Below are 66,805 nucleotides of genomic sequence, written 5' to 3'. Positions count from 1 at the left end.
CAGCTCCTTTTCAACAGATCTTTATTAGAAACCAGGCTGCTGTCAATACAAGTATTGTAATTTATAATCAATCTATAATGTCACACTGATACTCAACCAAGAACCCTCTGCTCCATGGAGAATCCTTCAGCAAATAGCTGACGGACATAATTGATCTACAGGAAAAGGAACCATTCTTCACCCTCAGAAATACCACTTCAGTCACAACATCGTCAAAACAACAGATGGATGGTGCTCCCAGTGCCATGTGCAAATTATTCTGTGTGATTATCCCACTGAAAGAAAGGAGAGCAAGCTGAGGAGAGCTGAAGGGAAAAAGGGAACCCTGAGTTTGTTAAGCTTGGATTTAAAGCTAACTTCATCATCTGAGAAGAATAAAATATTGTCATGATATAACGAACATTACTCACTGAATCATTTGAATCTACTTTTGATGTATAAATCATAATTTCAGAGCTGTAGAGTTGTTTTTTCCTGGTAGTGTTTTCTGACATCTACAGCCACTGAGAACATTGTGAACCCACAGGCAACTTCGAAACCATTGAAGTCTACCCTTGGACTCAGAAAGAGGAACACAATGTAACTAATACTAGATTTATAATCCTATGTGTTCACATGTGGGAAATCTTCCAGCCTTGCATACCTGAGGCACAAATGTTCACTGGAAAACAAAAACGCAATTCATCATCCATTAAAACCAACAAAATGTGGAGAAATGTAACTGGCATTGTTGCTAGAATGAATGTTCTTGTGTTTAATCACTGGAAAGAGGTGTGGTACTGTGTGTACATGTGCAAGCAAGGACCCCTCATCTTGTTTTCTGATGTGTTGCTGACAGCTGGTTCTGTATCGTTGTCTGTGGTCGTCTTTTGCCACTGCAGTTTAGCTTTTGCTCTTTTACACCTATGGGATGAAATGGTTGCTATAGATGGACAGAGATCACAGAGAGAAAGACATCCCTCATGACTGGGGGCTGCACTGCTGAGCTTCAGCAAATCCATGGTGATGAAACCACTGTGCGGTTGAACAGTGAAAAACAAAATACAAACCATTGTGTAAAAAGTTGATTCTTTGCATTCCTTCTAAATTTCTCTGTGCAGAAAATTTTCAGCATGATTTTCTGAAAATAATCCACCCTGTCATATAATTGTACCCCAGACACAGAGGAGCGCCTCACTCCCGACCGAGCCTGACTGACCTGACTGATCTCTCATTGATCATGGTGCAGTGTCAAAGCAGACACACTCTTGTGTCCTTGGGCTTGTTGAAGAATGGATCTGGTGATGATGGAGATGAATGAGAAGCAGAGATAATTATAGGCAGCAATACAGAGCCGCAATAAAAAAGAATGACAACTCGATGTAATGGAAGCCGAAGAGCAAAAACAGGCAGCACCCAGAAATGCCCTAACAGAGGTTCAATCTTCATCTATTTCCTCAGATTTGACAGGTACCAGGATCACCATATGACAAGACTGGAAAAAAGGAGAAAATTATCCCTGAAAGGCTAAAGTCTGAGAATCCTTTTAAAAAATCCTTTAAAATCCATCACAGCTCTGAATGATGAAACAATCTTACAAACAATCTTAGCTTCCATTTTTAATCCTCTCCATCATTGAACACATTGAACAATGCTGTGTGTTTTTGTGATGCCTTGTAAAATCATATTTGGTATACTGTAGTTAACTATATGTTATTTAAATGGAATTCATTTTAGGAAAAAAAGCTAAAGAAACCTTTATCAGTACAGCACTCCCCAATGGCGGGAGCCTCTCTTGGCAGGACAATGCTCCCACCATACTGCAAATTCTGCTCAGAAATGGCTCAAGTAGCATGCTAAAGATCCCGAGGTGTTGACCTGGCCTCTAAACTCACCAGATCCCAATGTCATTGAGCATCTGTGGGATGCCCTGGAATGAGCCAGATCCATGGAGGCCCCATTCCATAACCCACAGGACCCAAAGGATCTGCTGCCAATGTCCTGGTGCCACATCACACCTCCAGAGATCCCGTGTCCATGCCCCAAAGGGTCAGAGCTGTTTTGGTGGCATGAGGGAGACCTACACAATAGGCAGGTCCCATAGGTGCTCAATCAGACTGGGATCTAGTTAGTTCGGAGTTCAGGTCAGTGCAGGCAATGTCAACCTCAACTCCCTACTCATCCATACACTTCTAATCACAAAAGGCATATTCAGTCAATCAGTTCAGTCAAGTCAAGGCACATTTACTTGAGTACTGTGTGCTCCTCTCTGCACATTTTAGACAAGAGCTAACAATCAGCTTTTAGTCTGTCCCATAGGCTCTGACCTGCTTTCTGCTTGTACACCACTCATCTGTTCAATGACTGAACATTTTTCAGCAACAAAAAGAAAATAAATAAATAAATCACAAATCACTCAGCCAGGGCTGTTCCTGATTCTCTACTTTGTCCCACTCTCAGACCCCAATGAGTGTCAAGTATTCTTAATACTTTGAATAAAATCATATCTACTGAGCTTTAGCACACTTACTGAGTCACGGGCATTCAGTGTTTTAATGGCTGTAATTAATGTCTTTTCCACTGATTTTCATCTGTTATAATATCCAAAGACATAAATGACACAGAAGTAAATCATTGTAAAATCATTTTTCAGCTTGTTGCTGATAATACAGCTGTGTTGTTTTGTTGTTCCTGTTTGCAAATCACCAAGTGAAGTCGCTTTTTGGTTCTGCAGCTAGTGTATTGGGGAAAACCAACAGAGTCAAGTCAGTCTGCAATAAATATGGTGGTGCCAATAGAGTTGACTGCATGTGTTGGGTTTATGGCCTATCTGTGCCAAACCAGTAGACTAGGTGCTGCTGGTGAACCAGTTAGGCATCTCAAGTGTAGATGACGCAAATTTGAGCTGACAAGCCACTCCATATTTGCCCACCATCTGGTCTGCTAAAGTTAAAATCTCAAATGAGCACTTTGCATCAGTGAACATGTTTCACGCACGCACTGTTGTGTTACCATAGCAATCAATTTGGTAAAAATCCCTCAAAAGCTGCTTATAAAAATGTGCATTTCAGCTGTGGATGTAGAGACTACTTGTCTATTCTGCCCTGGATGAACCGTTTTTTGCAGACAGTTTCCGGCACTGTCAGCCTGCACCTCACAACTTTTCCATTAGCGCTGACACGACAAGGGCACATTCTGGTCCACTCTCTTGTTTTCCTGCTGTGCGGTGAAATGACACTTGTGATACCAGGAAATTGAAGCTGTGCTTAGAGCTCCGTGTTTTCCTCTTCAGGCCCCAGGTCATAAATCTCCAGCTGGGAAGCGTGTCCACACCTTTAACACTGACACCTGTTGAATGCATGCAATCAATAATCTTGCAGTTCTTATAGAAACATATGGAAATGTATTTCAGATTGTAACTATGTGGACCTTCACACTCTATATATAACTGCATCAATATGTTAGTAAAATCCTATTTAACTTTAATAAAATAATACATTACAAACCTATGATGTTTGCCGTTTTATTTATGAGCAGGACAGTCATGCTGTTTTTTGTTGACAGACGTGGTAAAAAAATTCAGCTCTACTAACAAAAGACTGTCAGTACAGGGTCATATTATGTTGCACTAATATCTGTGAAGACATTCAGTGGATTCATGGCCACATTTCATGGCCAGCAAGTCTGAATCATTTTCTCCCCACACAGAGAATCATTGCAGTTTACTCAGGAACAGTTTGTCAGTTTCTACTCAATTGACCAAACCACAGTTCATCAGAAAGCCTGTTAGTACCCTGAAATAAATTCAGACAACACAGAGGAGATCATGTCCCCATTCGTCACCGAGATTAACAAGAAACTTGTTTGTCCTCACTGAGTGAACACTGTTGTGTCACGGGGACCAGGTGCGTCGAGCTTCAGCTTCAGCGAGCTTCATGATGACCCCGGACAAAAATCTTCAAAGACATGAGGCAACAGAGGGGAAAAAACCTCTGTCTCAAACATGTCAGAGGCTGAATGTTTTCCACACAGAGAGAATTGACCTTTTCAGCAATCACAGCGAGAATTCCTGTTTTTATATGTAGTTTTCTATTTTGATCCTCTGGCTCTATAAACCCTTTTCACACATTGTTATACTCAGCTTATATCGAAAACAAGAGCGATGTGAGGAGTGTGGAATTGTTGTTGCTTGTTGGATAATAATTGCTTAAAAATATGCCATTAGACCTGTGGCTGATATGAAAAGTTCTGCATGACATATTGGATGTAATTTCAATAAAAGGAATAACTTTGGTAATTTGTCTAAATGTCATGATTGCCAGACAGTCTTGAGAAAAATCAATCTTTCTCTGCATCCCTAGCACTATTTGTACATCTGGCGGTGGAAGATGTCTTCCAAAAGACTGCATCTCATCAGGAAAACACAAAAATAGTTTAACAGTGTTGTGCAAACATTCAACTTTGACTTTTTCAACTTAAAATTTATTTTTTCTCCTTGCTGACTGCAGACACAAAGCAGTGACTCAGGCGCAGCACAAAGTGGGTTTTTTTTTTTTTTCAGTGTGTGCATTATTGTGGAGTGTAATAGACCAACCTTCTCTGCTGAAAACTGAAAACACAAAGTTATTTAACTGAAATGATGAACAGGAAAAGCAAATATAACACTGGTTTTAGCCGAAATGACCAACAAATAATAACTTCCAAATTCATTAATCCCTTGTTAATTAAAATCATATGTTTATTAGCTCATTAACATTTTACCAGTTGGTGTAAATATGAGCTTCAAATCCTCTCTAAAGCATTTAGTACTTATAGTAGCTTGAAGAAATTACTTTCTTCATAAATATGCAAATTCATGCAGCAAGATGTTAAAACTGATCAGATCACAATAGTCTTTCATTTTGTTCGATAGTGAAGCTAAGGCATGGTGTGAATACTTTTAAATAGCTGTATACAGATAACTGAGGCACAAAGATGAGAGATTCTAGACAATACCAACATAGTGTGAAATGACAGAGGTTATGCGTCATGGCATCTCATGAGGCAAATTAGATATTTAGTGACACATACTATTTGCAGCAGGTTGAAGAGGTCCTGTCCAGCAGCTGTACCCCTGTTCAGCTCTGCTTATTAAATATTATTATGTAAATCTCTTTGGTCATTTACTCAGCTAATGTCACAACACTCTTTTTCACAGCATAGCATTTGGCATCTTTGGTCACGTCAAACAGCTCATTGGACTTAATAATAATCTGTTCAACATTCAGATGGCAGCAAGGGCAAAAAATATTTGAACAAAAGGAGCATTCACCTTGTTTTTGCATAACAATTGAATCTCTAACACTGGTAAGTAGCAGAAGAGCACAGCACTTTTTTTTTTAACATACTGATGTGAAGTAAACATACCATCCTGCTATGACAAATTAAATATCATCTGTGAAGTTTTACTGCCCTCTGCTGCACAAACATTGAATAACTTGAACTGCACACAGCAGATTACATCTGGTGAGCAGTAAGTACAGCTGAAACTAAGAAATATTTTATTTTTCATCTACTTGTCTTGTTTTAATCAAAATGTTACACATGCCTATCACCACTTCACATGGTGAGATCTTTAAACTGCTGGTTTTCTGCTATCCAGACATTCAATTCACCATGATATAAAACACAGCAGAAGAAAAAAAACTGAAAATTGAGGAACTCTGACCAAAGTTATTTCTTCTTTTTTAATGGAATTTTTCTGATCTGGATAGAGAAAAATGTGCATAACAATGTGTCCACATGTGAAAAACATGGGAAATTCTTGTGGTTTTTCTGTAAGGGTAGCAGCAAGAACATGCAGCAGAGGTGTCTGAGACCATCTCTCTCAGACTTTTGGACTCCACTGTATAGTAAACTGTAAGGCTTAGAGAACTACATTCTTCAACTTGAATGACTTTTTAGCCCTCAGATCTTCATTGTGCCTGATGAAGTTTTAAAGACTAAAACACTGTAAATAAAGGGAATATACATGAGAGCAATGTGTGGAAATAATAGTAAGAAATTGTTTAATATTCCCACTCTTCGCTGCAGTGGCCTCACCCATCTAGAGTGTAGTTTACTGAATGAAGCTGGCACATGTTCATCCAAAACTGTCTGTGAAATCTGAGCAGTTCTCTGTAAACAAACCCCATCTCTCCTGCTCAGAACCTGAATAAATTATTGGATTATTCCAGCTCACAACTCTAATGGACTTGCTGATTTGCCTAAATAACAGGCTTCCACCTCTCAAAGCCTCCATGTTAAGCGTGTCATCTGAATCAATTCAACAATTGAAAATTCACTGGTGCATCTTTGAAATAATTTATTCAATATTCATATATGGTAATATAATGGATTCCTCATGATCAGCATATAAAATATGTACAGAGCAAATCATTAGTAAAAATGACAGATCCTGCTGGGAAAGTATGTGCTTTATGTTGTAGAAGGCGGTAAATATCTCTGCAACTTCCAACAGTATTTCTTCATGTAACAATCATTGATCGTGGATGTTGATATCCCAGATGTGCAGCTTCTAGTAGATAATTAGCACAGCTTGAAATTTTTGTGGTAGTCCGTGATTAAGAAAGGCTACAGTTGGACTGTTTGGATTCTCTCCCCTAAACAAAGAAAAAACACAGTTAGAACTAAAGACTCATTTCACCCCACAGCCAGTATTTCAAATAATAATTAAAAATTCATAAATAGCAAATTAGTTTTTCGTATTCTGCCAATAAAGAAAGTTCAAAAGGGATGGGTTGCCATGACAACGCTGTACCTACATGTGTTCCTGCTAGTTACTGACGGCTAAGCTTTCCGGGTACCTGTTGTCTCTGCTGCTGGCGTCTGTATTCTTCTTCGCTGGCAGCGAGAGCCTGAGCGAGAGCCAGATCCTCCTGCTCCTGAGGGCTGAGACACAAAGAGGAAAAAAAAAACCTTGAGACTCACATACTTAGTGAAATACACAAAAACAAAGATGCGAACCCTGGATTTATTTGCAGTGCTACCTCACTACTGTTTGTCACCAAACACAGTTTATTTATACAAAAGTTTGAACTGATGACACTCTCTGTACAACTCTTGAAAAATGGTGGTAAATCTGTAAATATCCAACTACCTTCCCATTACTTGAGACTGAAAACTCATTCTTGACTTTGGAAACAGCAGTTAATAAGATCCACTTCAAGTATACAACACAGACTGTCTTAGTTATTCCCACCACTTATTCACTAAAAAGCCTTTATGTAAAATCTCTCAAGTCCTTTAGGGTGCTACCAACCAGAATCAAATAGCAGAGCCATTTCCTCCCTTTGTTAAATTTCACAATCTAACCAGCCTATTCTAAAATGCCTCTGGCTGTAGGCAATCTGCCAGCTAAGGCATTTCTCCAAGTCAAATGATATTCCCATAATGCACATAGATATCAGTGTTATTAAATATTTACTGCGAATAAAGCCGTCTGTGGCTGGACAAAACGGCCTTCAAGCAACTTTACAATCCACAAAAGATGTTATATTACGAGCCAAAGTTCTGGTCCTGTCTCACAAAATTGTGTTTACATATTGAACTAATCAACACATCAGACACTCAAAGTGACAGAAAATGCTGATCAAGTGTTCAGTTGATTGACAGAAAATTAATCAGCTGTTTTGCTAATGAACTAATCATTTACCAAACATGACACTGTTATAACTTAATACCAAGTGTCTGTGATGCAAATGAAAAATGCAAATCAAACTTTGACCATACTGCAAGAGTTTTTACAATCTTTTTGAATTTAATGTGTTTGCTTGATGAGCATCACCTATTTTTCTTGTCTTCTCTGACTGCCTAAAAAAACTGTCATGGTGTTTTTCTGGCTAATAAATGTTGATAATACAAATGTCGAGAGCCTTGCTTGCATCAGAGCACTGTTGTTCATTTAATTAGATTCATTCAATACTAGTTGCACTTCACATTTTCCTACTAGCCACATGAGCTTCCCCTCTCATTTTGATGAAGGTCAATGAGGAAAACGCTCTTCTGCTCTCAACAGCAGTTTAAGTGGCTTGGGACTAATGTGAAGCTGATATTTCTGGCATTACAGGTTTTGATGGTTTACTCACCTAAGTGTCGGCTGAACTGTCGGCTTCGACTCAGCCAAAGACATCTCCAGAGCCCTTTGTAAAGCCTGCTCCTCCGTCTGTAATGTCAGCAGCAGAGCAGCACACCCATGTTTACACTTAACTCTCTTTTGGGGAAATTTTTAATCATCTGATGTGACTGTAAAGTAAATGTAAATCATGTGCATACCATGCCAGCCTGAAATGAAGCTGATGGCGGTATTACATTCTGTGCTGAAACAGAAGTAGGCATCCGCGGGGTAGTGCTGAGAAAAGGAGGTAAAAATAGGACCAGGAGTAAGAAACAAATTCCTTTTTTTAAGAGTCTATTCAAAAAGTCAGTAGAACAACCACTTGGAATCAACAGAGTATAAGTGCTTACCCACTGCTGTGGCCTCTGGTATTTGAACTCACACCATTAGAAACAGGTCTAGAGTTTCCTGAAGCAGATGAACTAGACCCAGAGGCAGAGGTGGAGGTGGAGGAAGCACCTTGGGTCCTCATTACAGCAGCATGTCTACGATAAAAAAACCCCAACAAAATAAAATAATATTAAGTCAAACGTTCTTACTGTCATATTTCAGATGATAGTACACCATTCATTATCTGAAGGCATAGTGTTACTGTACCTACCCTGATTTGGACAGAGGTTTCCCATCAGTCTTACAATCATGGTCTAATGGGTGCCGGTGTTTAAGACAGTAATTTAAATGGCACTGGTCACATGTCACTCGTATCATTTCCTTCTGCTTACAGCCTCCTCTAGAGCATTTATTTGTGAAAATCTGGAGGAAAAAAAGGGGGAAAACTGACATTTGTTTTTGATATAATTTAGAATCTAACTAAATCCAAAGTACAACTGATCAGTTGCTATATTTAGGCTTTAAACACATACCTTTCTTTTTCTTTGTGCAGGGTCTGACTTGCAGTCCCGATCAATGTGTTCACCGACTTTAATGTCGGGCATCTCTCCTCTCTTGATGGGAATGGGGGTGTTGCACAAAGGACATACTGGGACCTGGACATCCTATAAAATCAGGTATTAAATAAACATAGGATTAAGAATCTCAAATATAGGCAAATATATTACCGCTCTGTTTGACTATCTGATTCGATTTATTTCTTGCTGAAACAGAATTTTGACAGTGAATAACAAAACTGTGTAGAAGTTGTACTGATAATATTATGTTTGACCTTTTTGTAGGATGACGTGCATTTGTGGTTTGCATAGGTTATGTGGTCCTTGCAGAAAATCTCTTGGCAGGCGTCACATCTCATAGGAAGAAAATCTGTCAAATCAAGTGAGGTTTTAGATTGACTGAAGTCAAATCAGATAACTTAGTTTCACATAGACAAGCAGGACACAGTCATCGCTTTTAGTCTGTACTCACCTAAACGTTTGCATGTCTTCTCAGAGCAGTGTTCACCTAAATCTGGAAACTCCATTACGGAGATACCTTTGCAGCTGACAGTGGTAAAATCAACAACCTAAAGGAAAAAGGAAAAGAGTTTTTATCTCATGAACTGCTGACTGTGTAAACACTGAGAGGGGTGTACTCACTGCATGCTAGCTAACGTTAGCTATGGAAATAGCTGTGTCATTCATAAGTTTGCTGTTATCGTGCCAAGGCGACTTACTTTCAAGTTTACTTAGGAGCGATGCTGGTTTTGGCTTTCAGACGTTGTCCTCCTGTGGAAAAAGAATGGATGTTATGAGTCACCACAAAGAGCTAGCTAGGCCAGGCTAACTTAGACGATTAGGCTGATTACATAACTACAGCTCACGTTGTATACGATCGTATAGGAGAGACTTAAGTTGTCTCACAGCGAACAGAAATGACTGTACTCTGACCAAATCGTGAGAACAAATTACCACCAGTAACGCTTGTTTATTAACTACACAAATGCTAGCGGCTAGCTTATGTGTTGCTAAGCAATAAGCCATCATTTAAGTTAACGGTACCGTGTCTAAACAACATTATTTAAGTGGATGAAGACAAATATATGTCCCCCTCTAGATTAAACCCCCAGAATAAACACAGTTAACATCGTCAATATGTTGTTTTTATTTTTATTTTACTGTTAGCTTGCTTAGCTAGCGAGATCAATCTGACAGTTCGTTTTTATTTTTACTCACCAAATCCCGTTTTTCTTTCCGTCTGCTGTGTTGTAGTAGGAGCCAACGATGTTGTCCTAAATTGCTCAGGTGAACTTTGACTTTACCGTACCTGTTTAGACAGTGGCTGAGCCGTAGATCCCTGAACACCACTGTCTGCTAACCGTGCTGAGCTGTTGTCAAGTTTTGATGTGTCACGTACGCTCCTCCCATGGCAATTTCTTTATGTGACGACAGGAATACTCCCGTCACCGCAGGTGTGGCTTTAGAAAACGTCTAGAAGGATCCAGATCTTCACACCTCAACTATTTACTGTCATTTAGAAGTCTGACAAACGATGAAATCTTTATTTTATTTGCCAAAGTTCCTATCCAACATCCCTGCCATTGTTTCATCTCATTAGTTTTCATGTCTATAAAATTACTCTGTCAAGTTTACATCATCTGTAATATAGTGTCTGTATTAACAAAATACAGTTCACACGGTCCCATGTAAGGTATCCATGTGATAAACATTACCTCTGTTTGTTTGGTCCACCTTCAGCTTAGTATCGTACAGGAAATGTTACCTTGATTGTTTTATTTTGAAAGGTTTAACCGGCGATATTGGTGTAGTCAGTGTGTGACTTGACGTATGGTGACTTGACCTGAGTGGAAGTCTTCACTACCCTCCGGTGGTCAACAAGGGAACTGTAAGACTCTACTAAATTCACAGAACTCATTATTATAGTTATAGTTAGTACAGAGTTGTTCATTTCAGTATTTTGTACAGCTCATTATTAGCGTGATTACCATAAAGAACAACAGAGGCGTTAGTGATGGCAATAGTTCTATAAATGGCTGTTTACTGGCATGAAGACCGGTCTACGTTTACGAATTAAAACAAAGATGGCGGCCCATTGCTAGCTAGCAAAGAATCAGAGTCGCAACGTGGAATACTGGTTACAAACTTTTTTTTCACCTCCCAGAGGACAGAATATTTTTTCATCCAGATGATAAAGGGAGTCTTTTACGTTTCTGGACGGTGAGTGTTTTTATGCGACTCTCTGGGCTTTTCAAACATGCCCGATCTTTTGGGGAAATGTTTGCTGATTGAAGAGACACACAAACTTGGGCTAACTTTATGTGTTGATAAACAACACACAAATACGAGGTGGCTTTGATGACAAACATTCATCAAAAAAGGTTAAAAACCTTACCCGTTCCACCCACATGGATAAAAGTGATAGCCTTTAATAATCAGTTGGGTCAGTTTTCAAATGGCCTTAGTAATCAAAATAATGTTCCCTTTCACTACTGGAAAATAATTAACAGCGTCAATGGAAATTACGAAAATAAAAAAAAAGAATACATGTGTTATCAAACATGTAGCTAGTTATGATCGAATGTGCATGTGCTCTCATCATCATGAATTCATGATACAAGGTGTACAAATGCCCATTGTCATTAAACAAATCAGACAGAAAATTGATACTGATTTTATTTTTGAATAAAATACAATTATCATTCCAAATTTTCATTTTATGGGAAGTTGTTTCAATTTCAATCAGGTTTGCAAGTGATATCTAGAGAGTTTCACAAGTAGTTCGAATGAAGAGAAGACAGAGTAATTTTAGTTTGTGTGTGTTTGCTTCCCTCTAGTGCTCACAGTGGAACTGCAACACACGAACTGTGTCACATCAATACAAACATAATGCACTTCTGGTGAGTACTTTGTTCTATTTTGGGCGCAGTGATATTATATTATTACAGTTCGTTTAATTCTTGGGAGATGTTAATAAAGGTATGTTCAGTTATATTATTACTAATGGTAGTAGTATCTTTATTAATGAACCAGATACACGAACCCCAGTGTTGTGTAATGCATTCCAAGAAACATGAGAAATCATATCTTCACATTCATTTGTGGGAACATCTAACCTCAAACATCTCAGCGGTTTGAATCCAACCAATGCGTCCCATCTGGACTTCTTTTAAGTGTGGGGCAACAAAATGGCACTTCACATCTCTCCAGCATATTCATTTTAAATGCAGATTACCTTTTTTCTGACTAGAGATGCAATCAAGACCACTCCAATTGTCATGATATTTGTTTTGAGCCTCGTCCTTTACCCTCTCTACCAGCTGATTGCTCTCTGAAAGATGCTCATATTGTATTGTATTCATCATCCTAACTTGTTGTCCCCCCTCAGTGGAAGCAACATGCAACAAGCTTGTTGTATTCCCAATATATATATCCAATCTCAATTCAGTATGCCGTTACTACTTTTCCAGAGCTTTCAAATTTGTAATAAGATCCTCATCATCATCGGAAGGAGTTTACTCAGTTCTCATGGAGATCAGCTCAGAAATAGTAAGAAGAAAAAGAGGCAGGATTGTTTTGTTAAGCTGTTTTCTATCTTGCTAATTTATTTCCATATCCTCTGTTTTACTTTGCTCTTGATTCAGAGTTTTGTTTACAGACAAATGATTGTCAGCTGAGACATTGTTTAATTAAGTCAACTTTGCATTTGTTCAGCTTTAAGTAAATGTAATATTAGTTTTGTTTTCACGTGGTTTAGGATTTTTGCCTATTTTGCATGTACAGATCATTTGTCTACATTTATTTCTTACACATAGATCTGCAGGTGTAGGTGCAGGTTTGCAGCACTTTTTCATTTAAGCTGTACTTCAATGCTTCTGTACCAGTCTTCTCTACACTAGCTGTGGTGCAGCTCAGGCAGTGTGGAAACTTATGAGATTCACCAATAAACATTTCACATTTTCAAAGTTTCTACTGCATTTTGAGGTTAAGTATTGTAGCAGTATTACTTGACTTCTGGGCTCAGACTTATGTTAATAATTAATGGACTTACAGGGCACCTGGATGTCTTCATGATTCCGGTGATCATTGTTCTCATAGGATGAGTGGTGAAGATACGCGGTGAGAGATATGGTGCGTGTGAAGACATTTAACTGCGAGACACAGTTTCCCATTGAGAGGTCAGAGAAACACTGCTGTAGTTTAGTCTGACTGCTGAGTTGGCTGCATAATAAAAACCCAGTTGGCATCTGCAGGTACCTGTGAGCTCCTGCTGCTTTATTCACAGTGTGTTTTTGGAGTAAAATTTCTCACTGAACCCCGCAATTATTCATTTTCTAGTTATCTTAACTAGAAAATGAATAATTGCGGATAGCATGTGAGTGTTGCACGGAGACACTTTGACCTATAGTCAACATTTTGTAGCTAGGGAGACACAATGAGGGAGTCAGGAGATGTCCTATAGATCTTGTTTAAACCATGGAATAAACTAGAACCTGTCTTCTCTGTGTTTTATCACTGCTTTTCATCTGTGTAATGAGATTTCCTCTGTCCACTACTGCAAAGGTAATAGACTGAGAAAAGTATTTGACTTGGCATTGAATACATCCTGAGTGAACTTTAATTCCTAAAAATATCCTCCCTTAGCCATAATGCCCTGATCCCAGTTTAGATACCAGATGTCTGAAGCGCTTTAAAGATTTATGCCTTTAAAGATAATGTAAAGAGTATATAGAGTCTCTCCCACTATATAATAGTCTTTAGTCTTTTGATTTCACTGTTTTTTTTCATATATTTTGTATTGAGTATTTTTTCAGTATAATTTTAATAATATGTCTTTATATAGTGTAAAATAGACTTCCTCAGTATGACTACTAATGTGTCACAATTCTACCTGCAGAGTAGGACCACTCGGCTCTTTCACACAGTATATTTACACAGTTTCTTACACAATGCTCCAGGCACATCATGTGTGTGGCCTAATTTCTGTTATGTACCCAATGTCTGTAGCTTTTGAATGTAATTTACTTAATTTACAAAATACTTACTAACTGCTTGACATTTTAGATATCTTATTATCTTTTATCTCTCCTACATCTTCAGATTGTTTCATGTGATTCATGTAAGATCTCATCTTATCTTACCTTAAGGTTTAGCTTAAGTATGCACACCAGTATCTTTAGCAAAGTTGAGGGCTGATTTAGACTTAATTGAAGTCAAAAGAAATTCAATCTTGTACGCCTGGAAATATAAGGTTCTCTAGTGGGTTGACAGCAGCTCTGATAAACTGATCATTGAAGATTTGATGTGTGCCATTCAGAAGAAAAATAGTTATGTGCTTTCTGTCTTTTGAAATATTTATTCCCAAAAGAGTCTTTGAAAGTAATATTCAGCTTTCATGAAAATGTGTATAACTCAATTTTATTAAAAAGTGAGATAGAGCCACATAATTCCAACATCACAATCTGAATTATTTAAACTCAAGTCCAATCATCCAATCTTTTGACAATTTACTGAGAATGGATCTTGGATTATGTTCTTGAATTTGAGTTTAGACTCTCGTATGAGTGAGTATAATGGGGTGAAATTGACCTCAACATTGTTTTAGATGGCACACGGGCTAAATCTCTTGCAAACTGATGGCTTTAAATGTTAATTTCTTAGAGCAGAGTACTGCTTGGTTTTAATGCCACCAGGCTGAGTGGTGTCTTTACAGGTTTTACCAGTTGATGGCAGCAGGATTCTTCCACAAACTGCTCAGTGAACTGAGGAGGGAGATGGATCCCAACGGATTTAGTGAATACAATATACACATTGCAAATAATATTGTCACAATACGGGAAAATCCATTCTCTTTAATTATTGAATTTCAAACATGAAACCCACAACAGCTGCATACAGTTACAAGATTTTTGCACATCAGTTATGAGGGTTCAGCAGTATATTTAAGTATTAATAAACTTTAATAGATAAATAGAACATTCATGAAGGATCGTAATGAATTTTTCAGCGTTGCTGTCATTCTCTTCATTCTGCACATTTTAGCTCATAACGAGCAAAATGAATAAGAAGGGATCAATAAAGTAACTGATTTAAATGACACGTCTACAACATATTCCTCCTCTGAGATGTTAACTATAATGTAAGAGTGCATCGAGAACAGACAGAGGCTCTTTACAGAGAGCATAAATTTCTCTCCTGTTCTGCAACACCTGCCTCATAAGCTGCTAACGCCTCGGCCAGATGGCAGTACTCTGAAAACACCTGGCCCTTCACACACATCCCTGAAGCTTTCTTGTGTGCTGTAAAGACCCACACCACTTCTCCAATTGTTGTTAAGGATGCAATTTCAGATTATCAGACATATTAGAGGATTACAAATTATCTCAGCAGAGGGGCTGAATAAAAAAAAAAAACAGAGGAAGGAAGTGGCTGACAAAACTGCTTTGATTGCAGATACAGTATGTGGGGTTTACTACACAGAGTAACTGCTATTATATATAGCAATGATAATATTGGAAAGTCACAATGACTTTATTTTACTCTAAAATCTATATGATTATCAACAATAAAGCACTATTGATTGCTGCAGGAGGAACAAGAGGTCAGAAGTCAGGGACACAGGGGTCAGCTCTTGCTCAAGAACACAAAATGGATGTTTCAGACATAAACGTGTAAACCTGTGTTGTTTGTCCTCTAAACATTTGTTTATTGTGTTAATATGTCTGTCACAACATTTTTGCTTTTGGCAGACTGCATAGAATGAACAAAGGAAGACAAACAGCCACTAGAGGGCACAACAGGTCTTTTTATGAGAACTGAAGCAGGCCCTCTGAGATTTTGGTTTCATGAATCCCTGACACGGGGTCAAGAAGGCCTAAAGGTCTGTGGGTAGCACTGGTGTATCCTGTAATATTTATAATGTGTGAGTGTGTCACTGACTTCACACAATGTAGGATGCAGACTGAGGCTGAGTGGTCATTTTCTGCAAATGGTGACTGTAGAGTTAACTTGTTGTTCAGGAGGTGGACCATATAATCGGACAAGGACCATATAATCAGACAGTGATGTGTAAAATATACATTTTTGCAGCATAAAATTCCATGAGAAAGAACAGCAACAACAGTGGGAAAACTCAAGCTTCAAGTTTGTGCACTGTGCTTCTCAAAAGTTCACAACAAGCTTCAGTCCTGTCTTTCTGTGTCAGAGCATGTCGTCTTGTTTTGCTGCAGTGGAGTTCTACAGTAAATATCTCTGGGGTTTTTCACATTTTTTTTTTGTACAGCAGCAGATGGCCGGGCTGCAGAGTACAGTCACCGCTCCCTCTCTCTCTCTCTCTCTCCACAAGCTCTTTGCAACGTGAAGAAACAGCGAGGGACTGCTGGCTATCCTGCCATCACTTCCAATTTGGCTACAACCAAAATAAACCACACAAGCCTAGCAACTAGTTAGTATTTGATGGTAATAAATAGCTACATTTCTCAAGCCATGTTTCAACTTTATGTCTGGTTTTGTGCACTTGGATTAGTCTCCAAAGTTTAACTCTTATGAAAGTAGTGTTATTCTTTATCACACATCTTGATACACCTTTATAATATGTAGGTAGAAGGTGACCTGAAGGGCAGATGAGCTTGTTTATTTCACCTCTCAGGAAGCTGTGATATTGTTTCAGGGAGTTTTTTTTAGATGTTTGATGCTGTCCATGGTGCTTAAACCCAGACAGACCCATAATTTCTTCCAAACACATACAGAGTCATGCAGAGAAGCTATATGAGCTGCAAGAAGACACCCACAGTGACAGGCAAGACTATATGCACCTATTCACATTCTCACCTAGCCAAACCCATTTGGGATTATATGGAGGATGGCTTAAAAATCTGGATAGGCTACACTTTTCTTTAAATATATAAATATATATATATTCCTGTAGAGTTGAATTATTAGATTGAAGTTGAATAATAAGCACTGAGTCAAACAGCACACCCTTCATCTGCGGAGCTGTAATTAACGGGGGCAAAATGCAGGCGGTGGCGAAGGAAAAAAAAATGCAAATTATTCTGCACAAAGGCTCCTCACAAATTGGCGTCACCATTTCTCAAATTATATCATTACTATATTTTGAAAATGTTAATCTGTTGAGCGGATTTCCCGGGGGAGTTGAGTAAATTAGTTCTATTTCCGAGACTGCCTCTCTGCAAAGGCACGGCAGCGACAAGCACCTCTGATTTGCTGATTACAATTAGACTCCCCAGTTTGGGCTCCTTCAAGCATTGATAATTTTCGGCATATTAAGCACGTTTTAGCAAAGGTGATAAGTCAGTTTTAATTGAAATGAAATTATTATTCTAATGGAAGTTTGGTTATTATTATTAGGAGGCACTAGTCATTCTAGCTTCATTTTTAATATATAAATGCTGGGGAGAGAAAAAAGATTTTGAAGGGCATTAGGGTGTCAGGATTGAATGAGGTAATTTGAAGGGAATTACTTTCTCTTCTATCAGAAATGAACTGAATTAAAAGTCCAAATCAATCGCTTTCACTTCTCCATTCTACTTTGACAGCGGCACAATTACAGATAATTAGATGGGAGGAAACTTTTAATTGTGGGATTAGAGGGAGAGAGAATTTGTAGGATCAGAGGAAAATTTTCGAGGCAGAGTTTCTTGCTTAAAATCGAATCAAAGGATTTGCGAGCTTAAAATGGCAACCAGACCTTTTTTTCCTACTGTTTAATTGGAATTGCATCTAGTTCATCCAAATCATCCAAAACAATTAATTTAGATTTAATTCTATAATTATCATCAAATCGAATAATGTGCAACCTAATTTAGATAGTTAAAAATTAACGTGCGTGAAGTTAATTGAGTAATTAAACTCCTAAACTGCTGCCTATTAATTTGCCTGCCTAATTAAAAATGAATTTGATTCTGTGCGGCTAAAGTAGGCATCAGTGTTGGATGGGCATGTTGATAAGGCCTGTGTCTTTTTTTGGGGTGGGGTGGGGTGGGGTGTATCATTTGAACACCCATATTAAGTTGGCACTCAGATGAATTTCATAGTTATCTGGTTATTAGGAGTCAGGTGAGTGTGCAGCTGCAAAATCCTCTTAGGAGACTCAGCCAAACAGACAAACAACACAAAAAGTTGGCATTAAAGAGACTTATTTAGATAAAGTGCAAGCAGAAGTGGCTGATTTCTGCTTGTGTAGCTGCAAAACTTTGGTGCATATAAAAAGTCAAGGAAAACATGCTCATAATAATGTTTTGGACTTCTTAATTCTTGATTAGAGTTTAAGAAGTGAATGAGTGAGTGTAGAGGGGCTTTGTGTTGTTGGGGGTGGGCTTATGCATGTGCTCCATCAGTGCCACTGCTGTTTTTCTCCACCTAATCCATCACTGTGGTCAGTAGTGGACTTATACAGCCTATAGCAGCCAAGTTATGGGAGTGATTAGAGCAACACTCCTAAATGACCAAAGAAACATTCAATATGAGGCAGCAACAGAGGAAAACAACACTAATGTGTGTAGCTCTGAGTATCACAGATAAACATTGTCTTATCATTGATATGATACACTCTCCAGGCCTCAGTGTGTGTCACAGGTCATAGTATCTTTCAGTTGCTCTTAAGAATGAATTTAAACGTGTCTCTAAAAGGGAAACGGGCTATTTTATCTTATAAACTGTGCTTGAGGTGATGGGTTACAACTGAATAAGCCCTGAGGTTAAAGGCAGTCACACGCAGTGAGATATCAAATGTCAGCAAAAGTAAAACAGCATTAATATTTAGTTGTTTTAGAAAGGATGAGCTGTTTTAGAAAGGATCAGCTCCCACAAAACTGTTTTGAAATCCCACACATTTACACTTACAGTTTATCAAAGGGGGCATCTTCTCCTTTATTTTCTGTTTAAGTGATATAACATAGCTTATTTTAGTAAAATACTTAAAGGGGAAAACAGTGAAATGTGTTGAGGTGTATCTGTCAGCCTCCACCATTTATTTGTCCTGGAGTTTCTCTCTTTGGATGGAAAGTTAATCAATTAGTCTATAGGCCCTGTGCTCTTATTGATTCAGACCAAACAATACATAAATGCAATAAACACGACGTGTCCTGCTGCAACAAAAGACTCAACAAAGGAGGGGAAAACATATTTTTATTATTATTTTCTCCTCTGAACAGCTGCCAAAAGGGCCAGTTATAAAAAAGGTAACAAGGCAGGGCAACAGCGCGACTGAATGCTGGCCTTGTTCGCCTTATTATCGGGTTAATTAAAGCTAGAATCTGACAATGTCACCCGGTTGTAGAAAAACGGATTTAAATGCAATGTCTCTGGAGACTGTGTCAAGGGCTGCTTTTCATTGAGCCCCTGTGTGTGTGTGTGTGTGTGTGTGTGTGTGTGTGTCTGCGCGCGCCCGAGTTGAGTTGGGTTGGGGGGGTGGGGGGTGGCAGCAGCAGCCTATGGTATATGCTTGGAAATTGACGAAAAGCAATTATTGAATTTTAGATGTTCAAAAAAGAAATGAATGGGGAGGAATTATTCATAAGATCTTGTCCATGTGCGTTAAAATTAAAGTTAAAATACAAAGAAGGGGAGAGCTTCAAAGACAAGCCCACACTGCTGCTAAAAAGGAAGATGGATAAATAGGCGAGATCATTTCTGAGGAGTTCATTAAAATGTAGGGCTGCACATTGAAATACAGAGGGGTTGTTATTTGGGCTTGGGGGTCAAGTGACGAGCGGATTATATACTTCCTCATAATAATATTAATTAAACAATTTGCATGCTAATAGGGTAACAATTATCGCAGCTTCTGTTGAGAGATTCAGGTTATTACAACATGCCAATCCGGGTGCCAAGGGTCAGGGAATGAGTGGGGTGCGAAATTTCAACTCTGATTAACATTATGACAGCGCCAGACTTGGGATAAATAAAGTCGAATTAATTATTTGAAAACCTAATGAGCAGATAGGATTTAGGCTAGTCACATATTGAGTGCAGGGGTTGCACAAGTGGAGGAGCTTTCCAATTTCCTGACAGGAAATGTTGTGAATGCCTGTAATGCACATATAACTATGGCATTTTCTACTATTTTATTCTGCTCTCTTGCACTGTCCTTGTGCTTTTGGTCTGCAGTAGTTGAAGCCTGCCTTTATTTGGTCATATATTTTGTTCATAACACATCGTCGCTCGTAACTGAAGCTTTCGCCTTGTAACAGTAAAATATTATAGTTTCACCCTCGCTTTGTGCCTTCAGCAATATCTTAGCCCCCACCCCCTACCCTAAATACATCCATATTTCAGCACTCATCCTATTTGTTTTACGCCCTGCACGTGAACCTGTCTGATTGTAAAGCTTTTAATGTATTTAAATCATGATCCATAACTAACATTGGGGGGGGGGGATCTTAACTCAGTGGTTCCCAAAGTGGGGCTCAGGGACGAGAGGGGGTCTCGCAGTCCACAGAGGGGTTGCAGGCATCCCCGGGGAAAAGAATATATTTTAATTCAACAATACGTTATGAGTTCATATTTTCCAGTTTCTTTTAAAAAGTCAGCTTTCACTTTTCTCTGCCACTTCCTCAATAAAATGTGCCAATATTTAAAATACAAATTAATAATACTGGGAAAAAAAGGAAGAAAAAAGTAATAGGAAATAGCTAAGGTGCTAGCTTGGATAAAAATATGATGCTTTTTCTTGTCCAGTCTGGTCTAATATTCATCTATGTGCAGGTTCTCCTGCGAACAAAAAGTCCGGGAGCCTCTGGCCCAGCCTATCCGCCTGTAGCCTTTCCTTCCCGGGGATTCAGTGAGCCCTTCCTCCCGGTGGGTCCCCCGTGTAGTTGCGATGTAGTTCTTATCAAAGCCCTCCTGTCTTGTTGTGACAGCTCTGATATTGTTTATTGAGGTGGATGTCAGCTTTAATTAGCAATCGATACGGGGAGCGTTTGCAGAGTGCGTCTCTGACGTCAGAGTCCATTACCGCTTCTCATTGGGTCTCATATTCCCAGAGCCTGGGCTAATTATTGGGAGGTTCATGTGGATAAAGTACAGCTCATCCCTCCCTTCACATCATGTCCCCTACTCGTTGGCCACACTCACTGCATGCTTTTTAAATTCCCATCGCCGGCCTCCAGACGTCGTTTCCTTTTGCCTGCGGGATGATGGACAGCAGGATACTGGATCCACCTCACGCCCAGTTCGGAGGCTCTCTCGGCGGGATGGTGGGCTTCCCGTACCATCTGAGCCACCATCACGTTTACGAATTAGCCGGGCATCAACTTCAATCTGCGTCCGCGGTTCCTTTCTCAATAGACGGATTACTTAATGGTTCCTGCACGGCTTCCGTGGGTAATTCCAACCCCCTCTTGTCTTCGGGCTGCGGGATGAATGGAGATAATCAGCAGTACAAACTGACAGGTAAGCCACATTATATACTACACAATAACAATAAGGTTGGCTGGTTGCACAAAGACGCAAACAGAAAGAAACAAAGACAGGATATTGCGATACAAGTTATCCTCTTGGTGGTGTTTTTTTAAGGGCATGCCAAACCTCTCCCTCACACACACACAGGCAAGCAGAGGAGTATTCTTCGCCTCTCACTTCATTTCCATTACCGAAAGCTGAAGATGCACCCAAGCAAAAAAACAATGTTCCTGTCAGTCAGTAAATACTAGAGCAAGGGAAAGCTTGTGTTAACATCAAGCTTTCCTCTTAATTCAGAGAAAGCGAAAGGTTTGATAGAAGCTGCAGCTGCATATGTGTAGTACAGGCTATAGACTGCAAAAATCTCAAATGCATTCTCCTCCTTCAGCTCTAAAGTTCGCAAAACGATTTGCTCGCACATCAACCCGATCTTGTTAAAATGGCTTCAAAATGTGGTAATTTTTAAAAGATAATTTATCCTTTGTTTACATTTGCTCTCATTCTGCTGTTAGACTCGGTGGACCCAGACAAAGATAGCCCCGGCTGCAAGAGACGAAGAACTCGCACAAATTTTACTGGTTGGCAGCTGGAGGAATTAGAAAAGGCTTTTAACGAGAGCCACTATCCGGACGTGTTCATGAGGGAGGCACTGGCTCTCCGATTGGACTTGATAGAATCACGGGTTCAGGTAAATATTTATTTTGTTCCTTTATGTATATTTGTATTCGTGATTTTGAGCTTGTGTGTGTATCTATATTCCTCTGTTTCTTATTTATTGCTTCAGTTTCTGAAAAAATATAGAGAAATCGCTCAAGTAGCACAGGAAAATTTTGGGTCATAATATATATTTAGTAATAATTTTAAAATAATTTAAAGTACAGGCTGCATGTGTGTGTGTCTTGTCTGACCTTTCATGGCTTACGTTAGTCAAATAAATCAATTTTAATTGCGCCTTTATTTTGAAAAATAATATTTTGTCATTTTAATTTTTTTTTTCACTTTTTTTTTTTTTTCAGAAACCATGACTTAATATTTATCACATTGGCCATCCTGGATAAACAAAGACCAGAAATATTTAGGGCATAGTAATCCAGTTTAATTGCATCAATGAATATGTGAACTTATTTTATTATAAGAATATTTCTATTGATGAAAAACAGGGAAGTGGAAGTTTACAAAGTTTTACTCCAATGCAGAGGTTGCATTAGAAAAACATCATTTTTAAGACTTGTAAAACTGACCTGTAGTTCAGTTATTATGTCAAACCAAAGCTTGTTTGTTAGTCCTTATCCCAACTTTTTCCTGCCTTCATGCACAGATTTTTTTTTTTTTTTTTTTAATGAAAGGCCTAATTAAAGGCCTGCCATACAAAACAGTAAGAGCAAGATGTACCCTCACTATTTGTTTAATTACCATATTGTTAGGACATCGACAAATTTTGGTCTAATTAATTTCCCCCTCGTAGTGACAGAAGTGCACATTACACATATTTTCATGGGTTTTTTCTCTCTCTCTCTCTGCAGGTATGGTTTCAGAATCGCAGAGCCAAATGGAGGAAAAAGGAGAACACAAAGAAAGGTCCAGGCCGACCTGCTCACAACGCCCACCCCACCACCTGCAGCGGGGAGCCCATGGACCCGGAGGAGATCGCCCGGAGAGAGCTGGACAGGCTGGAGAAGAAGAAACGAAAGCAGGAGCGCCGGCTGCTCAAGTCCCAGAACAAGCTCGTTTCTGGGGATTTATTTCACACCCCGGGATCAGACAGCGACAGCGGAGTGTCGCATGTGACCGACAGTGAACACAACTCGGGCCCGCCTTTTGAATCTATGGAGGGGCATTCGAGCTGCGACCAAACACCTCACCCTCTCCAGACCCAAAACCAGAACCAAAGACACTTGGACCAGGATGCTGGCGGATCCGAGCTGGACTCGACCGACGCCAGCCACCGGTCAAGCCTGTTCTCCAACAATGACAGAGCTTCCAGCCTGCAGAAACTCAACCCTTTTAGCGTCGAGAGCCTCCTTTCGGACTCCAGACCGAGACGCAACCCCGCGGCCTTACCCTCCTCACGGCCTTTGATAGGGAAAGGACACTTCCTGCTCTATCCCATCACACAGCCGCTTGGATTCATTGTTCCTCAAACTGCTCTGAAGACAGCAACGACAGCAGCAGCGAACTCTGACAGTGACACACCGGCGGAGAGAAACCAGCCCAGTGGCCGCTGCAGCGTCTCCGCGAGCTCTGCGGGATGTAGGAGCAGCTCGCCGGACTCTGCAGACGCCACACAAAAGGGACAGGCGGGATCAGAGGACAAGACAAGTTCACCGCACACCAGCCCGTCCAGGGCCGCCTTTTCCACTGGCAAAAGTACTACTCAGACCTCTGTTATTTGCAGCGATTCGACTTTCGCCCACGAACACAGTGCACAACTCATTAAGCCTGTCGATGCAGACAGAAAAGAGCATTTAGAGAGCAAGGACCACCCCGAGTCTGTCCTCAGTGACAGTCCAGCAGAAACAAAGACAGACTCTAAAGAAGATGTCGACATGGAATAAATCACCGGGGGTAAAAAAAAACGCAGAAACATACAGATATAGCCTCTAAACGACACACTTCATTAGGCCAAAGCTTAACCAGAAACTACATCTTTGCATCTTATCTCTAGGTTTTCCCCAATCTGCTGATATTTTGACAATGGTGTGCTCTCTCTCTCTCTCTCTCTCTCTCTCTCTCTCTCTCTCTCTCTCTCTCTCTCTCTCTGCGAGTGTGTGTGTGTGAGAGTCAGGAGTCTCTAGATATCCTTTAATGTGTGATAACTTGTCAAGAAAAAAAAAACACAAGACCACGAAACCAACAAAAATCCTCAAGAGCTGTAAAAAGGTATTATACTATTTATATATGTAAGGTTTTTCTTAAATAAATCTATTGTATACAAGCACCTCAAACCGTGTGAGACCTTAAATAGCAGCACATAACAGTGCAGCACTACAGTACAGTAGGAAGGGCTTTCTTAAGAAATCTCATGTTGTACTTTGTATATTGCCTTAACAAATTTATTCATCTATAAGCCCCCACTGAAATGAGGTTACGAGCCTGAGGCGAAAAGGACCCGCTCAACTCCTGCAGAGTTTTGATATGAAAGTAATTATTTTCCCGGTGGCTACTGCAGGGGGATTCAGTTTATTTTAGCTCAAAGGGGGTTATAATACATTACCGATTTCTAGTGATATGAAATCACATAAACTTCCAAGAATAATAGAATTAGCATGAAAAGGCCTGGGTGTCAAATTGAAATAGGAAAATAATAGCCCCGGCAGCTGGGAGTGTGTGTGTTTGTGCATATTGGATAGGAGATGGGGATTCGTGGGGAGGCATTTTCATGAGCTTTTTTCCCCCTCCTTCCGTCTTCTTCATCTCCCTCTCTCTCCACTTTGTCAGGGTCCCTTGTAGCAGGGCTATATTAAGATAGATGTTCGATGATATCCCTCATTGTTCTGTCGCTTTACATTGATGTTTCTGTGTTATCAGCCTATTGATCATGCGTCGGCTGTAATAGGACGGGCTGAGGCAAACGTGCCTATTTACAATAGCAGAACACATTTGTTCTAATAGGGTTGGTGGTCCCCAGGGAAGCCGCGCAGGATCTGGGACATCTGCTCCCTTTTGCAATATTAGCAGCGTTGACCACAATATCACAGTCGACCCAAAGAAGAAATGTCGAGGCTGCATGTGTGTGGCGTGTAATAACAGAAAAAATATCTTAAGACAAAAACAAAAACAACATCCAGTCCAGCTATATGTGGAGCTGCCCATAGCTCCTTGTTAAAACCCACAAGCCCCCTTTTTAGTGTTCTCTTTGGGTCTTGATTTGCAAATAAATTGAAAATAATCAGAGGGGTGAGCTTTACGTCTGAGCCGGCGCAAATGAATTTCTGAGCCAGTGTCCCCTTTCAAAATATTTACATAAATTTCGACCCATGCAGCTGTTTGCTCTAGGAAGCAATGTCTTATTAGGTTGGTGTGGGGGGCAGGGGCAGACGCAGCCAACATGGCACACACAGTGAACATGCAGGAGATTAGGGCCTGCTTGGGCTGTGGGGTTAGAGGTGTCTGCATGGTGCTTACAGTGCTGAGATTATAGATGCTCCTAACGTACTTTGTGCTGTTTATTTATTTGTATTATCTTCTGTGATGTATCTATAAGTTTTCAATAATATCCTAGTCACCAGTGAGTTTAAATGATTTTTAATTTCCTATTAACTGAAGTTTCCAGGGCACTTCCAGTTTTATTTCGCTACAACAGCCCAAATATTTTCATTGTTGAATTATAGGAATATTTTTGACCCTACTCAAGAGCGGAATTGCTAAATTCATAGGTTGTCAATTCTTTAGAAATCCAGAGATACAAGGTGTATTTACTAAACTGTAGGATAACCGGGGCCAATTTGAAATAACCCCTAAGATTCTTCGGTGTGTATTTTTCCATGCTACTCTTAGGCTATTTGGGACGTCTGCCCAGTTCATCCATAATTCATTAGCACACTGAATAGGAGTATCGCTGGCTGCACATTGGTGGCCTTAAGGTGAAATTAGCGATTTGCTTAAGTAGTTAAGCTTTTCTTGCCTGAGAGCTGCACGCTGCATGATTCAAGACAAACTATCAATCGATATGCCCAGGCAGCCTCCAGGAGATGTGTCGTCCATGAATCATACTTTATGAATTCAATTTATACCCGGAGAAATTTTCAATTTGAACGCCGGATCATTATGGGAGAGTGTAAATTGTTTTTGCTCTATTATGCATCGGACGCCATCATTTTTCTTTCTAATTACGGAGGTGTCAGGTCGGGCTGTCATGCAGACGCTGATTTTCAATTTAACTGATCATCATGCATTCATTTTCCCATTTGATAAATCTGCTATCTCGAAGCTTCTCCATGCCCGGAATGCTAAAAGAGAGGCACAGATTGGCAAAGTAATAGGGGCCTGTATGCGGCAATAAGTGCAGATCAGGCAGCTAATTTAGCACCTCCTGGTATTTCCATTTCCATTTCTCATTTCCAACTCTCAAAGGAGGAAAAGCAGCCCAAAGGCAGAAAGCTGGTAGGCTTTTCACTATCGGAGAAAGACAGAGAAAAAAATCAACCAAAACGGCTTGTTTTCAACGACACATTTCCCTAAATTAGGATATCAAGCTTAATTAAGGCTAATAGAGTTTTCTCAGTATGTGTTAGTTTTATTTAATAGAAACAAATTTGCGCAATTAATTATGGCCATGATATTGAGAGCCTCTCATTTGCAGCATACGAGCTGCAGCGTCTTCAGAAATAAGCCTCTCATTTTCAAGCTAAATGACTAACCAAATGTTTCTATAGCAGCTTCCATCACAGGCATCATATTGGTTTATTTTCCATATTATATCCAAGTAAACTGAGTCAGATTAGACATAAATTGATCTCTTTTACTGCACCGGATCTTAAATGTAGAATTGTGCTATTTGCATTTATTGCAGAAATGGATTATTATCCATAATGAAATTTTTTTTATTATAAAAACTGCTCTAACCTTTACTTCAAGGAAACACTTTACACAACACAAAAATATATGTGTTAATAATGTTTTCTCGTTATCATGTGGAGTGTCATAGTCTAGGCTATTTCACAATTGCTCTAATGAATTTTCAAAACAACTGTGACAGTGAGTATTTTTACAAGTTTCACGCTCAAATCAACTCAAATGGACAACCTGTGTTCTCGCCATAAATCCGTCTGTCTGCACAGGCTACTCTTGTGCGCTTTGTGTTGCTGTATGAGATCTTAGAGGCTCTGAAGGCTCAGTTTGGATAAGAAAGAACCGTGTCCCTTTAAAAAAAAAAAAAAAAAGGGGGGGGGGGGGGGGGGTCCTCTATAAAATAAAATGGCACTTGACATTTGGCTTCTCCTGCAGCAACTCTGCCATGCCTTTTAGGATTATTTTACATCTCATACTCATTAATGCGCCGGTGGATTTAATCATTCTTATCTTTCCTGTGCATACCTGGGATAAGCCTGAAATTACCATCTGCATTGATTTCTGGACGATCCTTAAAATAATTTTAATTATCTCAGAGTGTTTCGCGAAAAAAATCCCCTCTAATCAAAATGTAGTTAATAACACTTCAATATTCGCACCTCAGGTTTCTGTGTGCTGTCAACGCGAAGAAAAAAAATCCAGAACTCAAATTTAGGCGAATTTAAAGATTCATTAAAATTGTACTTGGTCTAAAGAAGATGCTAAAAAAGATGAATTGACCTTACAGCCCATTCAACCATCTGCACTTTGATTTTGTCTTTAATTTTCACTGACAAAAATCAAGCTGTTTTTTGGGGGGGTTGATGACTTTCAAATAACAGCTAAGCTCACAAAATGTAAAGATATATTTAATTTATTTTTACCCTGGATAGCTGACTTAAAAAGTCTGAACATATCTGCTTCAGTAAGCTCAAAATATCACATCTTTATTTATGTTGATGTAAAATATCATAATGCCTATGATGTAAGTAATGGTTTCCACAAACTTTGTGTACTGAGTAAATCTCCTTCAGTTATGAAAACAATTCACAACACACAGGAAAACACATGGCATACAATGGAAATGGGAGGAAAAAAACTATTTCATCATATACTGTGGGGTGCTGGTATGCACTGAGATATAAGTAAGGATACAAGTTTAGCTTTTTTATTATTACTTTGCATCAGAGTTGACCAGCTGCTGTAGTGACATGATACACCAATTGTCATGACAGTACAGATGTCAGCTTTCTGATAAATAAGGTATTCCACATTACCTTCCTTAAAAAAAAGCTCTTTAAAATTGAACAAATATCTCAAACAAGTGCATTTCAGATCTACAACATTGAGGCTAAAATGATTGACCATACAGAACACTGCATTTACTGATTACTTGTGGTGTGAGAAATGTGACCTAAGAGTAAAAGATAAAAATATAATAGTAATGAGGGAACAATGAGAGACCACATTCTGTGAACAGATTCTATGAGGTTAAAAAGATAGATATTGGCAAAAGGGCAAAAATCTATTTCTAAACTTGCTTTAGAGGCTGATTACTGTTGTTATATTCACACATTTTCTATTTTTGATAGCTTTTTCCCTCATATTGTAAGTGTAAGAGAGTGGCCTACAAACAAAAACAGAGAAACAGAAACTTTAATGTTAAAGTTTGAGAACTAGTGTTAGCAAAACGTGACAATACAGTATACTGTCTCTCAGTGAGTAATCAAACAATTACAATTGTCTTTTTACTTTGAAGTTGAAGAATGAGGAGGGGCTGGTAGTTTTCCTAAGTGCAATAACACATCATTTCCCTCTTTCTTTTTAAAAATGTCTTTCTCATTAAATATTACACATTTCTGCATTATGCCGGCTCCATATTGTCTTGGAATAGCTGTAGGGAAGGATTACATATTAGACTCCTCTTCACAATAAGTGCCCTTGCATTCTTGTATGATGACGTGAGAGGTTAGAGGAGTCTTTTCAAAGTGGTCACACCTGTTGCTACCTGTCTGGCCTCATTATCTAAAGTGACTTTTATTGTGCTTTTGGATTACACAACCTAACAATTTAAAGGGAAAAGAAAATATTAGAAAAAATCTGATCAGATTATGTGTAGGAAAAAAGTCTTGGTGGTTTAAGGGTGAGAGGGTCTTATAAGGCAACTGTAGCAGATGTGTTTGGACATAGATTTAAAAGCAAATGAAAAAATTACCCTCTGATGGTTCATTGTCTTTAGGACTTAAACCTGACAGCTTCCTCCTCTCAGAAAACTATGGTGAAGTCATCATGTGTCAAATGTTTGAAGAGATGTGAAGTGATATTTGAGCAAGTTTTACGATGTCCCTTTCTGACGTTCTACTACAGTATCTTAGTATCATGAATTCTTGGAAGACCGTATAAAAGTACTTAAGTAATGGCTAATTTTGAGGAGCAATTTGACAGCAATTGTCCCAGATTGTCATAGCTATCAAGTCTTGCACGATTTCTCTACCTGAAGCTTGCATACTGATTCGGCTAGGTGAATTTGTGACTTGAAAACATCAGTCCACATCTCAATGTGAGATAAATAGAATAATAAACCAGATAAACACACCCAGTTTGGGATGTATTTCACTGTGTGGTGAGTCCAAATGCCCTTGTTAGGGTAGCCTTGGAACTTACTGTATGTACAGTTGGTATAGCTTGTCGAGGGTAGGCTGTACATTAAAGGTATAGTTTAAAATCAAATATCTTCTTGATGACTGACATTCAAAAATGAAGCAGCAAATGGGCAAAGAAAATGACATATTTAAGCCACTACAAGCCTCACTTACTAGAAAGGCTGCTGACTTTTGTCTGGCAGTGTGGTAAGCATTATCTTATAGCTTACATGACTGCTCACTTTGAATGGCAGAGAGGAATGTGAAAGAGGTCTGCAACATCTTCTCAGGTGCCTTTAAATGACGTCTGAGAGGTCAGTCTTCTGTTGCTGATAATTAAAACTGGTGGCATGTGCTCTTTTTAAGAGTAGACATAAGATTTGTGTTATTTTGAAACTATGGTTCTGTTAACACATAAGTTATGAGAATAATAATGTCTTGCATTAATATATAGAAATGTTAATACAACGTTGTAAGGCAATATATCTATACATGCAAGTCTATACATATCTGTCTACGTAAGCAAACCAATTAGCACCTTCTCTCGTGATTCTATTTTTGAAAGAATATGGTCGAAACAATTTACAATGAAATACATGGTTTCTAATTGGCTCCATTTTCATGTTTGTGTAGGCTAATTGGCAGACTATTGCCCACATGTAGATGATGTATTTAGAGTCTTCAGATATCCTTCTGGTGGCCTCTTCAGTCCTTTGTACAACATCAGCATGTGGTACTCTAGATTCCAGTTTTTAAATTGATGGTGCACACTTTCTTTACAGGTATGTATGAACTGTGGTAACTGCACCACCAGCATATGGATCCTCCAAGTCCTTCAAATGTTCAGATGCAACTGTTGTGCACTGGCAAAATACATTTTGAGAAAAAACATGATGCAGTTCTTGCTCTTAATCAGTATAGTAGATAAAATGTTCATGTTGAACATATCTAGAAAATGTTCACTTTCAACATATATTCATTACGAAAATAATACACCTAACTAAAAAGCACTTAGTAAAGGTCAGGTAGAGAATTTGGTCATGGTTAAATTCTCAGATGGGACATAAATGCTAGCTTGGAGTTGAACATTTTAAATGTCTATCCACCTCCCCAACCTCCACACTCCTACTTCCTACAATGTCATTAATGTTGCATGAGATGCATAGGAATTAAATTTTTTCGAGACATGGCTGTGGAGCTATCGAGAATAACCCACATGACCAGCAACAAGCTGCCACAAGGCCAAGATGACACGCTTGGTGAAGAGCTTGCGGATTAATCACACGGATACAACTTCAACAGTGAGATCCAGGACCTGCCAGAACATGAGACAGCACATAATCAGACTAGACCCTCCATGTGCTCGTAGCTAAACGAGAGTATGAGATATAGGTGGAGTTGGGGTATCAGTCTGGGAGTGGCTTTAGTTCAACAAGAATGTGAAAGCAATCCCCAATCCAAGAGGGAAGAGTGACACTGACAGAAAACTCCAGGCAATAACAGCAATCGGCCTCTCTTCTAAAAGGGTTTGGTAGAGTACGCAATGACCAGTAGCTATGATTAGCCAACTGAGGCAGGAGCTTAGGCCCTTGAAACAGCTTTTCAAGGAGGCAGGAGACAAAGTGAGGGAACACTAACACTAGTCCTTCATGTCACAATGAAGAGGAACCTTTCCATCATTTAGAGGGCAGAATATCATAAGAAACAAGACCATGAAACAGGCAAAGGTTAGGTAAAAAAAAAAAAAATAGGATCCTAGATGGACATTCCAGACTCAAGAATTTCAGCACTGGAGCACAGCAGTTTTGTTTTTAACTGTATGCATCTAAGGACAAGTTAGGAAACCACCTTTGCTCTCACTCCTGCTCTAGGTGCAGATATTCATGTGGACTGTTTTGCACAATCATGTTTTGAGAGTCAAAAGGCCTGAGCCATCCCTAAAACCACCATACACCTGCAGGATTCTGGTTCTTGGTGATGAGAAAGGAGAGGTGGTTTTCTGCTTATGCCATTTATCTGTCCAAGCAGGAACAAGTTACTACTCGCAGCAGTGGGCAAATTAGTGCAGCCAGGTAACTTCAGTTCTAGAGGTCTCAGTATGGGATTTCATAGTTCAATAACCCTATAATGCCTTTGATGCTTTCTTGCTGGATCTATGTGAATCACCACCAGGCTGCATGTAGCTCAGAAGAAGAACCCTGGAGGAGGAACATCCTCAGCCTCAGAAACTATCTTTTGTTCAATAACCACATCCCAAAGGCCTGTAGAAGCATCATCCAAGGCAAGACACTGCTGTGATCCAGGGAAGAAGAGGACACAGCTCCAGAGCAATGTCCCATGTGGACTTCTCAGAACAGCACAGGACTGGTAGCAGATTTAGGGGGGTTACATATTCTCAGAAACCATCATATTGACTGCAGTTGGGCAGAAAGTTTAAAAAAAAGGAGCAGTTTGAAGTATCTACACAGTTGGTCAAAGTTTAGCAAGCTGTTACCCAAAAAGGTGCATTCAGATTGAATCTGAATGTTTACTTTGCTTGTCTATGCGATGGACACAAAGTCTGATGTCAAAATGTGCCAGCTCTGAAGCTCAACATGCTATAGGAGCTTAGAATGGCATTGTGGTTGGCCATTCAATGTTGCCACCTATATGGATTGTGGACATTATGGCATTGATGGGGTTAAATGTGTTCAGATGAGCCATCAAATGGAGCAACAAAAAGTGATTGTTGTACCACTCAGCTCATAGAAGCCAGCCTACAGTGCGCAGCACTAGCATGGGAACATAAAGACATAGCAAGATTCATTCTTAACCGAAACAGCTAGTTTGGTAAGTTAGCAGTGCTTGATTTAAGACATTTAGTCGAAGAGAGTAACAATTTCTATCACCACTTGATACACCAGCTATAACTTGAAACAGAGAAATGTCAAGATATTCATAGTTGTCCCTGCCCCTTTGCAACCACTGAGTCAAGTCTTTTGTTGGTTGTATACTGTGTTTCCTTTTGTTTGCACATTTGTCAGTTATAAGGTGATATGGAAAGAGAGCTTAAGGCAACAGTAAATGAAACACCCTCACTCTGCAAGCTGAGATGGTTGGAGAGTCGTCCAATCACAAGTTGGATGTGGGCAGATACTATGAGCACCTACATAGGCAACCACAAATTTCTCTGTCAACACAAATGGCATAAGCCACTATCTCCAAAAAACAGGTAAATATTGGCTGCTTCTGTAGTGCGCACTTTACTTCCAGAGAACATAGTGTGGGTTTACAGAAACTGTCAAAAAGTTAATTTATGAAATTCCTTGAGTGATGCCACAGAACATCCAGTTGCGATAGTCCGTGTCAGTGCAGGGGGGTATTGTGGCTTTTATCCAGAGAGGTGCTGTCCATGAGTATAGAAAGCTGTTTTCACCAACATCTCCACCTTCAGCTTGTATCTCATGCATATGGTATACTAGGTCTGGGCAGTAATTCAGTTTGATACAGATATGATTATTATTGCACTATTGCTTTAGAAATTCTGCTGCCTTAAATAATGATTGATAGAAAATGGTTTTATTTTATACATTTGGGAATTTTTTTCTGATGTAAAGCTTAACAGTGAAACACATCACTGCATCAAACTTATCAATCTACATATGATGCACAGTATGTCATATTGTGCGACATCATACCAATAATGAATCAACATTACAAAAATGAACCTGCAATTAACACCTTTGGTTATTTGTCTCTATTAAATATTACAATCCTCCATCGCTGAATCTCTGGTCTCATTAAAAGCTATTAAACTTTTTTTTTAATATACTGAGGAAACAACAAACCATAAAGCAATTAAATGTAACAAAAATATCATCAGGTTAGGCCTTAGGTTGATCCTAAATAGCATCTTGACGAGTATTATTATAATTTTTTTTATTTTTGTAATTAATGGGCCAAAATCATGGTAGACATCTCATGTCTCAATTCAACACATTTTCCCAATGAAAACTGGCATTTTAATAGGGATACCTGTGGTATTCTTTTCATGCGCTGGCACTAGCAAACCTCATATCTGTATTCAGTAACAACTCTTAATCTAAAAGCTGCCTCTACCTGGTAAAAATTTGAAAATTCTGTATAGCTCTTTACACACCAGTCAACAAAAAATGAAAATTTAACTGGGATCCATGTCAGTGTTAGGCTACTGTGTAAACACTTGCTTTGGTAGCTGGCATATGTCAGTTTAATCTGCAACACTGAGACAAGTAAACTTCATCTTTATCCCAATTATTGCTGTTTTTTTGCGATTAGTGTGAGCTTGCTTTCCACAGTATTGTTTGGAATATTTTGTTTATGCACATATACATGGATATTTGTGATCGAGACGTGAAGGCGCATATAAGCAGCATTTACCGAATCGAACCTTAACCGGAATATCAGCTATTATCTGGAATACTGTGTGCATGTAAATGTTGTCATTGGGGGCTTACCGCTTGGTGGTGATTTATATGAAAAAGTCAAGCATTTTCCTTCCTCGACTTCCCAGGGAATCTGTGCCCTAGAGGTTAATGAAGTGTGAAGTGTGAAAACTTCCTGAGATGGGATGAGTTAAATAGTGTTCTCAGATGTTAAAGCGACACTGTCCAAATTTATTTGTGTGTGTCAGTTCTTTCTAAGTCTTAAATCTGGCAAACATGCCCCATGGGCCGTCTGCTACCACTGTTAGGGCTAATGCCATCTTGTGTGTTCCAGTCAGTCCACATAAATGGATGTAATAACAAGATCTAAATAAGGATTCGAATTGAATTCATGGAATTTACTGACATTTGTTTTACTGTTCAGTGTTTATAATTTTAAATATATTAAGAAATCTCACATGAAAAGGTAAACCAACACCATGTGTCTTCATATGGTGGATTTGAGCACAATTTTGCAAGTTTGAATGTGATCAAGAATAATGTCTGAATATGAGACAAAGCAGTTTAAAACTACATTTGAAATATATGATGACTGTAGGTGTTAGGCAGGTTAAAGAGAAATGTGACAAACTACTGATATATGTATTAGCTAATAGCCAAAATATTACATAGTATCTTTGGGTTATATCTTCAACAAAGATCATCAGCAGTTTGTTCTATATCTGACAATGGGTTTGATGAAACTGTCAGAAGGTTAACCTGACAAATAACTGCAGTGCCACAATTATTTGCAATGCAAAAACAACAAATATTTGCATTGAAAAATGACACCACTTAACCTTTGCAATAGATATTAAGTAAATGATTTCACAGTTTCACCAATTTCACAACTTAAAATAACTGGTATGACTACAATAATAAAAATTTTAATAACAATAGCAACAACAATGATATATTGATAAAATCTTTCCAATGATATATTCCAACCTAACAGTTTGACCTCTATAATGATACAATATCTGCCTAAGGGAGACTTCACTAATAGACATTTTTGGTTGCAATTAAAAATGGTTCCCATGAAAGGCCTGACATGTCCTCTAAGGCAAGAGTCTCAGACTCGGCTCTTTCCTTTCGTCATTAAAGTGGTATTGCAAATGTTCTTAGCACATCAAGGCCAAGACCTCAGATCTCACTATTACATGCACATTATTTAATCCTTGGGCTCTCTGGTAGTACTGACATGTACAATTTCTGTCATTAACGTGCCTGTAAGCTCAGGGATGGACCAGACTCAGAGATCCACTTGAGGTCCAGTTTTTCATTTAATGGCCCAGGGGAAGTAGGGTTCAACTGGCCCTTAAATGTTACTATAAAAGTGTTCTGTAGAGGAGCATGTTATGGCTCTGTAGCCGTCCCAATCGATCACATTAAGGCTAAGGAAGTGGTGAGATGTGACAGCCCAGAAACATTTCAATACTGACACAGTGTGTCTGAGAGCTTCAGGCACACTTCTGAAAATAAAAAAATGCCTTGTATCAGTCCTGTAAATGGGTGTGATTAGTCATAAAGGAGCTTATTGTGCAGAGGCTGGAAGCAAATTAGAGGTGATAGTGGGACAGAATCAATGCTGTTTACCTCTTGGAGGTGTGAGCATATCCATCAGCAGCACTGAGGATGGCCGAGGAGCCCTCCTTCCCAGCTTGTTATTGACAGTTTGAAGAGGACCTGAGGAAGGAACATTTTAAGACATAACATTCATTTCTCTGATATCGATGAGCAGACAGGGCTTTCAAAATAAGTGATTAAGAAAGGGAAGAAATAATTAAAACACCACCTGCAGCTTCTTAAGCCAGACGTATAGGCAGTCAAGAGAAATACATGCAGTACAGTCACATTCTCCCCTTTCTTTAAATCCAGATAGTGTTATGAACTCAGTATCAGAATTTTTTTTTCCATGCACTGGTCCCCAGTAGGTTTACTGTTTGCAGATTTGGTTCTTTGAATTTATTTATTTACTGATTTGGAGGCTAAATTTGCAAGAAGGACAGATGGTAATGTGTTCATTAGATCTTTGTTTTAATGATTCAGAGTGATGTTTTAGTTTTAGTGATTCAAAACTGTCCTAACTGTGTATCAGTCGTGACCAAATTTGTGATGATCTAATGTGATGCTTAACCCATTCGTGGCATTAGTAAGTCATGGTAATAAAGCATCCTCTGACACCATAAAGAGCCATAAATGAATTATGTATGTCATATTCAGCACAGTTGGACAAAAAAAAACTGTATTTTACACCATCACATCAAACAAAAATTGCTAAATGTTACAGATATCCATGTTTTTGCCCAATTGTTTTTCTATATATGTTTTCAAGAATGCTGATATAATCCATAAGGGTATTTTAAAGGTTTTTCCTCTCCTGACAATACATCAAATTTGTCACACAGACCCTTCAAAAATTGTGTGCAGAAGCAAACATGTGTAGCTTAATCTGTCTGCCTGTTACAACAGCACCCATAGCTGCTAAATTGCTGTTCTGTGCCACAAATGTTTGTTGGTGGTTGTGTCACCAGCAGTGGCTGGAGAATACACCAAACAAGTCAATCACAAGGAAAGTCACATACTGGGAGAGAGACAACATTAAGGAAATAATAGTATAACTTCCAGCAAAGAGGTGAGCTGACCTAGTTCTGGCGGTAGACTCACAAGCCACAGTGTGTCTCAGAGGAATGGATTCTCCTCCAGAGGAAGGTGACTTTGTCCTTGATGGAAGGCAGTCAGTGGCCTCTCTCATGCGCAATGCTAGTATTTCCTTCAAACAGGCACATACTGTATGATGCCAAGCCCAAGTAGTAGGGTTTGAGGATGCTTTCAGAAATGCTCTGTAAAATGAGACTGGCATACAGCCATTGATTGTTCATAATATATATGTAACATTGTATGGTTTTTATAAAGTATCAAAGCTGGGAAAACATAGTTGTGGAAAGTTTGCTAAACCCTTACCCCAAGCAGTGATTGTCCAGTCAGAGGTTAACAACCTCTGACTGATGTGACAGGTCTGTCAATCTTGATTTCTTGACATGTTGAATGGGTAGTCATTGGGCTGTTATGATAGTGATACTCTGTATTATATACATATATTATACATGTATTATAAAGAGTTTGGGTGGTGGTTTCTCTTTTTACCCTCAAAAATACTGGACTGACATTAAAAAAGCTCTGTTCTCCATTAGCACTTCCATTGTATGTTCCTGCTACTATATCAGAGAGTAGGCTAATGTTAGCAGCTCTGTCCCGCTCTTTGGTTTGGGGAAGTTTACACTCCAACAACCCCAGCCAATATTATGTGAGATAGCATTTTGTTTCTCTTGAAGGGTTGAAAGTGCAAATATGTTGTTTGAAAATACAAACAAGTATGTCAGTCAAGCAGGTCACCAAGAATATGTTAGAATGTATTAACAGTGTGATCTTACCTTTTCCCTTGGTAGCACTCAGAACAATTAGCTTTTCACTGAGCAATGTTAGCTATTTAGCTATTTTAGCTATTTCCATGTTATATCATCAGCTGGTGAGGATGCTGACTTTTTGCCCAAGTAGTTTACTCAGTCTGTTAGCACAATATCCATATGTAAAGTGCCTATTTAATACCTCTTTTACATTTTTTTTTTTTTTTTGTATTTCAAAACAAATCATCTTGAAAAGAGTCTTGACGATGGCATCTCCAACTATCTCATGAAGTCAGCATTAGCTTAATGATAACATCTGCCAGTCAGAGTTGTAAATGAGAAGCCTGCTTTTGTCTACCACCATTTGAAATCAGAGGCCTACTGGTTTGAAAATTACTTAGAATTTCCAGTGATAAATCTGCCTCCGTTATTATTAGCAAATGGTCAGTTAAAGGTTAAATGAGTTTTTGATCTTTTGTTTCTCCTCAGAACATCAGAGCTCAAACTTTAATAATTTATTGATAAAATGTGGGGCAAACATTTATCATTGTTTTTTGATAGTCTGCAGCCTTACTGGGAATTTTTTTTTATTCTGTTGAGTAATTGATGGAAGTGTTTCTCAGAGGAGGTCTAATTTGACAACTTCATCAGACTGAGCGCTCACAGGAGTCATGTGTAGTCATGTTTCAGATTTTCAATATTGTTTTAGTGGAGATAGCCCACCTGCTGAGACCATTCTAAACAACTGTTTAGAAGTTGGCAAATGTAATTTCCAAATATTGTTAAAAGCATCCTTTTTCTAAAAAATAATTGTCCAGACAGCACACAGTTTCTGACAACAGCCTGATCTGTCATAGATCTTACAGCATGTCTGCAAATTCAAGATATCCTCCACTACAAAAGTGCTTTCCCATTAATGAACAGAACATGAGCTGAGGAAATTATTCCTTGAATTCTCTGGGCAGATAATGATTCTCATCTTTATCAGTGGTTTATCTTCTAAGGTCAAGATTAAAGTGAAAAGTGATGTGAACCCCCAGTGTCTCCAATTAAGCGGAGAGAGAGGGGGAGAGAAAGAGAGAGGGAGTGAGAGAGAGCAGAGGTGGACTCCTCTGTATTACTCTGCTTTCCAGTCTCTCAAGTATCCCTGAGAAATAGAAAACAACACAATTAAATTATGACACCTGACACCTAGACCTCACATCAGTGTGAATCATAATGGACTAACCGCTGAAAGTGAGATGCTGTCAGACGATTAATGTGATCACACACATTAGCACCTTTCCAACTTGACATCTTTTGATCTTTTTTTTTTACTGTTCTTCATAAAGACCTCAGGATATATATGTATAAAAACTGTGCATAGTTTGAAGCTTAAGATGAAAAAAACACTACATTGCTCTGATATGTCTCCATGTGGTATCTATTAAGTCATTTTCTCAGTACAAGCGCATACCCTCAGCAGGTAGCCAATTGCTTACAGGCAGAAGCAGCCCTGTCTTTCCATTTCTGCTGTGCTCCCACTGTGTTTCAGACCAACTAATAAAAGCTCTTACAGAAAACCTCTGCATGAGAAAGGTGTCAGGAGCTGAGGTCTCATTTTTCTACAGCTTTACAATACTTTGATTATAAAATTTTACTCTGTGCAGTGTCTTAAAGTTTCTCTTTTTTTCAGACTTCTCAAATCTCAGATCTACAATTTGGCCAGTGATTCTCAGAGGGAATACTCCAGCACATAGTAAGTAATGCTTTTAATGTTTCAACAGCAGTGATAGTTTAGTACAAGAAGTTATAACATAATTTGATGTTCTATTAAGTATAAATCACATATGATTTCTTTAATTTAATTTGTCTTACTTAACCATACAGGCTTGCCATTGAATATAACCTCTGACTGTAGTCTTCCCATTTCTTTCTGTGGCTGGTAATGAATTAAGAAGCCTACAAGGTTTTACACACAGGGGTGCTACTAGAAATTCTGCTTCCTCTGACAAAATGTCACACTAGACAACCCCACCCTCTTATCATATAACAGTAGAGTATCACCTCAATGGTACCCGCCACCTCGGGGTCCTATTAAGAATACTCAGTGCATTTTCATGAGACCCACTACCAGTGCCCCAAATTAAGACTCTTTCAACACCAGTGAAAATAGCTGCCTAGAGCAGCGCCTCCCCACTGAGTGGTTGAAGGGAGCTCTCAATCAAGTGATGGAGGGGAGTTGTGACCATGTATATTTTAATATATAACCAATCCAATACCTAATGAGTAACTACACTACACTTGCTAACAGAAGCATATACTGCAAGTTGTAAGCTATTCTGGCATGAAGCTGTTATTTACATTTATTTTCAGTTTTACCTATTATTGAATCATAAAACCTTTTTAATACAGATCATGTTTATAGTACAGTATGTTGGGAATTATGAGAGGCCAGCAAACTCCATATACAGTACTGACAGAGTGATAAAGTTACAAGTTGGCCTGCCCTAAACCAGTTGTAAAACTAATGGTTAAGTGAGTCAAACAAGCACATGCCCACATAGCCTGAAGCTGCAACCAAACTAAGATCTGCCTGGTGAAATTCACTCACGAGGCAAAAAGCAGGGGCACAGGAAGTAGCATGGGTGGGGCTGCAAACATAAACAGTGGGGGCTAGCATGGCTAGCAGTCCACAAGCCTTGTAAATTTTATTCATCAAACATTTGACTCATTACTTCTGCTGTGTCCTTGCAGTGGTGAGCAGACCTTCTCTGACATTTGTATTATTTTGCTGTGAAGACTTTATCATATAAAATTAGCAAAAAAAGCAAGAAAGAATTTAAACAAGCAGTATCTCCTGAATGAGAGGTCATTTGCATCCTGTCTCTCAAACTGGCTGGACACTGGAGAACCTCATGTAAAAGTTCAGTTAGTTTAACTTTGCATAAGCAAAAGAGATGGATCAGTGACTGAGCCAAAATAAATGTAAACACCTGTGCAGGTGTTTAGGACCTTTAATTTTAAATCAGCAGTGCTGAGGACAGGGGGTGAGTGAATGGTCCTCGAAAGTGAAGTGTCTTCACCACTAAGCAAGGCTATCAGTCCATTCTAACTCCAATGTGAATCAGACCCTTCAGCATGTCACGAACAGCAGTTTATTGCTCTGCATAGTGTTCTCACCTTCATCTTTCACCCAGTCCACAATTCTCTTCCTCCTAAAAACCTCTCTGCTTTTCTTGCTATACAATAGTTTTATATTAGTGGTCAAAAGAAATCCAGTGTCCCTGGTTCCTAACATTTGTACTTCATGAATTATGCACATACTTACTTTGCTCATTGTAACTAGTATTTGTCTTTTTTTTTTTCTTATACATGCAGTGTAGCTCCTGCAAATACATTTTTGAAGGAGGTCAGATTATAGGTTTGTTTGCAGTGCAGTGCAATTCAACATTTACAGCACAACTGTCCTCCTACTTTATGTAAACTAAAGACCAAACAACTGAACACTTGCTTATTTCTGGATATGAAGAGACTCTGTCTCTATTATGAGTTGAAGCATCATTAAAGCATGACTTCGGTATTTATGAATCCGGGCCTTATTTTTCCATGTATTTTGGGTGTAAAAGATTGATAGGAACAAAAGTCTTTGGAATGAGTGCAGTATTGAGCAAGACCGGTGTACCCGGCACCAGCAGACAGCTGCTGCAATGTAATCGAATGGGTAATTGTCCACGGCAAAATAGTTTCACTAAAGTGCTTATTTTAGCCACAGACAGGCTCAGATTGTTTTAAGTGTTATAAGTGTCTATGGAGAGAATTACTACAGAGAGACCTTTTTATAAAAGAGTAAGATCCTTTTTGTTTAACCAGAGAAATCACTACATATCACTACCAGACTCCACTGACCACAACAGTAATTTTACCTCACAGAACACAGGAGTTGCTGGATTACCACTGCCTTGATCATTGAGTCTGTTACTATTCTTGTTAGAAAAACCAAATTTTTGATTTTGAAATTTTTGATTGGGATTTAAGAAGAAGGTATAACAATGCCTCTTTCATCTTTATATCATCCCTCTCTCATATCATCCTTTTTGATTTGAGAGTTCTTCCACTGTAAAGCAAAAGAAAACAGGGTTGTATGTTATGGACTGAGGGATCATTGATTCAAAGATGTGCTTCTACATTTTCAGCATTTTCAATAAATGTTGAACTTTGAGCTACAGTAGTAAGTCTTTGTTTCCAAATGAATAGAAATCATTACAGCACCAGAAAAAAAAAAAACAAAAAAAACACACAAGAGCACACACGCTCACATAACACATAACACCTACACATGCCCACATTATAACAGTGGGTGCTTTGTTATCAACATGAGGCTTGATTCAAGCAGTAAATCCAAGTAATTCAGTGGCAGCACAAAACAAGTGCAACACATTTAATTGCTGTATGGTATGGTGTCACTATAAGAAACCAGAACAATCTCTCTTATCTAAATAAAGCCCCATCAAAGATGAAAATATCACGGCAGTTACAGAGAACAAAAAGGACGCGGAAAGCAGTAAAGTTCTTGACATGATAGCACTTTATGGAGTTAAACTTTGACACTTGAAATAAATACAATCCAAGCTATTCTTTACTTGGTGATGTGAGAAAAAATACTTTTTTAAAACAAATTATTAGCCTTTGATTCACCCTGCCTGGCAGTAACAGGGAAGCTGGAGCTGATGATTCACAATACATTCGGTAATTAAAAATAAAGCTGGCAGTCACCCAACAAAGCTCCCAAGAGGAAAGTTATATCCCAAGTTACAGTTTGTAAAAATTTGGTTGTGTCCTAAATGGTAGATTCTAACTCAACGTGATAATTTTTTAAACCATCTATTTCATGTTGTATTTGTACTTAATTAATTTTCACTGAAACAATGGACATGTGGACGGCCTTTAACCTTTTATTTTAAAAGTTGTACTGAATGATAATGATAGAGATAATGTTATACACTATATATAACGTTTAGTGACAGAATCAATTGGTCTTCAATCAGTCTAATGTGCTAAAGAGTCTCATTTTGTTTTGTACAAACAATAGAAGACACCAAGCTACACAGGAAAAGAAAAGCAATCCTTTTGCTCCAGTGGTTCATGGCAGATAGATGATTCCTCCAGGTAGATTTTTTTAGTTCAGCTGAGCTGCATTGATTTGGCAGCATCGGGTGGATGTCACACATGCACTGAACAATGCTCAATGACTTTGCTATCCTATTCCCATTTAAATTGCCTCTACGTTTCCTTTCTGACACCTGTTTAAATCAATGCCTTCCACTGCAGGTCATGGGCTGAATGTACTAAGGCGCACACCAGCCGCCTCTCAAATCCACTAAAATCAACACAATAATTGAAATATTTTCAAGCTGATTACACCGAAGCCCAGGGCTTGGCTGGTTGCTAAGAGTACGCTCCCTAGTTGCTAGGGGGAGTAAATCATCTTGCATTATTTGATTTTTGTTACTGATATGAAACTGCTAGTCCCTCGATTAAATGTCTCACAGTCAAACACCTAGGGGATGGACAGGAGAGAAAAAATAAAATAGTTGCTGCGAACCTGTAAAATAGCATCTCTAACTTCTCTTTTCCATGGGGCTTCAACACAAATCTGTGTGCTTGTTTATGTTTGTTCCTGCTGAAATAAACAAAGCTCCCGGTCTGTTCGCATTGAGGAAAAACAGAAAAGACAGCAAAATATCAAGAAATCCCATATCACACTCAGGTTTGGTAAGATCACAAGTAATCTAACTGTCCCTTTTATCAAAATGGATTGCATAGTCAAGACCATGATTTTTTTTCCAGCAGCAATCTCAGTGCAATTTGGGCAGTAACAGCTGTATAAATAATAGTCAGTCAAATACAACAAGGGAAACATTGTCTGAATGATATACCGTCAAAGAAGATTCAAAGATAAATTACCTTGACTTTAGCTGCAGTTTCTACAGGTGTGTCCATTGGTATCATATTTAACAGAGAATTTTGTATAGTATCAGTCAGGAACATGCAATTTCCTCCACTGAAACACCTCAGCTAATAAGCTCTAATACATTTATTTCCTTCCTTCACCACTAAAAAGGAAGGGGGCCACGCTCTACCACACTACACTCTTGGATCCGATGCTCACTGATTACAACTGGACCTTCACTCTCATTCCATTTAATATTAATACTGCATTGAGGAGGATTTTCTCCAAAGACTTGTCAGACATCGAGGGCTGCTCCAGCCGGCTTTGTCAAATGAGATCAGTGCTCACCATAATGGTGAGGTCAAGTGGAGGGGCAGCCTCTCAACTCCATAACAGGCTGACAGCGAGCGTTATATTATGCTCTGTAAGTATAGAGCGCATAGACATAGGCAGTCCTGCATATTACAAACTACAGATGCACTTTATGCACTTCCAAGGTGTGCCATATCATTAAAAAAATGTCAACGTAATCCTCCAAATGGGTGTCGGTTGAATTAGTTAATCTACTTATGCAACATTAGATTCTATCTATCAAAGGACTAAACTCCCATGAAGAGAATACAAGCCATTTAACAGTATTCCTTGACCTCGGCTATGAGCTGGCCCCTGATTTTGTCGTTCTGCAGCCAATAGGAAAAAGCTGGCTGACAGCTCCACTAAAGGGAAGGTGAACAGTGATCAGGACCTGGCTGCCTAACCACAGACCAGAGTCCCTTCATTAACCGGCCGTCAGGTCTGGCTCGCAGTAGTTGGATCGATAAAGCAGTGCTACTCTTTTTTTATTTACCAACTAGCACATTTCTTGTAGCTGAGTTGTCTTTAAACAGTGCTGCTGTTTAACTGCTTTATTCAGCCTCTGTATGAGACCATCTGGTCCCCTGTCCTGTAAGTCTCTTCTAAAGCCCAGGCCTGACAAGCAAGAGATATGTCAATGCAGTCCTCAGCACAAAGCAACATCTGCCATGCCTGACGCCCACTATTGTATGGCCATTTAATCTGTCCCCCTCCTCCCCTTAACGGCACACAACAGTTCCTGGTATTATGTTTTGCCACTCAATTAGCATTATCATCCTGCTGAAATAGAAGCCAATTTACCTTTAATGACGTGATTGTTAGATGAGTGACAGCAGTCGGTGCTGCCGCTATCGCTAGATAAACGGAGGCCTGCCCCTGTTTTCCTGACTGGTCGTGCTGAGGGCTGGGAAGTCAGAGCCAGCCAATCACGATGGCCTGGCTTCACCCCTTCACCACCAACATTGTTTCCTCCGGTTCATAGAGGCAGTGTGCTGGAAAATTGAGTCCAGATTCATTAGGTTTTCAGTGTGCCGCTCGAGTCAGTTAAATTGATACATTTCCTAACAAAATTGAAGTGCTTTTGTGGTGCCTGCGGATGGCTGGTGACCCCACTCGGCCCACTGAGCAGCCGAAGCAAGCTGATGGATCCATTAGACCGCTTAGACTGCTTATTCCTCTCTCTCCATCTCTGACTGACACTGTAAATCTGAACCAATTTCAGACTCTAATCACCATTACAAACCCCTTCCACTGTCCATTTGTTACTCTGCAATTCGAATACACTACCTAGATTGGTTCAGAAATACCAGTTTAGAGGGGCCCTCCTGCTTTCCCATGGTTAAATGGCTCATGACTGGTCCCTTTTCTCAGCTGAAGCAGAAAAGCAGTGGCTACTGGAGGAGGAGGAGGAGGAGGAGGAGGAGGAGGGAGGGAGGGAAGGGAAATAACATACAGTGAAACAAAAGGCCTTGAACAATTCCCAAAAGATAAACTGGAATTAAGAAAAATGATAGATAAATGAATAAATACGAGGGAAAAAAATAGAGAGTGTGAAATTCAGTGAGATGACAGACAGGCCTCAAGGCCACACTGCCGGCTGTGGTGGAAGGGTGTCCCTTGAATAACAATCACTGTTACACCTCCAAAACATTTCCTCATCCACTAGCCATTTTTACCCAAGCTTTTATCTGCTCAGTCAACCGCACAGCACTAGCGAAGCGGCTGGAGGATATTATTTCCCTGTTGGCCCCAGTCATATAACTCTGCTTAATATGCACTCTATAATTTAAGAAACTTGAATTATAACCCGAATACGCCTTGCTTTATATTATCTATCTAACCTTCAACTTTGTTCAACTTTGAATTAGTGACTCTGAACATTTACACATAACAGGTAAAAAAAAAAATGCTCAAAAAAGTCTGAAAGTAAAGCCTCACATGCATTATTTATGCCCTTAAATCATAGCAGTTCAATTGAAGGGCTTATATTGAAAACCGGTGAGCTCACCCGTCAGTCTCTACATCTAATTAACTGCTGCACCTCATATCCTCTAAGTGCAGTGGAAACACATTTTAATTGATATTGAGATGTTTATGCCCTTAGAAAGTAATTAAGATTTTCAATTAATCCTGTCTTATTTCTGGACATCTTGGTTCTGTGTCCTTGAGCGTCCAGCGATTAATTCCCCAAACCTTCTCCAAATGAGGGAACTTCAATTACTTTGCAGTGAATCACAACCCTGTGAGTGACCTCATCCAAGGCTGCATCATCATTTAAATTAAAGGCAATACAAACCCAATTAAATCATATAAGTCTGGTGAAATCACTGGTAGTTAAGTAGCTGTTTCACAGGGTATATCCCACATACTCTAGGTGCTCATGAACAGGGGAATTTTGTTTATGTCTCCTGACAGTGAGCTATTATGAAAACAGCTGCTTTAGGTTATCAATAGTTCTATAGCGATCAATTAAAACAGCATTTTCACAGAAAGTTGTAGGCCCACTGGGATCATAAAAGCAGGATGTGCCGTTCATGCTGACCTCTTCCCACTCCCCCGCATCTCCATTTGCTTGTTTACTATATTATGCCCAAACATGCACCACACTGCACTCCAAAAATGTTTGCTCTCTGATAGGAAAAAGGGAGACACAGACTTTATCAATCAGCTCAAAAAACGTTTGTTTCCTCTTCCCAGATACACTCTCACTGATACTGGTAAAAAGTAAGGCCTGATATGAAAACATAATCCATCTTCTACAGTAGTTTTATACCTTTGGAATTGCATCTCCCCAAACCTCAAATGTGTGCATACAATATGACAACACTCTGACTGTCCAAACCTCCATTGTCATGCCAAGAATAAATAATAATTTCTCCTTGCTGCCCTTGCAGTGCTGTTTTGCTCACACATAGAATCACCTGCCCATCTAGGCAACAAAAAGCCTGCTTGGGGATTATGGTGACATAATCTTAGCAGTGGCCTGTGAGTCGGGGGCTGAATGGGTTTGAACCCTCTATGCCACGCTGAGATAACATTTGTCACTGGGGTTCCTGGGCGCCCTATTCATAGATTAGTGGACTGTCGCCTTTTCAGAATGTGAAATGGCTTTGGCACCGCTGCATGTTTATTTTCAAAACCTGTGCCTCCAAGGATGAGGAGAGCATCTTGTCCTTTTCTTGAGAGCACCACCGCTTGGCCTCATCCGAGCGCATGGAAATCAGTGGCCTCTGTTCTCTATGTGAATCTGTGAGGACAGTGAACACTGGGGAATACTGTTACATCTTACTGTTGCTCAGTAGACCACCTGAGATAATACATGATATGTCTGATAGGCAAAGTGTTAGGCAGCCTTTCATACGCTTAGTCTGATTTCTATTTGCCTTTTGCTGTTGTTGTTGTTCTTTAAACCCAGAAATATGGTTCATGCCAACAAGAACTAGTAATAGTTTGACATTTTGGGGAAAACACATATTTGCTTTCTTGATGAAAATTTATTTATAACGATTTATAACGCTCTCATATCTATCCACTAAATATGAAGTGACACTGAGCAGCTAGGTAGCTTAGCTTACCATAAATATTGGAAATACAGGGGAAAAGTCAATTTTCCGTTTTATATAAAGAGGGATATATGATGGACTATTACCCCCCATAAAACTGTGAATAGTTGTTTTACACTTTAGGATTAAAATAACTGCGATATAGCATGTTAATTAGTGAGCTGTAGATGTGCTGGTAGATGTCTTTTGTTACCTTTACACATAATGTGATCTCATGTGATTATGTATAAATAGCACACCACTTTCAGGGCATTTCACGTGTCACAACAGCACATTTTTGCTTCTGCATGTCATTTTAAGTGTGTGTCATTTAATGCTGTTTTGGTTAGGGTCAGCAGGTTAGTAAGTGAAGAAGTGACAAACCATGAAATGACATGTAAAAAGGAAAAAATATGTGGTGATGATTATGCTAAATGACTTAAGGATATTGGCATCATTCATATCATATATCATATCAGCTTGCATAAAGCCAGGCTAGTTGTTTCCACCAGTTGTTCTCAGGCCTTATGCTAAGCTAAGCTAACTGGCTGTCAGCAGTAGTGTCATATCTAACAGCCAGATATAATAGTGGTATTAATCTCCTCATCTTACATTCCTGCCTTAATATTCCTTTAAGCAATGAGCATTTTCTGGCCATCAAGCCAGCATGAAGTCAGTATGAGCCATGAGTGATTGGTTACTTATTTATTTATTTATTGAAATTCATTCAGAACAGAAGATTTGGGGATGTTCACCGCTGCAGCATCTCCGCTGTCCCTCTCAAAACATCCACAGTGTATTATGTGAGCACGCTTCAAGGGGTCTTTAATCAGCCCGAGCGGTCCCCACAGTTAGCATTTAAAGCGAATCTTTGCATCACAAAAGAGTGGGATGTGTAAATGAGATGTGACATTTTATTTGTGCGGGGCTATGCAGCAAATAAATAAATATCAGGCCATGACAGACAGAGACTGCTGGGAAAATCTCCTCTACATTGCACTTGCTGGTTAACTGTCACACCATTAAATTGTCTTTCACGTTGACATGTTGCCTTCCGATTGGTTAGCAGATGTAAAAAGAGGGAACACTTGCCAAACAGTTTCCAAGAGCATGAAATTGATATTGTGAATCATATGTGACACTGACTCTTCTGCCCTATAATTGATCTACATTAAGGCTACAAGGCTTCAGCCTGTGATTGGAAAGCAGGGCACATCATGAGTCTCTGTGTATCCCCGACTGGCAGCTAGAGGAGTTTATTCTTGCACTGGAAAGATTACATCTTCAATTTTACCTGGGGTGTATAGACCTCAGTGGGCCAGCAGATATCTCTCTATAAGTGGGACCTTACTTATTGCTCTTTCAAGTGGTAGATCTATCCATTCACTCTAATTAAATTGAGCTTTTTAATCTGGTTCTTCTAATCCAGAGTCAAGTGTGTTGGGACTTGGATGATGTGATTTGAAAGGGAATACTCATGATTCACTGAAACACTGTTATCTCCTCTCCACTATTGAAATAAATTCGAAAATGAGGTTTGTGCACTTAAGCACCACACACTCAGATGACCTGAGCAGGGTGCTTTGGCGTACAGTGTGTTCTAAGTAAAGCAGAAGGATATAATGGGAAGTAAAAGCCTTCAATCAGCGCCTGGTATCTCCTTTTTCAACTGAAATGAAATTACAGGAGAAGGGGCTAAAACCAGATCTCAGCAGGGCTCAGCAATAACATTGCTTTTTTATTATTTCTTATTTATTACGTTTTTTTGGCCAAACAAACATGGCATAATCATGTTGTAAAAAACCTTTATCCTATGTGCCACACTGGGGAAAATGAAAAATCAAAATTCCTGGCAAACCGGTGAAGTTTAGTGCCAAATCCTGCATGAAAAAAAAAAAGATAAATGAGTTGGATCTGTAAGTTGAAGATGACCTCTCCTTGCAATCCCAAGGTCCATCTGGCCAAAGGTAAGCCCTCCATCTGAAAAGCAGCAAAGCATCCACCGCCCCACTATACAGCATAACCTCTCTGCTCAGAGAATTCATGCAGTTTGGTCTTAAAGATCCAGATCAGGACGAAGCTTGATAAAGCTTGTTCTAGCTGGGTATCCAGAGATATGGGTCTTACCTATGAGTCATTTTCAGCATGATCACCCTTATCTGTGTTGAGCTGGGGCTCCTCTGGCTACTCGGGGGGCCTCTGTTTAACCCTGGCACTCACATGACTTCACCACCAAACACAAAAACACTCACACAGCCAAAGATGCTTGTTTGTCAGGGATTAAAGGTATTTTCCCTGCTTCTGTCACAGCATCCCTTATTTGGCAACAGCGGCCATCTAATTCAGGTCATGGTGCCATCGCTCTCATCAACAAACTCTAGGCCATTTTCCAAGTTACACTGGCTCACATAAACCTGTGCAAATCATGTTGGACAAATATCAGGGCAGCCAAACTGCCCCAGTGAGGAAAATGAAATTCAAAAAATTTAAAAATTAAAAGTTTAATGGTAGATATTCAATCATGTTGTGTGTTAAAATCATGAGAAAATGAAAAAAAAAGAAAATCTGGGTTTAGATCAAAGCTGTGGGAGAAATTTTGCAGGGATATGGCTGAAAAAGAATGGGACAATGAATATATTTTAGGCAATTACTTCAGAGAGCAGAGTTCCATAATTTATGTCTGCCAAGATAAAAGTAATCCACAACACAGAAACTAAAGAGCTGATCTCATAATGGATATTTTAATCAAGTCCCTCGAAAAGAAAGAAGAGCCTATTAAATTCCAATTTTAATTTATGAATAAAGAAATGATTTTGCACCTCAGTGAAATTACTAAGTGCATGCTGCAAGATGTTGTGCAGGATTATACATTAAACTAAAAAAAAAAAAAAGTAAAATTACTTTTTAAATGCAGTCTAAGTTCTAAAATGTTTTTATTCTAAGAGGAGTGTTTGTTGACCCGTCATCTGTGGAGCTTTTGAAACAGTAGAAAAATAAACAAAAAGGGTTTTCATCAATATTTCATGGAGGTTTAAGGGACTCAATAAGGCCCTGCTATAGGTTGAAGTGTTGTCTCTATGGTAACAATATATCTAGTATATTTACATCTCTTCCTCATGGGAATGTGCATGCATGTAGGGCTACCGTTCCCAGAAGGAATATCACAGTAAACTAATCATGAAGCTCTGACACCAGCATCTCTCATGTCTGTGTGTCCCAAAGTGGAATATTCTCCTCCAGACTAATTGCCAACCTTAGCTGCGCTCCACACATCCACTGAGACATCACTCAACATGTCTTCGGCACTTTATTAACATTTATGATAAAAATCATCTCTGGATTTTTGCACACTCATCTGGCAAAGTCAACAGGGGATCTCATCTTAAGCCTTGATTTGGATAACTGACAAGCACCAACTCAGCAACCCTGATTCCATCTATTTAAGCTAACATACATTACTGTTCAAATAGCCCCTAAATGGATGTCTAAGCAGCAGCTCGTAAACAAACAGCAGCGGGGTGGGAATGGTCTTTGCTACAGCGCAAAGCATGACACTCTAGGGGGTTGCAGATGGGATCTCTCCATAGTGACAGGATGTGATCAGAGGTGTCCCTGCTGAAATCTATCCAGGTTACATGATACCCACAGCAAAAGAGACTGAATTTTTTAAAAAACTGTGTGGCCGTTAACCTCGAATATACATACCTTACAAAAACAAAAACAACAACAAAACAAAACTATTCTGACAAAGATGTAACAGAGGCAAGACCTTGGAGAAAAGGAGGAATGGGGTAGAAAAAGAGAGGAGGAGAGAGGGTGTGCGCTGGTGTGTATTTGTCCCTGTTAGGCCAAGAGGGAGAAATAAATGGGGAGGTGGGGTTTAAAAAGAAGGGAAATGACAGAAGAAGGAAAGCAAGTATTGGGGTCACACTGATGGGCACTGAATTGTGTTGTGAATTGAATGAACTCATCTTTAAAAGACTACTGTGTATTCTCCCTTTATTGAGAGAATAGCCATATTAACATCCTGTTCTCTCTGCGAAGTCAAAGCCATATCCGATGATGATTGGGTTTGGGGAACGCTCTGATGGAAAAATAGAGCCCATTGCATCCACATCACCATCTCACACCACATTGGCATATGCGGCTCACTGCTTCCCACTTTTGGCCAAAATTGAAGAGCTTGCACAGAGGAAAATAAATAGATGGTTGAATAGCAATGGCCTCTGCCACTGAACCTTTTATCAGTGGGAATCTAACAGCCGTGCCGTTTCAGAATTTCAGTTTAGCTTCCGATTACGGTATGTCCTGGCATTTTATTCCCTACATCTCTATGCTTCGTAGCCTTCAAACACTTCTCGGTAACTGCCTATTATCCAACAGTTCCACTCCACTGACCCTGCCAATAAAACTTTTCATATCCTTATAAATGAACTCAATTGCCACGTTCTAAACATTTACACTGCACTAACAGATCATCTCCACACCTTGGAATTGGCTAAATTCCCTTTTCCTTATGAATATATAGGAGGAGATTAGAGATATGATAGCTTTTCAGATTGCTGCACCCAGTGAAATTAGTTTAGTGAGCATTTACAGACTAAATTGGAACCATTAAATAGCGGATTGAATTGATGGCACATTCATTGTCTCTCCATCGGTATCACTGTAAAATCAATTAGCCGTCACTTTTCCATTCTCAATAAAGTATGATTGTCAGCTACGGATGAATAAAGAAGACCCTGACAGCCACTCAGACCAGAACACCATGTGAAAACAAATCTGTGTGAGGGCCAGGGGGCTGGCAAATGTGATCTGTAATTGTGCAAAAAAAAGGCACAATTGTCTTCATCGAAAAGGCCACTGTGGATAGGATGGGCCATTAGTTTAAAAAATTTACCACATCAAAGTGATATCATAGCACGTGAAAAGCTGCAGCGATTGTTTCAGTACAAGGATAAGTAAAGAATACTTATTGAATTTTTTTTGAATTATTCATGCAGATATGTTCATTTTTATTTTATTGACACAACAGATGGTCATGTGTAAACTGTTTTCTTAAATCAGTTCCCAAGCCATTTAAATAGCCAGAAATAAACACCCCAACACTGTAAGTGCATATAATTGTATGTATGATGTCAGCTTAGACATGCAGTGAGGACGTCATATCATCATCATATGACATATAACACATGCTCTCTTTGGCCACAATGAAAAACATTACACCATAGATGCACATGTAATATTGTTCCATGCTGGGTTTCTATCATGTGATATTCCAGTTTTTGCGTCCTTTATGATTAAGGGGAAATCATTTGTTTAACCAAACGCTCTGTTTGTAAAATATATTCATTGCCAATCAGCTGTTTAGTTTTGGTTGCAAATCAAACAACATTGTATCTGTCAGTTTGCCAGAGGCAGTGCTAAGTGTCCTCTGAGATCAAGACTTTCATCTAATTTTTCCTTCTAATGAAATCAAATAGGGTCTCCCAGTATCCCTCATCGCAATTCTTTGTGCAGTATCTGCACCGAGAGCCTCTGCTCCAACAGCTGAAGTCCCCCCTCTTTATTTTCTCTGTATAGAGTGACATATGAACATGCATATGAAAACTACCAGAGGCAGCAGCATCACATATGCTATTACGCCATGGATGGCACAATGAAACAATGCCAGTTTTTCATTAAGCCATTTTGTTGAATTGATAGAACAGCTGAAGCTTTTTCTTTTTCTAGATATGCCAACAACAGATTAAAACAATGAGGCCAACAGCCTGATGGACTGCAAACTTTTAAGACCTGCCAACAATTACTAGCCGCGGCTCCAAAGCGCTGATGCTAATACAACATAGCAACAATACTGTGATTTCAAAATTTGTTGCGCCGTTGCCATTTTTTCCTGCATACAATTTGCAAGTTTCAAATTCATTTAAATTCAGATTTTACCATGTTAAATTCTGTTATTCAAAAACCAGAGCAGCAGCATTTGACTTTGTTGAGTTAAAACCTTCTGAAGACAGAAAATGACAGATGTAGAATCAGAATGTTCATTCCTGCATTTAACTGTAAATAGAGAAAAAAAAATGGTGTTTCACCACAACCACTGAAAATTCAAAACCTTTCACTCTCAGTAAGCACACAATAAGATTTGATTATATGCAGCTAAATGCAAATCATGCGGAGTGGATGATAAAAAAAATGTTAAAAAAAAATCATATGTGCCATAGCATTCAGGGATACAGGTATTAAATTCACTGTCAGGACCACATTGCTTTAATTTCTAAAAAATTAATGAATCCTCATCTCCCTGCTGCAATTACCCTGGTGTGCATTGTACTTGCAGAGGATTGGTTATCTCCACACAAAGTAAAGGGCTTTAGGATTCACAGATGAAAGGTGAGATGGAAATGCGATGGGGTATTATTGCTTCATGTTATCAACACTTCAGCTTCCAGTATATGTACTGATACATAGTAGATGCTCATCTCAGAGGTAAATACTTTGATTTCATGAATACAAATGGTTGTTCACAATAGGCAGGGTAAGAATTCAATCTATATCAATCTGATTCAGCGACTATTCTAGGCCCTTAGAAGAGAATGAAGGGATCTGGCGCCAGCCTGCAGATATGAGCTCAGTGTTTGGTTAGAGCAAAGAGAGAAGGTATAATAAACCGCCTGTGTGTTTTGCTTTTGGCCAATAGCTGCTGAGCTCTCAGGTATGGTGTGAGATTGACAATGTTTAAGGAGGCAGGCCGAGCAGCATCAGGGTCAGAGGATGTCCCAGGCTAGCAGATCAACCTCAGACCAGCTGAGGAGCTCTTTAATGTTCAGGAACTAGTGGAAGGTGAGAAAAGCTTACAGGGGGCTTTCTCATGAACCTGGCTGACCTGGGGGAGAGGCTGTAGGGGAGGCCCGGGGCTTCGGCAGAAAAATAGACAGCTGATGTGTTTGGTAGCAGGTGGGGCACTGCTCTGTCCACAGGTGCTGCACAGATGCCTCCAAAGCAGAGCAGGCACCAGTTATCCGGGGACACTGAGACGCGCCGGAGCCTCCTGATTCACTCTCACCCACAGCCCTCGCATCTGCTCAGCCTTTCTCTAGGAGTAATTACACATGGCACTGGGTGGGCACATGATGGATGCTGGGAAACAAGGACAGAAATCTGACATGATTGTTTTTTAAGGTTCAATGGCAACAAATTAAGATTCTTTCTCTCATAATTTAAATGATGTTTTGTATGTAGAAGTGAGGTCAGGTCCATCTGTTGTCTTCCAAGGAGATTTTTAAGATGTTCAGTATTTCAAAGCCATAATGGAGTATAAATGAAATGTATGAGGAAATGCTGTCCAATTGGTGTCATAATTGCTATTTGGAGGATTCATAATTACAGAGTGCAGCCATCAGATAAAGGAGTGCAGATAAAAAGGAGTTGGGCTGGTAATGGAAATCTGTTTGGAGAGGAATAGTTTCTAATAAGTAATTTTGCCTAATAAACTATAACCGATTTAATCTCCGCCTTATCAGGCCAAGATTTCACCACTTTCCTTTTTAATTGGCTATTTTGTAATCCCGATTCCCAACAGAGCGGATGGTCTGTCTCCCTCTCCAGAGACTTAGCATGAAATCAGTTTGAAACACTGTGTCAATCTCATTCTGAAGTGGCCATCTGGCCAGTGTACAGAAGCTGGGGATGGCACGCTGAACCATGGGGTCTCTGTGAGGCAATCATCAGCAGATTTACACAATGTGTTAATGCAAATTTAATAGAGACTTCCTATCGGCCACTTTAATCTTCCATGTGTTCTCGGTGTCAGCTTGACCAAAAAAGCTACACCAGAGCAGGAAATCATATCATCGCCTGTAGACAACATATTCAGCTGCTTTGGTCTGTGTTCTATTTTTTATTTAATTTTTTTAAATTTACATATATTTTTCATGTTTAGTCATGAGTGGAGTAGCAGTAACTGTAAATAAACATTTCAAGTGAAATATGGTAATAGCAAAACACTGTAAAGATGGGAATACAGTTGCTCATGAACACAACTACAAAGATTCTTAATGTAGTTCAACAACACAAATGCTAACTAATGTCAGTAATGTATTTAAAAATAAGATTAATTCATCTATATTAAATTAACAGCTTATCACGTGCATGTGCTTTGTCTTTGCTGTTAATGATCATTGCTGTATTATTCCAAATAATGGGCTTGTCCGGGATTTGAACCCGGGACCTCTCGCACCCTAAGCGAGAATCATACCCCTAGACCAACAAGCCACCCATGCAATGCAGTTACTGCTGTACTTCTGATCATTTTTTTTTCATACATTATCCATATTCATAGTTGTAGCATGATAGATCCTACTGAAAACTGTTTCAGGTATTTAATACACAGAGCAGTGATCTGATGGATTAAAGATAGTCTAAGTTGTTGACATCAGTGGTGACACACATAGATTTTTTATATGTATTTTAAAGCGGTAAAACAGATTTTTGGCTTATGACTGAAATGGGGGGGGGGGGGGGGTAGCAGCTGTAGACATGGATTATACTTTATTCAGTACTAGCTGTAGACTCATATGCACTGGCAGAGTCTTGCATAAATGCAGACTTACACATCAAACAACAGAAGTCAAATACACATCAGTGAGTTACAAACTGGTGTGATGCATCAATCTAGGAACTAGCTTACTGTACTGTAAGTGTTGTGCCCAAGACACCAAATAAATAAAACAATCTTTTGCTCATTTAGTGCCACACTACCCCGGCAACTGACATCAATGGTTTTTCAAGTCAGTGTAGTGTCATTCAATTTAAAAATTCAGCCTTTTAATGAATTGTGTTTTATAGCCTGTAGTTAATCATTGTGCCCAAAACCCAGTGCAGAATTCCTCTGGAACTCTGCTGTGCAGCAACTTCTATGTTGGTTTACAAAAATATGTCTATTCCCTCTATTCATTAAAGTCGAATATATCATGCAGAGACATAGCAAGGAATTCTGGGATCCCTGAAAGAATATTGCTCTGGGCCCCGCTTAATTAATTCATACACCCTACTATGATTTTTATGGTCCCTCTCCAGCTGTGGGCCCCTAATATTATCCCCACCTTTCACCCCACTCTATTTGCATTGGCCTTTTCCCAGATACAATCTTTAGGATTCAATTAGGGAATTATTGGGCATGTTGAATTTGTACATGATAAAAGCCAAACATTACAAAAAACATAGAAAAGTCAGAACTTCTTTGAAAAATATTGCAAAAGAAATATTTCTGTTTCTCTGTAGCATTTGTTTCCAGACGACTGGAAGACTAAATAAATAAATAAATAAAAAGTGTCATGTCAGGAGCTCTTTAATGTAATGCCTTCTTGCATTATTGTGCTAGACAGAAACACATTGTGCTGTGCCATATTTTGGAAATTTAGGATTATGTAACATTTGGATGAAAACATACTAATACCAATACAATTCACTAGTAGAAAGTAGAGAGTGCCTTCCAGCATCATGAACTTGAACATCTCTTGGCCAGAGAACAAAGAACTGCTGTACAGCCTGAGGGCGGCTCAATGAATGGGGCACAGCTTTATTGTAGTAGAGCTTTTTTTTTTTTTTTTTTTTTTTTTTTTTTTAATAATATGTAAGTCTGATCACCAGAAAATTATACTGGCTGCTCTCTCAGTGACCTTTTTACATTTTCCTCCCCATTCCTTGCGGAGGGCCACATCAGTGTGACATCACAGGTTTACTGTGATGAATCTTCTCTTGTTTCCTGTCAATGCAGAAATTATGGATTCTGTTCCTTGAAGTTTCATATAGGACACATTGCAGCAATAGCAAATTTCTAAGCTGAATAGTGGTACAGTCTGTTAAGCATAGAGTTCTGGAAACATAGACTCAGTCCTGGAGCAGTCTGGATCAATTAATATTCTTGTTTTGGTTTTGTTTGTTTGTTATGCTTATGGTGGTGATTATTTTTTTCACTGTGAATACATATGGCCTCAGTTATTTTTCACTAAGTTGAATCCTAGCCCAATTCTATATAGTTGTATTTAGACTAAAATGAAAGAGAGCAGCTTTATGACCAAAGTTTACTGGCAACTGTTCCAAAAAATGTGAGGTTTTTTGTTGTTGTTGTTGTCATTTTTACCACACAGTAACCAGTTACCAGGAAACAACATTGAGTTTTTTCATCTATGCTGTCTAAATATGGCCTTGTATCAACAGTCACTGAGTCTGTGCAAGTATAAAAGATGCTTTTCTTGTCAAAAACAGCTGTTTTTCCAGTGTGTATTTACAATAAATCTTGACATTGTGTAGCTGAAGTGTAAAATATTATACCTTTTGCAGCTTTAAAAAAATCAATTTAAGAAAAATGCATGTTAACCTGCGAGTGGGTGCAAAGGTTGCAGGCAGATCAGCTTAAAGATGCAAAGCTTTTAAAATGTGAGAAATGTTGTGTACGTGTTAGGGAAATCAGTCTTTTGCTCTCTAACCTAAATGTATCCCTCTTTAGTACCATTAATGCTTTTAGTGTTTTAAAACACTGAGGAAATAACTTCAGTTTACACATGATTCCTTTATCTGCACTCAATGTCTTTCATTTTCATTCATTAATTTCTCCACCATAGCTTCAGTATTTGCTCATTTCACTGCTGTTGTGAGTTACCAGAATATTGGGGAAAAAAGCAGTTGAAGTGAAAGATAACAGTCAGTGAAAGGACATTTTGTGCTTTTGTTCTCAGACTGTAAATAGACTTTGTCTTGCCAAGTCCCTCTCTGTATTATTTGCTTTGCCCCTGTCAGGCCCTTTGTTGTTTCATAATGCAGCTCTACAATGCTACTACACCAGTCACATATGCATCAGTAGTCTCCAGTGGGAGTATTGTTATGTAAATGCATTTTAATGGACTTCCCTCTGAACAAGTGCACTGCTACTGGTGTCGGAGATGTATCAAGGAAACAGAGGACATTATCTCCCTTTGTTTAAATGCTGCATTATTAAAACACTTAAAAAAGTAAAACATACAAACTGAGTAAATGTATGTTACTTTTACAATCCACAGTGTTTTAAAAAAGTTAAGTATTGACAAGAGATGCTCCAAAACATTGAAATGAAACTTTCTAGAAACTATTTATTAAACCAGTTAAACTAAAAATTATATATATTTATTCTAATCAGTTAGAATATTAAATGCACTAAATTGTTTTGTTTCGACACTCAAGAGTTTATACTTGTTGGACCTCTTAGCTTTTAGGCACTCTCAAATAGTTCTGGTCATGCTAAATTCTGAAGTAATTAAAACAGACGAGACACGCAGAATGGTTTTCAACAAAATGACATTGTCGTATCTGCATAAGACAGGGGAGTGAATTTGTATGAACGGCTGGAACAGGTAAATAAAAACCTTTGATTTCATTTCAGCTTGAGTGTTTCTTAACAAAAGAGACATGGCTAAAAGAAAGAAAATGGATATCAAAATGGAAAATTCCCAGGCTGTTTAATTGGATGGCCACTTTTACTTAACTTATCTTTGCAGCCCAACTCATTCACTGGAAGTGAGCATTTCCAATTAGAGAAAATAACTATTTCTTCTCGGTTCAAAAACATGTCTTTCAGTGTGGTATTTAGCTACGATAGCATGTACCAGTGAAAACAAATAAGACACTCTGTAGTGTCCTCCCTTAACCCTGCTCATGTCTGTCAAATGTGCTTGTAAACACACATATACTAATATCATATTTCCAGGTTTATAAGACACATATGTCATTCAGAATCACACTCATCTGAAAAAAAAATGTTTGATAACATAAAACATACACTTATTTATAGCTCAGAAAAATGATTGTGGCACAAACAGCCACCCTGGAGATCATCTCTAAGTAAGTCAATAAGACATGAATCATGATGAACGACATTTTAAATGGCACGCTGTTACAATCTTAACAATATTGCAAGCTGAGTTAAGAACAAATGATTTCATCCTGTATAGCCTCAGAATAATGGAAAAAGCTCCTACATTATTGCCCATTTTTTCCTGGAAGCTATAGAGACTGACATTAATCCCAACTGTCTGTAAAATTGAAGCAATAAAAACCACAAGCAGTGGCATCAAATTTCGCCGTGGCAATGCTCCTCAAAAATATAGATCCACAGACAAACAATGATATACTTGATTGTTTCAGTAAAGATTCCTGGACTCTCTGCATTCCCTTTGTTGTACATGAGAGAGACATTACACCAATGGTAGAATATGACCTCATTTGCTGCAAAGAGGAAATTTAATTAACAGAGCAAACAGCATCTGCCAATATGCCTCCGTAGAGACTGCAGAGGATAAGAAATACCTTTCACAACAAGAACCTGCAATACTGTCTTAAGACTGGACCAACAGTCGTGCACATAGCGCCAACCCTCTACGATGCTCTATATTCACAGCGTTAAAACACCATTAACTGAGATTCAGTGAAATGGTTCACCATACACACCATAACCATAACGTGCAAAGGATCATAAGGTCATGAAAGCTGCATGAGTAGAGTTTAGAGAACAAGAGCCAACAGCTCTTGCGTCTGTGCTTCAGCAGCAGAGTGACTAAAATCTGTAATATCATCTCTAGTGTTAGCAGCCTTTTTTGTCTTAACTTGTAAAACTGCTCACTTGACTTCATTGCTGTTCTTTTCTATGCGTGTTGTGCCAAAGTAAACTGAAAATCCTCAGAGGAGCCATATGTGTATTTTTTTAATCCAATGTAGTTCATCTCGTGGCCAAACTTACTTTAATACACATACTAATGACAACTGTATTCACACTTGTGCAGTAAATTTAAGGAGATACACTACATGCGCACACTCATATACAGGCAGGGGACTGAGCTGATACAAAGAAAAAAGAGTTGGGAACAAATAAATGAAAACTGATTTCATATCAGTTGAGTGTTTTTTAAAGGTCAGCTCCACTACCTAAATACAAAGCACAGCAGTGCTGTCACACTCAAATTGATTGGCAGGTCTTTCGATGCCCCAGAAAACAAAATAAATAAATATTCATGTCTAAATAAATAACAATGTAAAAAAAAACAAACAACATATTTAGTTATTATTTACTAAAAGTTCAAGACTAAAGATCAGATTTGATTGACAGATGCCGAATAATCATCCAGTCATAATATTGTGATTCAGATGGTGCTGAATCCTAGTTGGTCCAATTTTTCCACCTGAGCCCCGCCCACTTCAAACCAGTGAGAAGAGCCCAAAGTAAAACACAAATATAGGAATCTCTCATGTAAAATAACGATAACTGCACATGTTGGCTGAAAATATTGTATTTGTGTAAGATGCCATCACTCGAGATAAGAAGTCAGTTGACAAAATTATTCTCTTTAGTACAGTGATGAACACTTAACAACAACTAAATCCATCTTAAAATGGTCATTGATATGGAAAATATTTTGTAAATATGGCATAACATCTCCAACTCCAATCAGTTGGTGAACTCTTATTTATCACAATTAACAAATACTTCCATTATAAATGTGAATTTAGCTCAAATTTACGTATATTTTAGACTTGGCTAAAGAACCAGAAAAACAGAGCAATCAAAGTAGACATTTTCTTTCTGTCTGGCTAATTGGACAGCCATTTTTCCTTTACACTTTCCTCCAGCAAATTCAAGTAAAGTGAACATATATAGTCCATCCATCCATCCATCCATTATCTATACCACTTATCTGTGAGGGTCACGGTGGTGGTGGTGGTGGGGGGGATCACCAGTTCTTCGCAGGACATATATAGTCAAGTTTAAAGAGGTAGAGATACATTGAATTAATGCATCACCTTTGAGTTTTGCTAATGACTATAGGTGCTATTTTGACCTTTCTCTGCCTTTACAATGTGCTAACATCTCACAGCCTGTGTGAAAACAACACCTTCACATGGCAAGTAGCAATATAGAGGTTGTTGCTCCATTACACATCCAGCCCATTCATGGTTATGATTATTATTCCTCATTTTGCTCTGCCTGAGACTTAAAACACTTCTAGGGAGGACTAGCTTCACTGGTATCCTGATGGTTGAGTGGACTGATTTGTTTGCCCAGGGAATTGTTCATGTGCTGTTAAGAACTAATAAAATACACAAGGAGCGTGGACTGCTTGGTGTGGAAACACATCATCTCCTGTCAGAATAAAAGGGAACAATAGACACCCCAACTAAATGTCACAATATCTGTGTTTTTTCTCTAATTCTTAATCTTTACTGCAACAGCGTAATTGGTTTCTGTGATATTAAATTCATAGCTAAAGTGAGCAGCATCCAAACTTCAGTAAACAATTTTAAGCCTAATTTGGTATGAGACATGACTGGCCCAGTGGCAGTGTGCAACTCCAATTATGATAAGGATTAAGCACATGCAATCAAAAGATGGAACAAGATAATGTGCAAAGATACATTTGGCAAGCAAGCAATTAATTGGAGAAGCATGACACCCTACCTGCAAAAGATGAGGCAGAAGATGATGTTTCAACACTTCAACATTATTAATGGCAAGGACTACTGATTTCTCCCTGTTCCTGTGAATTGGCCGCTGTCGTCACAGGAAAAGGCCTGTCTGTATGATTTGGAGGAGCCAGACGGAGCTGTCAGGGAGTCCACTGCGTTTGGTGCTCACTGTCTGTAACTGCTGTCTGTGTGCCTAGTGAACCCAAGAGGCAGAAAATGACCGAGTTCACAAGTTGATTAATGAGTGTGCTGCCACCAGTTGTCAAAATCTGACACTGATTATGAAGCCTCAACCCCTTTTTATGAGGCAAAAATAAAATACTGTATCCTTTGATGAATCAATTTAGTGCAGAAATTGGTTATAATTCACACAGACTGGTTGGGAACCCACGTTTAAGGTAATATATGCTGCCTGGGCGCTAAAGCAAATAAAATCAGGAGGTTTCGCTGATGTGAACTCTGATCCTGACAGGCTGAAAATACAGTGACAGATCTAGTATTCACCTCACTGGAGAAGTGGTTTCAGAGTTGTAGTAGTGATGATAACATATGTTGAATCTGTTTGGCTGCTGACTGTCCAACTGTTAGGAGAGATGATGAGATTAATTAGGAGTGGGATGGCTACTGAGGGAGAGATGAAGCTGTCATTATACAGTAGGTGTTGAGTAATGATGACTGCCTTGTCTTTATCCTCGGCGAGACTGTCTTCACCGCGCTTTTAACTCCAACCCAATTAATACCCCAGGTAAACAGGCTCCTGCTGCGGTCACGGGCTCTTTCCTCCTGAGATTACCAGTGAAATGAAGCTGTACATTTTATCTGTGCATCATGGTTGGAAAGTCAACTTGACAGAACATGGGGCACTTGATAAACAGTCTATCTAGGGCACACACTGTATAGCAGGTCTCTTGGGGGGGGGTTGGCAAAACCCAAGACATTACAGAGAAACCCAAAGCAAATTATCCTGACATGGATGAAACAATAGCAAATTGGACAAATGATATAATTTGAGTCATATAGGCCCCAGCAGAGTCTGGTTGTTTCTTGCACTCGGAGGGATTTGGAAACAAGAATAGTGTTCGATGGTAAAGGTCAGGAAACAAAGGTGGCTCCCTGCATGGTTTCCATAGTAGGAAGACATGGCGTCCCTGTGAAACACCCCCACCACCAAATATATTCATTATTATCTTCCTGTTTTGTAATGTGCATCACATAAGAGGAATACTGCTTTCATTATTTAGAAGTGTTTCCTTTGGTCTTTGCTCAAAATACAAAGAGATTTGGGGTTTTGGGGGATTGTCAAAGGTGCCATGCAGGAGGCAGAACTGTCTCATTTTCTACACACCATAAATCATTTTTTGTATATTTCTGACACCTACCACTGCTCCTCACCAACGCTGCTACACCATACCTTTAACTGTCCTGTAGCTACAAGAAATATACCAAATATCACATCCTGAAAGATCAATTCACAGTATGCCTTCTGATTCCAACATGGTACCTCTCCACTCGTCCAGCTAATTAGACTTGATTAACCATAAGGGAATGGAATGGCTTAAATGTGACTTTCCACTTGAAAATCAATTACCTTTTTTGAGTCAGAGGAACAAATGTGTTAAATAAGTTCAGGGGGACAAAGGTCTCTATGGGATATAAAATTCCTCAACTGGTGTACGGGTGTCTCTTTGGTAAGGAGGTGGTAGGATGGGGAAATCTTAGTCTAGACTGAGTGTGCACTTTTCAGCAGGAGGGAGCCGCAGTGAGTCATTAATCACCCGCCACTGACACTGAAAACCTTCTGCCCCTCATAAGGGCAAAATAACCTCTAACAATGAGAGGAACTAAGTGGCCAGAGACAATGGGATATTGCGTGCTAGTTTATGTTCCTCTCATAAGCAGCCCAGCCAGCCTCAGAAGATGGAGCAGCCATTTGATGCAGCTCCCTGACTGTACACAGCAGCGGGGAGGGACATTACATGGTCGGCCTCAGTGAAGCGGCCTACAGATTCAAAGTGCACAGTGGAACGTGTTGTCGTTTCTCACAATGAAACTGACCCTCGGCAGCATCATTACATGCACATTTGGAGCCAGGAAAAAAACAAGATATCACAACAAGAAAACTGTCGAGTTTAATGGCACAAAAAGCGTTAAAATATTAAACTTCAGCTAAAGTCAGTGACCATTCGCCATTGCAGCCACGACACCCGTCTTGTTTTGTACTTTTGATCTATTGCCACAAGCAGAGATGAGATGGAGGAAGTGTTTAGATCATTTACTCAAGTACAAGTAGCAATGCCACACTAAAAAGAACCAATTTAAGTAGAAGTCCTGTATTCAAAATGTTACTTTAAGTGGCTATGTATCAAATAACAACATAAGGAAAAACTGAATGTGAAGGGGTCACTTCCAGTGATGAACCTACAGAAAATTGCTACTAGAATCTAAAGCTCCCTGCAACTTTATAGAGCTTTATATCAAGTTTTAGCTCATTGTTTAGCTGGCCAGCCCACCACTTTGCTGTTTGTTTACTCTCACCACTCTCATAGCACAGTTTTTGGGCACAGCAGGCAGCTGTGGCAAACATGCTCTAAAAACCCACTGTACACTACCTGCTCAGCACAAAACAGCAGACATACACAGTGCAGCCAGATAGTTCCATAAAGAAATGGTAGAACCCAAAACAAAAACAGAGTGAGCTGGATGTGTAAATGGCAAGTGGCCAAAAAAATCTGCAATTTCAGGTTTAAGTGTACATATGTAAACATTGTTAGCAAAATGTACAACAAAAGTAACTAGTAAAAGTCAATAGATTATTATTACCTTTATTAATAACATTATTATACTTATGTAGCATATAATAGCATTTTACCATTGTTGAGGTGGAGGCGACAACACCCAATGTGTAAAACTGTCAATGTGATGTTACACTGGCATCATTATGCCATAAAATGATTAGACAAATATGATGTGTTTATTGGTGAGCTTTAGAGGTGATGGTAAGCAGATCTTGTTCTCTTTGGACAGAACTAGGCTAATTGTTTCCCCCTGTTTCCATTCTTTGTGCTAAGCTAAGCTAACCAGCTGCTGGCTTTATCCTTTTATTTAACAGATATGAGACTGGTGTCAGTCTTCTCATCTAAATCTCTGCCAGAACAAGTGAAATTTCAAACAGTTCCTTGATTATTTGCGTAAATGTACTTAGTTACATTCCACCGCTTGAGATGGATGACATTTCATTTTTCTTTTAATCATCACACTGCCAGATTTTAAAAACATTTCCATTTGCATCAACGTTGTCAAGGATTACAAAAGACTATCAAGCATTTTGTTCTCATCTGACAGCAGAGGTGAATGATACTGAATTTCAACACTCTCATATTTATCATTTCCCTCACCAGTTTAGTCTGTATTAGTGACAGCACACAGCTGTCACCAGAAAACAAAAGAGCTGAGTTTGTTCTGCTCCCTAAATTGTGTTGTCAGTATCATCATACTGCACTCCTCCGGTGAGAATAAACTGCGAGGGAAAATGACAGATTTGACAGAGTGGGACACCAGGATGATTTTCATGGAAGATGTTGTACTACAGTGACATAGTGAAAAGCTTATTTGATTATAAATCCTCAAGCGCACAGTTGTATGTACCCACAAGTCAGTTTGTTTATGACTAGCTGGAGAAACAGTATCTTGTTTGAATATTTGCTCATGCTTAGTAATTCCCACATTTAATAGGAGTGATTTGTGACTTTTAGAAATTTAGAGATGTTAGTCTTTGCTATTGATTGTATTAGTCTACATGTATATCACAGGAATTTGGCAGCTGAGACCTGAGTGATTAAAAGAAAAAAAAGCCCTAAGAAATGGGACCTTCAGCTATAACACACATTTGCATCCCAGATCTCATGAAGGCCTGGAGCTGATTGATTAATAGAGACAGAGCATGCCAAGACATATCAGGGCCCCTGCGCAGGTTAAGTGGTGCTAAGATTGTTTTATATAGTCTGTGATTAGAGGATGAGGAAGGAGAGTCTGATCTCTCCGACTTGCTGACCTCCTAATCACAGGGGGTCTTTCGATCCAACCTGCCCCAACAACTTCAATCAGACACACTCGTGCGAGTTTGAAACTGGCAGCAGGGGACAGGAAACACTAATGGGGCCAGGAGCATTGTATTTTCAGATCAAATGATGATCGGAATACATATACAGGTATTTACTTTAAAGATCAGCATTGCATTGTTTACATTACAAGCTGTTGGCAAGTCTTGAGTCTGTTATCACAACTATATACAGCAGTGGGAGAAGTACTAAGATCCTTTATTTAAACAACATTTCAAATCAACATTTGAACATCTTTTCTTTTACTGTGTAACCTTGGTGAGCATCTCCAGCAAGAAGTGTGTAACTGAGTGATAAACAGCAGTTTAAACTGCTGGAAAAGGTTTAAGAAACGATTGTCACTTGCTTTAGAATAAATTGTTACTTAAGGTTAGCAGGCCATTGTTGTCATGGTTACAATAATAGACACAGTTAAGGTTGTGGAATGGTCATGGATAAAAGAAACAACATTGTCCATATGTTTCACTCAGGAGACGAACAGCAGTCTCCTGTGTCGGAGTCCTGTGTTATGTTGTGGATTTTTTTTGTGCTCTTTTTACTGCGTCACCTCACTTCCTCCTTTGCTCCCATCATAACTCCCAATCAACGGCTCATGCCTCCTCCATATGTCAGAAGACAAATCTGAGGAGTCATAAGATGATCAGTGGAGAGGGATAAAAGAAAATGGGAAAAGTCCTACTGCACAAATGCATGTTTACTTTTTGGACTTTTCTTTAGATTTCTTGCAGTAAAGACTCAAATATTTACCTCTGAAATGTAGCAGAAAATAGAACTGCTCAAAACTATACTGAGGTACACTGAAGTATTAATACTATCTAATATGAATTAGTGTAGCAGTGGCAGAAGACATGAAACTTTCTTGTGAAAGCTCCAAGTCTCAG

At 39.1% G+C, this 66,805-nt stretch overlaps 2 protein-coding genes, 1 long non-coding RNA gene and 1 other non-coding gene across 7 annotated transcripts; 2 read left to right on the top strand and 2 right to left on the bottom strand.

Annotated features, from left to right (window-relative positions):
• Positions 1-6,307: 6,307 nt before the first annotated feature.
• On the bottom strand, positions 6,308-10,435 carry zfand2a (zinc finger, AN1-type domain 2A). 3 transcript variants are annotated; one of them, XM_018705096.2, is made up of 11 exons: positions 10,240-10,433; positions 9,741-9,792; positions 9,494-9,590; positions 9,297-9,391; positions 8,998-9,129; positions 8,736-8,887; positions 8,485-8,619; positions 8,293-8,368; positions 8,106-8,182; positions 6,825-6,909; positions 6,308-6,620 (listed from the first exon to the last, which is right to left on the bottom strand). In XM_018705096.2, exons 3-11 carry the CDS (start codon positions 9,546-9,548, stop codon positions 6,582-6,584), a joined length of 846 nt encoding a protein of 281 aa, XP_018560612.1. In that variant the 5' UTR covers positions 9,549-9,590; positions 9,741-9,792; positions 10,240-10,433; the 3' UTR covers positions 6,308-6,581. The 3 variants fall into 3 exon arrangements, with proteins under 3 accessions (XP_018560612.1, XP_018560613.1, XP_050929972.1); XM_018705097.2 differs by having other exon boundaries at positions 6,417-6,620; positions 6,783-6,909; positions 10,240-10,434; XM_051074015.1 differs by lacking the exons at positions 6,308-6,620; positions 6,825-6,909; positions 8,106-8,182; positions 8,293-8,368; positions 8,485-8,619 and having other exon boundaries at positions 8,732-8,887; positions 10,240-10,435.
• Positions 10,436-10,902: 467 nt separating this feature from the next.
• On the top strand, positions 10,903-39,224 carry LOC108903019 (uncharacterized). 2 transcript variants are annotated; one of them, XR_001964178.2, is made up of 3 exons: positions 10,903-11,241; positions 11,859-11,921; positions 39,161-39,224. It is a non-coding gene; the product is annotated as an uncharacterized LOC108903019 (long non-coding RNA). The 2 variants fall into 2 exon arrangements; XR_001964177.2 differs by lacking the exon at positions 39,161-39,224 and adding an exon at positions 13,075-13,265.
• Positions 20,952-24,380, top strand: uncx (UNC homeobox). Its single transcript, XM_018705095.2, has 3 exons — positions 20,952-21,435; positions 21,957-22,132; positions 22,968-24,380. Exons 1-3 carry the CDS (start codon positions 21,177-21,179, stop codon positions 23,997-23,999), a joined length of 1,467 nt encoding a protein of 488 aa, XP_018560611.1. The 5' UTR covers positions 20,952-21,176; the 3' UTR covers positions 24,000-24,380.
• Positions 39,225-55,515: 16,291 nt separating the features above from the next.
• Positions 55,516-55,587, bottom strand: trnap-agg (transfer RNA proline (anticodon AGG)). The gene has a single exon. It is a non-coding gene; the product is annotated as a tRNA-Pro (tRNA).
• Positions 55,588-66,805: the final 11,218 nt, after the last annotated feature.

The sequence above is a fragment of the Lates calcarifer genome, linkage group LG11, assembly GCF_001640805.2.
Source record: "Lates calcarifer isolate ASB-BC8 linkage group LG11, TLL_Latcal_v3, whole genome shotgun sequence".
Lineage (NCBI taxonomy): Eukaryota > Metazoa > Chordata > Actinopteri > Centropomidae > Lates > Lates calcarifer.
The sequence above is the reverse complement of the archived record's forward strand: the minus strand, read 5'-3'. Positions and strand labels throughout refer to the sequence as shown.

Excerpts from the sequence above, each read along its gene's own strand:
- uncx (XM_018705095.2), top strand. The coding sequence starts at position 21,177 with ATGATGGACAGCAGGATACTGGATCCACCTCACGCCCAGTTCGGAGGC. Across the intron at positions 21,436-21,956 it reads TCAGCAGTACAAACTGACAG|ACTCGGTGGACCCAGACAAA; the intron begins GTAAGCCACATT and ends TTCTGCTGTTAG. Across the intron at positions 22,133-22,967 it reads TGATAGAATCACGGGTTCAG|GTATGGTTTCAGAATCGCAG; the intron begins GTAAATATTTAT and ends CTCTCTCTGCAG.
- zfand2a (XM_018705096.2), bottom strand. The coding sequence starts at position 9,548 with ATGGAGTTTCCAGATTTAGGTGAACACTGCTCTGAGAAGACATGCAAA. Across the intron at positions 9,392-9,493 it reads GAAGACATGCAAACGTTTAG|ATTTTCTTCCTATGAGATGT; the intron begins GTGAGTACAGAC and ends TTGATTTGACAG. Across the intron at positions 6,910-8,105 it reads ACAGTTCAGCCGACACTTAG|CCCTCAGGAGCAGGAGGATC; the intron begins GTGAGTAAACCA and ends TTTGTGTCTCAG.